Source organism: Arachis ipaensis, chromosome B4 (genome assembly GCF_059453495.1).
Source record: "Arachis ipaensis isolate K30076 ecotype BB chromosome B4, ASM5945349v1, whole genome shotgun sequence".
NCBI lineage: Eukaryota > Viridiplantae > Streptophyta > Magnoliopsida > Fabales > Fabaceae > Arachis > Arachis ipaensis.
The window spans coordinates 97239201-97311289 of record NC_142439.1 but is presented as its reverse complement, the minus strand read 5'-3'; the positions used below and the strand labels follow the sequence as shown (position 1 = coordinate 97311289).

Here is a 72089-nt window from a genome sequence, read left to right as displayed (position 1 = left end):
GCTTGGAGGACTACAGCATTGGCCGTTTCCTACATTGAACATCGATTTTCTGATGTCGAAGGACGGCAGAGGCGGTGATCAGTGGTTTCTCACATCCTTACAGGGCTGGCACATTCATTGTGATAGGAGGGCAGAACATGTCTTGCGATTTGATATTGTTCCTAATCCAGGACCCTCTCATGCGTACTTAGAGTGGTGGCATCAATATGGTAGGTGATTCTTGTCACCTGAACTATTCCTCGGAGACCTCAGAGTAGACCCGATCTCGACAAAGGAATTGCAGAGAGGTCCAGGACAGGATCCATAGATAGATCGTGTGCATGATGTTCTGGATAACCGTCATGCCGAGCGGAGAGCTCGTGTGGGGACACGATCTAATCAGCGTGAGTAGAGGTGGCTCGATGATGCCATCGATGTACTGGAGGGTAGGCTAGAGGTCGTAGAGGAGACAGGGGTGGTCGTGGAGGCAGAGCCCAATGTGGACGGCAAACCAGAGAGATAACGGTAGCGGTGGTGATGGTGTGGATAATGGTGATGATGACAACGGTCATGGAGGAGGTGGTAGTGGACACGACACATCTGATGGTGACGGAGGTGGTGGTGGCGGTAACGGTGGTATGCGTGGAGGTGCTGGAGGTGGAGGAGTCGGTGCTGGTGGTTGTGGTCATAGTGGTTTTGTGGGTGGCGTGAGTGGAGTTGCAAGTGGTGGTGGAGGTGGAGGAGGGTTTGGTGGTCATAGTCGTGATGGTGATAGATGTGGTGGTTATGGTGGCGTTGGATATGATAGCAATGGTGGTGGATCATTTTGTAATGGTAGAGGGGGCGGAGATACTGGGTGAGGGTTTAGTGATTACTATGTTGGGTGTCCTAGCAGTGACATAAGATGTACATGATAGTTAGACGTGGATTACCCCAGGTGAGATGCTATCTGACTTGTTGGGCAGTGAGGGTCTCGATGCGGAGTATAGGGGGTCACGCTTTCTTGAGGAGATTAGGGTCATCATACAGGAGGATGATGTGGCATGACATAGATCTCAGGTAGGTGGAGCCCAAAAACCTCTAGATGTGGACCTGAATGAGGGATGAATCCATATTTTACGATATATTTGGGTTTGATTTGAGTGGATTCCATCACATAAACCCACATTTATTCACCTAAATAGCATGCTTTTGAGATTTCTTCCTAAATTGTGCTTGAAAGTGAAAACATGCTCTTTTGTGCTTAATTTAGTCAATTTTATTCACTTTAATCCCATTTGGTACCTTGATGTATTTGTTAAGTGATTTTCAGGTTTCCAAGGCAAGTATAGGTTAAAGAAGTGAGGAAAAGAGCATGCAAAAAGGGAAGAATTCAAAAAATGAAGGATTTGGAAAGCTGCCAGCCCTGACCTCTCTATAATAAATTGGTCATAACTTGAGCTACAGAGGTCCAAATGAGACAGTTTCAGCGGCATTAGAAAGCTAACGTCCGGGGCTTCAAAATGATATGCAATTTCCTATGATGGACATAATTCCACATGTGCGTATGCACAGGTACTTGTGCATACGCACAAGTCGGGATTCAGCATGTGTGCGGACGCACACGTCTGTGCGTCCGCACAGGTTCCTGCACGTGACTTCATTAATTGCAACTCACTGGCAGCGATTTCTGGACCCCCAAAACCCAATCCAACTCATTTTTTGAAGCTATTTAAGGCCAAATTGAAGAAGGATGAAGGGGGCAATTAGGTTTAGCTTTTATGATGTTTTCTCTTAGTTTCTAGAGAGAGAAGTTCCCCCCTCTCTCTAGAATTAGGGTTTTTAGCTTAGTTTCCTTTTAATTTCAGCACTTTAATTCTTGTTTTAGTGTAGTTTCATTTATGTTTCCATTCTTTCTTGTCTTTATCTTCTTCATCTCTTTTGTTATTTTCTCTTTTATGTCATTTTCATGTTATGAACACTTTTGTCATTTTAATTCTAATTAATGCAATTTTATGTTTTTATGTCATTTATTGCTTTCTCTAGTTGCTATTGTTACTTTCTTGCTTTGGTAGTTTTAGAATTTATTTTATTACAATTTAATATTATTTTATTCTCATGCACACCAAGTGTTTGATAAAATGCTTGGCTTATTTTTTACATAGTTTTTCTCCACTCTTGGCTTGAAATTGATGACTTTGGTGATCCTTGAGTCATTGATGTCCATTCTTGTTTGATACATTAGAGTAGTTAGTTAATTTGGTTTCTCTTGACTCTATGTGACCCCTTAGTGTTGTTGACATAGGACTTCGGGATTGAAATCAACTATGCCTATTTGACTTATCTTCGTTGTAAGGTTGACTAAGTAGGATTAACTCTTCATAATCATCATGTCTTTGTGGTCAATGGCTAGGATAGGTAACCTTAGCTCTCAATTACTTGCCAAGAGGTTTTCTTACATTTTAAGTTTCCTTTCCTTGCATTTTATTGCTTTGACCTTTACTTGCTTTCATTTAATTTCTTGCATGTTTAGTTTTCACACTCTTTGTTGAGAAATTGGATGTTTGGGTGAAATTGAGTTGTGGATGTCCATTCCGCATTATGTGAGAATAGTTAATTGGTTTGGTTTCCATTGACGCTAGTTTTTCACTAAGTAATTAGTGAGTTGACTAAGACTTACGGATTGAGATCAATTACACTCTTTTGACTATTTCTCAAGAAGGATTAACTAGTTTGGATTGCTTCCACACAATTGCCATGTTTGTGGTCCAAAACTAGGAGAAGAATCCTAAATTCCCCAATTCTTGCCAAGAGTTTCCATTTATACTTTCTTTCATGCTAAGTTACCTTTTTGCACTTTAATTCCTTGCTATTCACATCTCTTGCTCTTTTGCATTCCCAACCCCCAATGTCTCATAGCCAATAATTGTACATTTCATTGCAACTCCTAGGGAAGACGACCCGGGAGCTAAATACTCTTGGTTTATATTTTGTTTTGTATTGTGATAACATTTGATTGATGGCCAATTTGTTGGGTTAGGACTATACTCACAACGCCAATTCCATTTTTGATAATCGAATTCCTAACCTATTTAAATTGGCCATTGTCAAATTTGGCGCCGTTGCCGGGGAGTTGCAATGGTGTTGTTGTTGGCTATTGTATATATGTTAATATGTAAAATAGCTTGCTTTTTGGTTGTTTTTTTGTTGATGGTTAGGATTGGGACCCTGGAGGACATTGCAAATTCTAGCATTGGTGGGAAAATTAAGTACAAGTCAACATAGCAAAGGCTCTCCCAATTGTCTAACTTAAAGACATTAAATAAAAGTGCTTGGTAACATTGTTCTAACTCCTCTCTTTTGTACATATTTTGACTTATTTGCTTTTTGTTATGCTTGGTTAGCTTAGAATTAGTTTAATTTTGAGTTAGTCATGTTAATTTTGGCTTGGATCATGAATTTATTGGTTGTTGCATGTTTTGGTGTTGAGTTTTGGTTGAACTAAGGCTTGGTGCCTTAGAATTTTGAAGAAATTTTTTTTTGGGAAAAACAGGGCATGTGCGTACGCACACCCTTGTGCGCACACACACAACAACGAAAATTCACCTTCTGTGCAGACGCACCCAGCTGTGCGTACGCATAGATGCCTTTATGCCCTCTGTTCGCAGCGCCAGCACGCCTTGTCCATGCGCATTCCCCTGTTTTCTGCGTCCTGTGCGTGCGCACGTACTTATGCGTACGCACACATGCCTTTTTTCGCACCCTCTGTGTGGCTGCACAGACGTGTGCGTCTGCACGCCAACTTGTAACCACTCTGGTGGGAGCGTTGGCACAGGGTGTGCGCGTGAACCCCTGCCCCTGACGCTCTTGTGCGCGTGCACGGACTTGTGTGCGCACGCACACATGATCCTTCCCAAAAAAAAAAAAACTTCTTCTATGAGTGCGCACACCCTTGTGCGCACGCACACTTCTTACTCCCTCTTCTTCCAGGAGCGCTCGCATAGCGGGTGCGGTCGCACACCTTCTCCTTTGCTCATAGTGTGCGCACACACACACCCCTGTGCGTGCGCACACCCCTGTTTTCTCACACTTTACTTCTTTTCTTCTCTTCTCTCTACTTCTCCTCTTTTTTTTCCCTCCATCTCCCTCATCTCTTGCTTTTGCCCTCTTCTCTACTTGATCTACTTTGTTTTGTTTGTACTTCATTTTTATTTTGGTAATTATATTAGTTTTTGTTTAGTTGTTTGTTAATTGAATAAATTGCAAGTGTTGATTGATGATTATTGGGTTGCTTCTTCCTTGAATTTGGTTTCAAGTTTGATGAATATGTGCACTGGACACTAACTCTTTGTTTAATTGCCTAATTAAATTGTGAGTTTGATTCATATGTTGTAGCTAGACTTTATCCTTGTTCGGTATTATGAATTGTGCACTTTTACTTTAGTGAATTGAGTTGAGCTACTTAGTGATCATGGCTCTTGAGTGAATATAATCACATAACAAAGTATTTGTTCCTTGTTAATGCCTTGCATTTTTTTTAGCTGACTAGTCTTGATTCTTATCAAGACTTGTCACTTTTTGTAACAAGAACCTTATACATGTGATTATTTCATTATTCCTAAGGGTGAATAAGTAGTCTCTTTTCATCAACGAATTGGTTGTTGTTGATTGTTCCATTTTTTATTCACTTTGCGCTTTCACTTGCACAACCTCACTATCCAATATATTTTATACTCAATTCACTTTAGTTGTGGTTATCTAGGTTGTTTGTGCCATTAGTCTTGCTTATTTATTACTTGCAACCTAGAACTACATGATTGAGGAACATGCTATTTATTTTTCTTTTGTGGTTATTGTTTTACTCGATCAATGTGTTGTGTTTTAAATTGTGCGCGCCTTTAGAATATACATATTACCTTTTATCATACCACACACATCTCACTTCTCCTCAATTATTGTTTCTTTGTTTATAAAGCAACCCGAAGCCCACCAGCTGAAGGTGGAGCCTCACAGTCCTTCACCCCCGGATCATGTGTATGCACGGAGGACCGTGCATTATTTAAGTGTGGGGGAAGATCGCCAACTTCAAGGGGGTAAAATTCTTTTTCTTAGACACTTTGCAACATTCTTCTTTTTTGTCCCTTTTTCTTCAATTTTTGCAATTTTTGTTCTTATTTGCACTTGGTTTGGTTTGTTTGTATATGTATATATCTCTTTAATGCTTATAGTATATGATAGTAAATACTTGCTTGATTGCATGGTAGAGTAAATAAGTTTGGTAAAACAACAAAGAATTTTTAAGAAATCTCTTTTTAGGCATTCCATTGATTAGATTTGAAAATTATTTTTGAACTTGCTTGAAGTATCTTTTTATGGAACATAGAAAATAGCTTGAACAAATACCAAGTGAGATTTGAGCTTTAATTGTGTGGTTGCATATTTTCAATCACATATTTTGTTCTTGTGTGTTATAAACTCCTTTTATGATTGTGATCTTAGATTTGTTTTAGTCTATATGTCCTATATTTGTTGTTTTAAATTGAATTTAGTATGATTGAGGCTATCTTTGTATAGCTTACTAACCCATATGGCCAACCCTTGCATCTATCTTTGTAAACCACTTTTTGAGCCTTTAATTCCCCTTTGTTCTCATTTTAAGCACATCATTTGCCCTAAGTGAAAAACCATTATGTCCACTGATTGCATCTTTGATTAGCTTGGATTTGAGAGTGTGTGTGTGTGTGTGTTAATCAAGTGTGGGAGAATTTGTGGAAAACATTGGTAGTTAGTGCTTTGGGTGTTCATTGAGAATATTTCAGAAAATGGGTAAACACTCATGCATCTATTAAGTAAGACATATGCATCTCTTTTTATTGATAAAAGGAAAATTTTGGTGTATATACCTTTTGAAAAAAAAAGAAGAAAGAAAGAAAAAGAAAAGAAAAGATAATAAGAATGAAAATAAGAGATGCATATGTGGTTGAATTGAAAAGAAGCATGCATGAGTGAATGTGAGAAAGGGATAAATGGGTAGCTAGGATTGTTTTGTTATGTATATAGGAAGATATATAGGATTAGGTGGGATGCTTGATCTAATCAAAGATCCAATCTAATAGCCCACTTAACCATATTAATCCTACCCTTACCTAAGCCCCATTACAACCCACAAAAGTCCTCATGATATTTGCATTCATTCATCAAATATTAGTTGATTGTTAGACGACTTGCAAATCTTTGAGAAACATGATTAAAGGAGGAATTGAGTGATTGACCCTAAACACTTTTGAGCGATTAGAGTGTAAATACATCCGGTGAGGGTTTCAATTACTCAATTCTATGTTTCCATTGCTTATTTTGCATCTTCTTGTAAGTTGTTGAACTTAATTTTGAAAATTTCAAATCAATCTTTGGACATTGATCATATTGCTATATTTTTCTTGTCTTGGCCCTAAGCTCCTACTTTGGATTGATTGAGATTCTTTTTTTTGTATTTGCCAAACTCAATAGGAATTATAGTATAGATATAGATAGATAGCACTTAGTATAGTTGCATGCATATAAGTAGTTGCATTGAATAAATTGTGTACCCTTTCATTCATCTCCTTTGGTTGTGTTTAGCATGAGGACATGCTATTGTTTAAGTGTGGAAGAATTGATGAATGCATATTTTACAATATATTTGGGTTTGATTTGAGTGGATTCCATCATATAAACCCACATTTATTCACCTAAATAGCATGCTTTTGAGATTTCTTCCTAAATTGTGCTTGAAAGTGAAAACATGCTCTTTTGTGCTTAATTTAGTCAATTTTATTCACTTTAATCCCATTTGGTACCTTGATGTATTTATTAAGTGATTTTCAGTTTTTCAAGGCAAGTATGGGTTGAAGAAGTGAGGAAAAGAGCATGCAAAAAGGGAAGAATTCAAGAAATAAAGGATTTGGAAAGCTGCCAGCCCTGACCTCTCTATAATAAATTGGTCATAACTTGAGCTACAGAGGTCCAAATGAGGCGGTTTCAGTGGCATTGGAAAGCTAACGTTCAGGGGTTCAAAATGATATGCAATTTTATATAGTGGACATAAGTCCACGTGTGCGTATGCATAAGTCGGGATTCAGCATGTGTGCGGACGCACATGTCTGTGCGTCCGTACAGGTCCCTGCACGTGACCTCATTAATTGCAACTCGCTGGCAGTGATTTCTGGATCCCCAAAACCCAATCCAACTCATTTTTTGAAGCTATTTAAGGCCAAATTGAAGAAGGATGAAGGGGGGGCAATTAGGTTTAGCTTTTATGATGTTTTCTCTTTTGAAGCTTCTCTCTCTAGAATTAGGGTTTTTAGCTTAGTTTCCTTTTAATTTCAGCACTTTAATTCTTGTTTTAGTGTAGTTTTATTTATGTTTCCATGCTTTCTTGTCTTTATCTTCTTCATCTCTTTTGTTATTTTCTCTTTTATTTCATTTTCATGTTATGAACACTTTTGTCATTTTAATTCTAATTAAAGCAATTTTATGTTTTCATGTCATTTATTGTTTTCTCTAGTTGCTATTGTTACTTTCTTGCTTTGGTAGTTTTAGAATTTATTTTATTTCAATTTAATATTATTTTATTCTCATGCACACCAAGTGTTTGATAAAATGCTTGGCTTAGTTTTTACATAGTTTTTCTCCACTCTTGGTTTGAAATTGATGACTTTGGTGATCCTTGAGTCATTGATGTCCATTCTTGTTTGATACATTAGAGTAGTTAGTTAATTTAGTTTCCCTTGACTCTATGTGACCCTTTAGTGTTGACATAGGTCTTAGGGATTAAAATCAACTATGCCTATTTGACTTATCTTCGATGTAAGGTTGACTAAGTAGGATTAACTCTTCATAATCATCATGTGTTTGTGGTCAATAGCTAGGATAGGTAACCTTAGCTCTCAATTGCTTGCCAAGAGGTTTTCTTATATTTTAAGTTTCCTTTCCTTGCATTTTATTACTTTGACCTTTACTTGCTTTCATTTAATTTCTTGCATGTTTAGTTTTCACACTCTTGGTTGAGAAATTGGATGTTTGGATGGAATTGAGTTGTGGATGTCCATTCCGCATTATGTGAGAATAGTTAATTGGTTTGGTTTCCATTGACGCTAGTCTTTCACTAAGTAATTAGTGATTTGACTAGGACTTATGGATTGAGATCAATTACACTCTTTTGACTAATTCTCAAGGAGGATTGACTAGTTTGGATTGCTTTCACACAATTGCCATGTTTGTGGTCCACAACTAGGAGAGGAATCCTAAATTCTCCAATTCTTACCAAGAGTTGCCATTTACACTTTCTTGCATGCTAAGTTACCTTTTGCACTTTAATTCCTTGCTATTCACATCTCTTGCTCTTTTGCATTCCCAACCCCCAATGTCGCTCATAGCCAATAACTGTACATTTCATTGCAACTCCTAGGGAAGACGACCCGGGAGCTAAATACTCTCGGTTTATATTTTATTTTGTATTATGATAACATTTGATTGATGGCCAATTTGTTGGGTTAGAACTATACTCACAACGCCAATTGCATTTTTGATAATTGAATTCCTAACCTATGTGAATTAGCCATTGTCAATGAGCTACCATCTGGACTCATCGATGAGACATTTTCGTTGGGTGGGACACCTCCCTCGGCATTTGCTATAACTACAGCTGCACAACCTAGGCCATTAACATCACAGGAGTACAGATCAGACGACATGGAGCATGACGGGGATAAGGACGACGATGACGTCCCTGTAGCACAGAGAGCATGGAGGATTAGGCCCCCCAACTGCTGCAGCACAGGATCGCATCTCTTTTGACTTTCGCAATTTATTGTATTATTCTTGAGTTATTTTAAGTTTGTTGTATGTTATTTAATTTTGATACTCGTGTTGTATGTTACTTAGACTTGGTAGTCGTGTTGTATGTTATTTAAGTTTGGTACTTGTGTTGTATGTTATTTAAGTTTGGTACTCCTATTGTATGTTTATTAGACTTGGTACTCGTGTTGTATGTTATTTAAGTTTGGTTCTCTTGTTATATGTTATTTAAGTGTGGTACGAGCACAAATAGTTACATTTAGAAGCACGTGTATGTTATGCAAAATTTCATTACCAGTCAACATTTCAATACACTGATTAAGGCAAAACAGGACACAATAACTAACATAAAGCAATAGCACGCTAAACATTACAGAAAGATATAAATGTAAACAACAAAGAACCCTAAAGACTACAGGATTAACCGACAACAACGCTGCAACTAAAATTAAGACATCACACTAAATAAAAACAACACTGAACATTACTGGCTGAAGTAGAACGAACGCTGACTCTTCCCTACTGACATGTCCTCCATGTGTGGCCAGGCTGTCTGCAAAGGCCACATCTCTTGGGTCTGTTTGGGTCAGCCTCATTCATCGTCGTCCGGATCCTGGTAGTCCTGAGACACCCTTCAGATGCACGTCTCTTGGTGGGATCGAGGATGACTGTGGGACCATCATATGGTGGCTAAAACCCCTCGAGGATTGGGGGCGTGAATCCCATCCGATAGGTATCGAATACCAAGATGAGGCAATACACCTCATGGAAATAAATGGACCAATCTAGATGTGAGTATACACAGCATGCTAAGGCATGGCGACATGAATAATAAAGAGACTGGAAATACTCACATTCACAGGTGTGGTCCCTAAGAGACACTCTGTAAGACCCAAGTGAGAAGCTGCCTGTTGGAATGGTCTGATGAGCGGATATTTTATACGCTTTTTGGGGTTAATTTCATATAATTTTTAGTATGTTTTAGTTAGTTTTTGGTTTATTTTCATTAGTTTCTAAGCAAAATTCATATTTCTGGACGTTACTATGAGTTTGTGCATTTTTCTGTAATTTCAGGTATTTTCTGGCTGAAATTGAGAGAGCTGAGCAAAAATCTGATTCAGGCTGAAAAAAGGACTGCTGATGTTGTTGGATTCTGACCTCCCTGCATTCAAAGTAGATTTTCTGGAGCTACAGAACTCCAAATGGCGCGCTCTCAATTGTGTTGGAAAGTAGACATCCAGGGATTTCCAGCAATATATAACAGTCCATACTTTGCTCAAGGATAGACGACGTAAACTGGCGTTCAACGCCAGTTCCATGTTGCAGTCTGGCGTCCAGCGCCAGAAACATGTTACAAGTTGGAGTTCAACGCCAGAAACAGGTTACAACCTGGCGTTGAATGCCTAAAACAGCCCAGGCACGTGAGAAGCTTTAGTCTCAGCCCCAGCACACACCAAGTGGGCCCCAGAAGTGGATTTCCGCACTATCTATCATAGTTTACTCATTTTCTGTAAACCTAGGTTACTAGTTTAGTATTTAAACAACTTTTAGAGATTTATTTTGTATCTCTCATGACATTTTAGATCTGAACTTTGTAATCTCTGACGGCATGAGTTTCTAAACTCCATTGTTGGGGGTGAGGAGCTCTGCTGTGTCCTGATGAATTAATGCAAGTATTTCTGTTTTCTATTCAAACATGTGTGTTCCTATCTAAGATATCCATTCGCACTTCAACATGAATGTGATGAACGTGACAATCATCATCATTCTCCCACGAACGCGTGCCTGACAACCACTTCCGTTCACCGTAGAATGAATAAATATCTCTTGGATCTCTTAATCAGAATCTTCGTGGTATAAGCTAGATTGATGGCAGCATTCAAGAGAACCCGGAAAGTCTAAACCTTGTCTGTGGTATTCCGAGTAGGATTCAGGGATTGAATAACTGTGACAAGCTTCAAACTCGCGAGTGCTGGGCGTAGTGACAGACGCAAAAGGATAGTAAATCCTATTCCGGTACGATCGAGAACCTGCAGATGATTAGCCGTGCGGTGACAGCACACCTGGACCCTTTTCACTGGAAGGATGGATGGTAGCCATTGACAACAGTGATCCACCAACACACAGCTTGCCATAGGAGGACGTGCGTGCGTGAATCAGAAACAGAGGAAAGCAGAATTTCAGAAGACAAAGCATCTCCAAAACTCCAACATATTCTCCATCATTGCATACAAGTATAATTTGTGTTCTGCCCTTCTTACTTTTCACAACTCAAATTAAGAATTATTATTGATATTATATCCTGACTAAGAGTTACGAGATAACCATAGCTTGCTTCAGGCCAACAATCTCCGTGGGATCGACCCTTACTCATGTAAGGTATTACTTGGACGACCCAGTGCACTTGCTAGTTAGTTGTGCGAAATTGTAAGAGAGTAATGTGAACATTGACATCACAATTTCGTGCACCAAGTTTTTGGCACCGTTGCCGGGGATTGTTTGAGTTTGGACAACTGACGGTTTATTTTGTTGCTTAGATTAGGAAAAATTTTTCTTTTTGGTTTAGAGTCTTTTATTATTTATACCTTGTTAAAACACTTTAAATTTATAGCTCAATTAGCTAGAGCGTGGTGCTTATGTTCTTAGTAATTGGCTATCCTATTTTTAAAATCTTTTTCAAAAATAATTTTTCTTTGAACAAATCTTGTGCCAAACTTTAAGTTTGGTGTTTTCTTGTTGATTTTTCTTTGTTTTTCGAAAATTTTAATTTGGTTTTCTAAAAATTTTAAGTTTGGTGTTCTTTCTTCATGTTCTTGTGTTCTTGTGAGTCTTCAAAGTGTTATTGAGTTTCCTTGTGTCTTGATCTTAAAATTTTTAAGTTTGGTGTTCCTTGGTGTTTTCTCTCCAAAATTTTCGAAAACAAGGAGCATTAGATCTAAAAATTTTAAATCTTGTACTATCTTATTATTTTTCTCTCTCCTCTTTAAATCCAAAAATATCTTTTCTCTCTATTTTAAAGCAAATTTTCGAAATTTACCTTTAAAATTCAGATTTTTATTTCAAAATTTAAAACCTTTTTCAAAAATCATCATATCCTTTTCAAAACTTCCTAACCACTTTCTCTCTCCTCATTTTTTTCGAAAATCTTCACCTATTTTTATTTATTTTATTTTAATTTATTTTGTTTTCGAAATAAATAAATAATTAAATAAATAAAAATATTTTCTTCTATTTTACATCATCTCCCTTTCTCCATCATGGATCTAAGTGGAAATGAACAGTCCAGGAGGACTCTGGGGTCATATGCTAACCCCTCTACTGCTTCATATGGGAGTAGTATTTGCATACCCTCCATTGGAGCCAGTAGCTTTGAGTTGAATCCTCAGCTCATTATCATGGTGCAGCAAAGTTGCCAGTATTCCGGTCTTCCACAGGAAGAACCTATAGAGTTTCTGGCACAGTTTTTACAGATTGCTGACACAGTACATGATAAGAAAGTAGATCAGGATGTCTACAGATTATTACTGTTCCCATTTGCTGTAAAAGACCAAGCTAAGAGGTGGTTAAATAACCAAACTAAGGCCAGCATAAGGACATGGAAACAGCTGACAGAAAAATTTCTGAATCAATACTTTCCCCCAAAACGGATGACACAGCTAAGGCTGGACATCCAAGGCTTTAAACAAGGAGATAATGAATCTCTTTATGATTCCTGGGAGAGATACAGAGAGATGCTACGAAAATGCCCCTCTGAAATGTTTTCAGAGTGGGTTCAGTTAGACATCTTTTATTATGGGCTTACAGAAAGAGCTCAGATGTCTCTAGATTACTCAGCTGGTGGATCTATCCACATGAGAAAGACAATTGAAGAAGCTTAAGAGCTCATTGATACAGTTGCCAGAAATCAGCATCTGTACCTAAGCAGTGACCCTTCCATGAAAGAAGAGGTTAAAACAGTAACTGCGGAACTCAGTCCTGTAAAACAAGCTGCTGAATTCAATCAGCAATTGGACTTTCTAACAAAGCAGTTAGCCGAATTCAAGGATAGACTACAAGAGACAAGGATGGCTAATATAAATATGGAAGAACAATTGAAGCAAACAAAGCAGCAGTTGTCAAAACAAATAACAGAAGAATGCCAAGCAGTTCAATTAAGAAGTGGGAAGACGTTAAATACCCCACCTCAAGGCAGCAAGAAGCCAAGAAATGAGCAAACCACCCAAAATCCACTCGAGGACAGTAAGAGCCCAGGGAAAAATAATTCTGGCGCTAAAACGCCAGAAATTGGGTGGAAGGCTGGCGCTGAACGCCCAGACCATGCTCAGGACTGGCGTTCAACGCCAGAAACAAGCAAGGATCTGGCGTTGAACGCACAAAAGAAGCACAGTTCTGGCGTTCAGACGCCAGGAACATATGAGGAGCTGGCGTCTAACGTCACTCCAGCTTCTAACTCTGGCACTCAATTGCCAGTGAGGGATCAGACACACACAAGTGCTGATGACAACCCATCTAAAAAGGCTTCTTCAACCACTTTTGTAGGAAATAAACCTACAGCAACTAAGGTTGAGGAATATAAAGCCAAGATACCTTATCCTCAAAAACTCCGCCAAGAGGAGCAGGATAAGCAATTTGCTCGCTTTGCAGATTATCTCAGGACTCTTGAAATAAAGATTCCATTTGCAGAGGCACTTGATCAAATACCTTCTTATGCCAAGTTCATGAAAGAGATCTTGAGTCATAAGAAGGATTGGAGAGAAACTGAAAGAGTTCTCCTCACTGAAGAATGCAGTACGGTCATTCTGAAAAGCTTTCCTGAAAAGCTTAAAGACCCTGGGAGTTTTCTGATACCATGCACATTAGAAGGTAATTGCACCAAGACAGCTTTATGTGATCTTGGGGCAAGCATCAACCTAATACCTGCATCCACTATCAGAAAGCTTGGTTTAACTGAAGAAGTTAAACCAACCCGGATATGTCTCCAACTTGCTGATGGCTCCATTAAATACCCATCAGGCGTGATTGAAGACATGATTGTCAGAGTTGGGCCATTCGCCTTTCCCACTGACTTTGTAGTGCTGGAAATGGAGGAGCACAAGAGTGCCACTCTCATTCTAGGAAGACCCTTCCTAGCAACTGGACGAACTCTCATTGATGTCCAACAGGGGGAAATAACCCTGATAGTCAATGATGATGAGTTTAAGTTGAATGCTGTCAAAGCCAATGCAGCATCCAGACACATCAAAAGACTACATGAAAGTTGATCTTATTGACTCTTTGGTAAAAGAGATCAACATGGCTGTGAGTCTCGAATCAGAGTTGGAAGACATCTTTAAAGATGTTCAGCCTGATTTGGAGGATTTAGAGGAAATGAAAGAGCCTCTGAAATTTCCTCTGGAAGAGGAAAAACATCCTAAACCCGAGCTCAAACCATTACCACCATCCCTAAAATATACATTTCTGGGAGAAGGTGACACTTTTCCAGTGATTATGAGCTCTGCTTTAAATCTACAGGAAGAGGAAGCACTTATTCAAGTGCTAAGGACACATAAGACAGCTCTTGGGTGGTCCATAGATGACCTTAAGGGCATAAGCCCAGCTAGATGCATGCACAAAATCTTATTGGAGGATAATGCTAAACCAGTGGTTCAACCACAGAAGCGGCTAAATCCAGCCATGAAGGAAGTGGTGCAGAAAGAGGTCACCAAATTACTGGAGGCTGGAATTATTTATCCTATTTCTGACAGCCCCTGGGTGAGCCCTGTCCAAGTTGTCCCCAAAAAGGGAGGCATGACAGTGGTTCATAATGAAAAGAATGAACTGGTTCCTACAAGAACAGTTACAGGGTGGCGCATGTGTATTGACTACAGAAGGCTCAATACAGCCACCAGAAAGGATCATTTTCCTTTACCATTCATAGACCAGATGCTAGAAAGACTGGCAGGTCATGATTATTACTACTTTTTGGATGGCTACTCAAGCTATAACCAGATTGCAGTAGATCCCCAGGATCAAGAGAAAACAGCATTCACATGTCCATCTGGAGTGTTTGCTTATAGAAGGATGCCATTTGGGCTGTGTAATGCGCCTGCAACCTTCCAGAGATGCATGCTCTCTATTTTCTCTGATATGATGGAAAAATTTCTGGAAGTCTTCATGGATGACTTCTCAGTATATGGAGACTCATTCAGCTCCTGTCTTGATCACCTGAAACTAGTTCTGAAAAGATGCCAAGAGACCAACCTGGTTTTAAACTGGGAAAAATGTCACTTTATGGTGACTGAAGGGATTATCCTTGGGCATAAAATTTCAAACAAGGGAATAGAGGTGGATCAAGCAAAAATAGAGGTAATTGAAAAATTACCACCACCTGCCAATGTTAAGGCAATTAGAAGCTTTCTGGGGCATGCAAGATTCTATAGGAGGTTTATAAAGGATTTTTCAAAAATCGCAAAACCTCTGAGCAATCTGCTAGCTGCTGACACGCCATTTGTGTTTGACACAGAGTGTCTGCAGGCGTTTGAAACGCTGAAAGCCAAGCTGGTCACAGCACCAGTTATTTCTGCACCAGACTGGACATTACCATTTGAGCTAATGTGTGATGCCAGTGATCACGCCATTGATGCAGTACTGGGGCAGAGGCATGACAAGCTTCTGCATGTCATTTATTATGCTAGCCGTGTTTTGAATGATGCCCAGAAAAATTACACAACCACAGAAAAAGAATTGCTTGCAGTGGTTTATGCCATTGATAAGTTTAGATCATACTTAGTAGGATCAAAAGTGATTGTGTACACAGATCATGCTGCTCTTAAATATCTACTCACAAAGCAGGATTCAAAACCCAGACTCATAAGATGGGTGTTGCTTCTGCAAGAGTTTGATATAGAAATAAGAGACAGAAAAGTGACAGAGAACCAAGTGGCTGACCATCTGTCCCGGATAGAGCCAATAGAAGGGACGTCATTCCCCTCTCTTGAAATCTCTGAGACCTTTCCGGATGAGCATTTGTTTGCCATTCAGGAAACACCATGGTTTGTAGACATTGCAAACTACAAAGCTGCAAGGTTCATTCCCAAGGAGTATAGCAGGCAACAAAAGAAAAAATTAATTACTGATGCAAAGTACTACTTGTGGGATGAACCCTATCTCTTTAAGAGATGTGCAGATGGCATAATTCGTAGGTGTGTGCCTAAAGAATAAGCACAAAGGATCTTATGGCATTGCCATAGGTCACAATATGGAGGTCATTTTGGAGGTGAGCGAACAGCCACCAAGGTCCTCCAATGTGGCTTCTACTGGCCTACACTCTACAGAGATTCTCGAGAGTTTGTACGTAACTGTGACAGTTGCCAGAGAGCTGGTAATTTGCCTCACAGTTACGCCATGCCTCAATAAGGAATCTTGGAGATTGAGTGGTTTGATGTATGGGGTATTGATTTCATGGGGCCTTTCCCACCATCATACTCAAACACTTATATTCTGGTGGCAGTTGACTATGTATCAAAATGGGTTGAGGCCATTGCCGCACCCACCAATGATACTAAAATAGTACTGAAATTCCTCCAGAAACATATATTCAGCAGGTTTGGTGTCCCCAGGGTACTAATCAGTGATGGGGGCACTCACTTCTGCAACAAACAGCTTCACTCTGCCATGGTCCGGTATGGGATTCGCCACAAGGTGGCAACTCCATATCATCCACAGACAAATGGGCAAGCTGAAGTCTCTAACAGAGAACTAAAAAGAATTCTGGAACGGACTGTAAGTACCCGTAGAAAGGATTGGGCACGAAGCTTGGATGATGCTCTGTGGGCTTACAGAACAGCATTCAAGACTCCTATAGGGACCTCTCCATACCAACTTGTGTATGGTAAGGCATGCCACCTGCCCGTGGAACTGGAATATAAAGCCTACTGGGCAACCAGATTCCTAAACTTTGATGCCAAATTAGCTGGAGAAAAAAGATTGCTCCAGCTAAATGAGCTAGAGGAATTCAGATTCACTGCTTTCGAAAATGCCAAGATTTATAAAGAAAAATAAAAAAAGTGGCATGACAGAAGCTGTCATCTAGAATCTTTGAACCAGGACAAAAGGTTCTGTTGTTTAACTCTAGGCTCAGGTTATTCCCCGGGAAACTGAAGTCCCGGTGGAGGGGACCATATGTGATTACAAGTGTATCACCATATGGTTATGTGGAGCTTCAAGATATTGATTCTGATAAGAAGTTCATTGTTAATGGACAGAGAATCAAGCACTATCTTGAAGGCAATATTGAGCAAGAGTGCTCAAGGCTGAAGCTAGATTAAAAGCTCAGCAAGGTCCAGCTAAAGACAATAAAGAAGCGCTTGCTGGGAGGCAACCCAGCCATGGGACATCACTTCCTCTAAGCATTTTGCCCTATTCTTGATCTTATTTGTTTATATAAAGTTCACTGATACTAAGGTAAAGAGTCAATTGTATAAGTTCACAGGGTTACAGAAGGATTCTGCACACAAAACAGAGAAAAAGAGCTCTCTGGCAAGAAAATGCCAGTAAGAGTCTGTTTTGGGCGTTCAACGCCCAAAAGAAGCATCCACTGGACGTTGAACGCCAGTAAGGATAGCCATCTGGGCGTTAAACGCTAGAAAGAAGCATCTTCTGGGCGTTGAACGCCTGAAAGAAGCTCCTTCTGGGCGTTTAACGCCAGATTTACAGCGTCTTGGGCGTTCAGAAAAATGCCCAGTGACAAAGGAGTTCCTGGCGTTCAACGCCAGAAAGAAGCAACAGCTGGGCGTTCAAACGCCAGGATGGTGAGGAGGAAGTGAATTCGTTTTTACTTCATATTTTTCATTCTAAATTTAATTTTCATGTTTCAATTCATGATTTCTTGCATAAACATGTTAAGAACCCTGATTTCTAAAATCCCTAATTTCTAAAAACCCTATTTTAAAATATCAAATGTATCTTAATCCATAAGCACAAATCCTTTTTTATCCAATTCAACTCTTTTTCAAAATTTTCAAAACAAATCTATCTCTTTTCATTCAAAAATCTTTTCAACTAATCAATATCTTTTTCAAATCTCCATACTATCTTTTTCAAAAATCCAAATCTATCTTTTTCAAATATCTTTCATATCTTTTCAATTTTAAATCATATCTTCTATCTTATCTTTCTTTGTATTTTCGAAAAAAACACCCCCCCTCCCTTTAAATATGGGTTCGGCTGCCCATCCCTCCTATCCACAATTGCACCTAGCTCTCCTTCTCTCCCTCTCCTTTCTTTTCTTTTTGCTTGAGGACAAGCAAACCTCTAAGTTTGGTGTACCTATCCGTGATCACTAAGATCATGGCTCCTAAAGGAAAACAACCCACTCCAAGAGGCAAGAAAGAGAGTGTTCCAAAACCACTTTGGAATCAAGGAAGTTCTCAACTAAAGAACATTCAGACCATTATTACAAAATAATGGGTCTAAGATCAGTGATCCCGGAAGTTAGATTCGATCTGAAAGAAGACGAATATCCGGAGATCCAGGAGCAAATTCGAATCAGGAACTGGGAGATCCTAGCTAATCCTGAAACGAAAGTGGGAAGGAATATGGTCCAGGAGTTCTATGCTAATATGTGGCAAACAGACAAGCAAAGACTATCTGGATCTGCTCTCTATGACTATCGGACCTTGGTCAGAGGAAAGATTGTTCATACCCACCCTGACAAGATCAGGGAGATCTTAAAGCTACCTCAGCTGAAAGATGATCCAGACTCCTTCAATAGGAGAATGATGAGAACAGATAAGGGCCTGGATAAGATTCTAGAGGATATATGTATCCCTGGAGCCAGGTGGACCACCAGCACGAAGGGTGTCCCAAATCAACTCAAAAGAGAAGATCTCAAACTAGTTGCCAGAGGATGGCTGGACTTCATTGGGCATTCTCTGCTGCCCACTAGAAACCGTTCTGAAGTCACTATTAGAAGAGCAGTGATGATCCATTGCGTCATGATGGGAAAAGAAGTGGAAGTTCATCAACTGATTTCAACTGAATTTTACAAAATTGCAAACAAAAATTCTAAAGATGCCAGGTTGGCTTATCCAAGCTTGATTTCTATGCTCTGTAAGGACGCTGGAGTAAGGATGGGAATAACTGAGTATATCTCAGTTGAGCGGCCAATCACCAAAGCATCAATGGAAAAACAACAAGCACAGGATGACCCCATCAAGAAGAAAACACAGGAATTTCTCCCAGAAATCCCTCAATCTGAATACTGGGAGTATCTTAAAATATCTATTACCAAGATGCAAGAAGCTATGGAACAAATAAAGAAAGAACAGAAGGAACAAAGTAGCATTCTTTGCTATTTGCTTAAAGAACAGGAGGAGCAAGGGCGTGATTTAAGGGAATTGAAGCGCCAGAAATTATCTCTTGAAGGACCAAGCACCCCGCAGATTAGAGGAACATCCACTTCCTAGAACAAAGGTTGTTAAATTCTAATTTTTGCTTTAACTCTGTGATAGTTGTCATTATAGGAGTTTACCTTAGAAAGTAGATATAAGTAGTAGTAATTAGCATACCTATTTTGATCTTAATTTCAATTAAGTTATAATTTATTTTTCTCATCATCAGCAAACATGAATAAAATAGTAGATCTTTAGAATAAGAGGCAATAAATTTCGAGTTTTTAACAAGAAAAATTCTAATTATTTACATGTGGTGGCAATGCTTTCTGTCTTCTGAATGAATGCTTGAACAGTGCATATGTCTTTTGAATTTGATGTTTAAGACTGTTAAATATGTTGGCTCTTGAAAGAATGACGAACATGAGACATGTTATTGATAATCTGAAAAATCATAAAAATGATTCTTGAAGCAAGAAAAAACAGTGAATACAAAAGTTTGCAGAAAAAAAATAGAAATAGAGAAAGAAAAAGAAAAAGCAAGCAGAAAAAGCCAAAGCTCTTAAAACCAAGAGGCAAGAGCAAAAAGCCAATAGCCCTTAAAACCAAAAGGCAAGGGTAATAAAAAGGACCCCAAGGCTTTGAGCATCAGTGGATAGGAGGGCCTAAAGGAATAAAATCCTGACCTAAGCGGCTAAACCAAGCTGTCCCTAACCATGTGCTTGTGGCGTGAAGGTGTCAAGTGAAAACTTGAGACTGAGCGGTTAAAGTCAAGGCCCAAAGCAAAAAGAAGAGTGTTCTTAAGAACCCTGGACACCTCTAATTGGGGACTTTAGCAAAGCTGAGTCACAATCTGAAAAGGTTCACCCAATTATGTGTCTGTGGCATTTATGTATCCGGTGGTAATACTGGAAAACAAAGTGCTTAGGGCCACGGCCAAGACTCATAAAGTAGCTGTGTTCAAGAATCATCATACTGAAATAGGAGAATCAATAACACTATCTGCATTCTAAGTTCCTATAGATGCCAATCACTCTGAGCTTCAATGGATAAAGTGAGATGCCAAAACTATTCGGAAGCAAAAAGCTACTAGTCCCGCTCATCTAATTAGAATCTGAGCTTCACTCAAAAACTCTGAGATATTATTGCTTCTTGACTTAGTTGTATTCTATTTTATTTGTCTAGTTGCTTGAGGACAAGCAACAATTTAAGTTTGGTGTTGTGATGAGCGGATATTTTATACGCTTTTTGGGGTTAATTTCATATAGTTTTTAGTATGTTTTAGTTAGTTTTTGGTTTATTTTCATTAGTTTCTAAGCAAAATTCATATTTCTAGACTTTACTATGAGTTTGTGCGTTTTTCTGTAATTTCAGGTATTTTCTGGCTGAAATTGAGGGAGCTGAGCAAAAATCTTATTCAGGCTGAAAAAAGGACTGCTGATGCTATTGGATTCTGACCTCCGTGCACTCAAAGTAGATTTTCTGGAGCTACAGAAATCCAAATGGCGCGCTCTCAATTGTGTTGGAAATTAGACATCCACGGCTTTCCAGAAATATATAATAGTTCATACTTTTCTTAAGGATAGACGATGTAAACTGGCGTTCAATGATAGTTCCATGTTGCAGTCTGGCGTCCAGCGCCAGAAACAGGTTACAAGTTGGAGTTCGATGCCAGAAACAGGTTACAACCTGGCGTTGAACGCCCAAAACAGCCCAGGCACGTGAGAAGCTTTAGTCTCAGCCCCAGCACACACCAAGTGGGCCCCAGAAGTGGATTTCCGCACTATCTATCATAGTTTACTCATTTTCTGTAAACCTAGGTTACTAGTTTAGTATTTAAACAACTTTTAGAGATTTATTTTGTATCTCTCATGACATTTTAGATCTGAACTTTGTAATCTCTGACGGCATGAGTCTCTAAACTCCATTGTTGGGGGTGAGGAGCTCTGCTGTGTCCTGATGAATTAATACAAGTATTTCTGTTTTCTATTCAAACATGTGTGTTCCTATCTAAGATATCCATTCGCACTTCAACATGAATGTGATGAACGTGACAATCATCATCATTCTCCCACGAACGCGTGTCTGACAACCACTTTCGTTCACCGTAGAATGAATGAATATCTCTTGGATCTCTTAATCAGAATCTTCATGGTATAAGCTAGATTGATGGCAGCATTCAAGAGAATCCGGAAAGTCTAAACCTTGTCTGTGGTATTCCGAGTAGGATTCAGGGATTGAATGACTATGACAAGCTTCAAACTCACGAGTGCTGGGCGTAGTGACAGATGCAAAAGGATAGTAAATCCTATTCCGGTACGATCGAGAACCTGCAGATGATTAGCCGTGCGGTGACAGCGCACCTGGACCCTTTTCACTGGAAGGATGGATGGTAGCCATTGACAACGGTGATCTACCAACACACAGCTTGCCATAGGAGGACGTGCGTGCGTGAATCAGAAACAGAGGAAAGCAGAATTTCAGAAGATAAAGCATCTCCAAAACTCCAACATATTCTCCATCATTGCATACAAGTATAATTTGTGTTCTGCCCTTCTTACTTTTCACAACTCAAATTAAGAATTATTATTGATATTATATCCTGACTAAGAGTTACGAGATAACCATAGCTTGCTTCAGGCCAACAATCTCCGTGGGATCGACCCTTACTCACGTAAGGTATTACTTGGACGACCCAGTGCACTTGCTAGTTAGTTGTGCGAAATTGTAAGAGAGTAATGTGAACATTGACATCACAATTTCGTGCACCATGGTCTCAGCCACAGTGAACTCCGAATGGTCCCTGTCGTACAAAGTCACTATCAAACACCTTGAGGCTTTTAGATTAGCCTGAATTGCCTTCAGCAAATGCTGACTAAACCGATGCCCTGTTCTCAACTGTGCCTCTTCCTCTCTTTCTTTTCGAACAAAAAGCTCTGCTAATCTACCGTATGTGGACTAGACCGACAAACACACCGGAAGGTTTCTTACACCCTTTAGGATCGAGCTAAAACACTCAGAGATGTTCGTGGTCATATGACCGAACCTCCTACCTTCATCGCAATGTTGAGTCCACTACACAGAGTCAATCCGGTTGGCCCAGTCACACATGGCCGGGTCTTCAGAGCGGAGGATGTCAAACCAGTAGTCGAACTCGTCCTTAGTCTTCGCATAAGCAGCATTCACTAGAAACCTCCTAGCATCCTTGCCCTTAAAACTGAGGGCAAAGTTCGCTGCCACGTGTCGGATAAAAAATGCCCTGTATGCAGTAGGCAGAAGTCAACCGCTATCAAGAGTCTCTAGTGCAGCCTTGATCCCGTTGCACCTATCTGAAATGACTAAAATACTCGGTTGAGGTGTTATGTGCTGTCGATGGTGGGATAAGAAGAACGACCATGACTCTGCATTCTCACCCTCCACAGGTGCGAATGCGACAGGAATTATATTGGAATTGTTGTCCTGAGCAATCGCAACTACTAGTGTTCCACCGTATTTTTCGTACAAATGGGTCCCATTAACACTGACCAGAGACTTGCAATGTCAAAAGGCCTAGAGACACGGTGGGAATGTCCAAAAAAGCCAGTGAAAATAAGCTTGCTCCTCATCGACTTGACCACCCAATCGCATAGGGCTAGTTCTCAATACTGCAACACTACCCGACATCGTCATCTGTACACCTAGCACCTATCGCGGCAATTCATTATATGACTCTTCCCAGTCTCCGTAAATCTGAGCCACGGCCTTCGGCTTAGCCATCCAAACCCTCCTATAAGTCAGTCTAAAACCAAAATGGGCCTCTGTCGCATTCTACAGTACCTTGTTCCACACGACAGCATCGACTCTAATCATAGGCAGTATGAAAGCCGATATCACATGGTAATCAAGCCTCCTGTGATCACTGGATATGCAAGTGGCCAGACAAGTATGCGGTCCATTGTACCGTTTTACCTCCCAAATATCTCTGCGCTAGCATAGACATACGAATCAACCATGTGCACCCATTGCCGAATTCCTTACACTTCCTATGGTACTTGCGGTAATCAGATTCCAACACTTTATACTCAACCCCACGTCGGATGCTGTATGTATTCATGCTCAGCACGACCTCCTCTTTATCCAGAAACTGCTGACCAACTTGGAACTCAACTAGTCCTCCTGTATCCTGTGTGTCTCTGGCCCCAAATCTGACAGGTACAATAGGTTCCCCCTGCTGTCTCATGGCATCCAAGTCCAAAGTTAAAAAGTACGGGGGGTACTGTGGAGTTTCTGAACTAGCCGCTTCACTACCCCCAGCTGGAGTACTCCTCGCTAGCTCATTATCACTATCATCGGTAATCGTGACGGGCACCACATCATCATCATCCTCATCCTGAAATACATCTTCCACACCATCCAGTGCTCCACTCTGTCGGGATTCCAAAACCACATTAGGAATGCCATGCAACGCAATCGCAACATTACCGACAGGTCCAGTGTCACCCACTTCTCCGTCACGAGTACGGTTTAGATCAGCAGTAAAGAACGGGGAGGCAACGAAAACTGCCTCAGGCTCCATCACAGGCAGAGATGAAAAGGCACCAACAAGCCTCAAACTAGAGCAGGTTGCCATGACTGAAGGCTAAGGACTGCGGTTAGAACCTCCTGAACTAGAGACCACATCCACAGGCTTGGCCAATAGCTCAGAGGTCCTCACCTCTGAGAATTGCCAATGACAATGGAAATGAACTTCCAAATCTTCGTCGTTGTCTATTACGAACGAATCATACTACCAAAGATGCTAAATCGACAATGCCTCATTCGATTTATATAGAAAGTTCCTTTAAGAATATGCACGTAACGTAATTTCCTTTGGGTGATCTACGTAATTTTTTAGTGCTATTGATTTATTAGGATTATTTATTCTTAAAATTGATTATCAATATAAAATATATATTAAAATATAAAATAAATATTTAAAATTAATTAAATTATATATATTTATACACAAATATATAATAATAAATTTTAATAGATATTTTAGTGTAGAAATAATATTTAAAAAAAATAAGATAATGAAACAAGTGTGGAAACATCTCATTGTGATATTCTGCCTTGGGATAAGTATTTTTTTCGTCCCTAAGGTCTGGGGTCAAAATCAAAATCGTCCCCGACCTTTTTTCGTTATTAAAATCATCCTCAACGTTCAAATACGCTTTAAAATCAACCTTTTTACCAATTTTATTTTTTTATTACCAAACTACCCATCTCATTAAAAAAATTATAAAATAAAATAAATATAATTATAAAATAAAATAAATATAAAATAAATAAAAAAAGGAAAGAAAGGGATATAGAGAGAGAAACGGGGGGAGAGAAAGAGGGGGGTGGCTCTGCTCGACGGTGACGGTGGTGGATCTCAATGGCGGCGGCGGCGTTTCTCGGCGGCAGAGGCGCGGCGGTGGCTGAGCACGGGTTTCCCCTCTCTCTCCTCTGCTCCCGAGCTCTCTCTCTCTCCTCAGATCTCACTTGCTCTTTTTCTCCTCTGGCTCTCTCTTCCTCCAGCGACCACCACGGCCACGACGCACTCAACGGCGGAAGCAGTTCGGCGATGGCCCAACAACGACGACGACGAATTCCTTGCAGCAATAGACGCAATAGTGAACAGCTCCTCCTCTCATTCGCGCTCTCTCCTCTCCATTTCAGGCTCAATAACGATGGCAGTTTTACGGCGGATCTTGGGGGAGAGAAGGGAAGCCGCACCGATTTTGATAAAGGTGCTAGATTTTTCTTAGCTAATGAAAATGAAAGCTATAACTAAAGTTTGATTGGGTAAAATGTTCTGAAAATGTGTTTGTACTCTAAAAAAGAATAAGCATTTTACTTAAGCCAAGCTTTCGGTTTGATCTTGTGATGCTTTTTGTTTAGAGTTCCTTTGTGTGTGTCTCGGCAATGGAGGACTCAACCAAGGTGCGGTTGGGGATGTGCCCCCACTGTTTCACTATCCTTCGTATGCATGCTGATTATTCTCTCTTTGAATGTGGTGAATGCCATATTGTTCTTGGAGGTACCTTTTTTATTTTTCAGATTCTTGTCCTTAACATTTTGTTCAAGTTGTAGCTTATTTTAAGAACTTCAATTATCAAGGAAAGATCGTTATTTTCAAAGCCATCTTAATAAGAATTTTAATCGTAATTTTATGTTTTATTTTAAGTTAACTTTAGGCTATGTGCCTTTATATTTTGATGTGTGTTTAAGACATGATGATGATGAACCTATTTTCCCTTTTTCCTCATCTTGGTGAATAGGAAGAAACCTTATACCTTTAAATTTGGCCATTTGGGTCTTTTATATTATGGTTCCCACTTCCACTTTTGTTTGCAGCAAAGCATAAAGGACTTGTTACCTCGTTGGAGATGGAAGATAGTGCTAGATCAAGAGGTTCCTCATCATGGGGGAGAAAATCAAAGAAAATAAAGAGGAAGGTGCAGAAACAGGAACAGAGGTCTCAAATGGGATATCAAGAAGAGCACAAATTCTGTGAGAGAATGTCTGATTTGGAAAAGCAAGAGAAAGATGAGATGGAGTTTTTAAGAAAGCTCTTGGATGATATAATAGATATGAGATTACCCAATTACGATTATTCTAATGAGGGAAAGTCTAAAAGCAGTTCTAGTTTTGTTAGAACCCATTCAGATCCATCCTTTCTCAAATATTCACAAGGATCACGTGAAACAACCTCAATATCCTACTCTGACTTTTCAAGTTTTAAGGACACTGTCACTCTTGACTCTTCAAGTGAGATTGAGGAAACTAAGTCCAAAGGAAGCAGATTGCCGCTTGATTCATTATTATCTTCACATACAACAGAAGCTTTCTCTAGCATGCATAGTCATCAAGTTGAAGCTGATATTATTCCCAAAACTAAACAGAAAAAGGACACACAATCTTCATTTGGTAAAGCTGATATTCCAATCACCCCACAAGTTGATATTCCAATCTTCATTTGGTACCACAATTGAAGGCCTTATCATCCAACCTTCACAGCCTGAAAATTGAGGGGTGTGAATCCTTAGAGGCTCTTCCAGATGACTTACTAGCAGGGACAACAATTCTTTTTCTCTTCTTCATCAGCAACAACAACAAATCCAGCAAATTGAACAATAACAAATTCAGCAAAATAAATCACTAACAAATTTAAATTTGACAACAGTTCAACAATCATCAATTGCACTTCAAATCCAAAATCAACAACCACAGAAATTAAAAAGAATTAAAAAAAAGGATGTTCATGTTCTTAAATCTCAGCATATCGAACACCGAAGCCGAGCACCGCGAAGAGGAGGAGGCTCCTGCCACCGTTATCGAGCCCGAAATGGAGAGGAGAGAGCGCGAATGAGAGGAGGAGCTGTTCACTATTGCGTCTGTTGCTGCAAGGGATTCGTCGTCATCGTTGTTAGGCCATCGCCGAACTGCTGCCGTCGTTGAGTGCGCCGTGGCCGTGGTGGTCGCTGGAGGAAGAGAGAGCCAGAGGAGAAAGAGAGCAAGCGAGATCTGATGAGAGAGAGAGAGCTCGGGAGCAGAGGAGAGAGAGGGGAAACCCGTGCTTAGCCACCGCCGCGCCTCTGCCGCCGAGAAACGCCGCCGCCGCCACTGAGATCCACCACCGTCACCGTCAAGCAGAGCCACCCCCTTTGTCAAATCTCTCTTTAATGGCTTCTACGATCTCCTTCAAGTCCTTATGCCACACCACCATCTTCATCTCCATCATCTCCCCATACTTGCTGCTTGCATCATCCTCCTCCGCCACCGGCGCCGCCTTCTTCCCTGCCATCGGAGGCGGCGGCGTCACCGGATCTCCTACCACCAATGATCCCCTCATGGAAGACCCCCTCACTGACGATCCGAAAGAATGAGGAAGAAGGAAGTTAAAACTTGGAAAGGAGGGTCAGGGGCCAGAGAGTTTGGTTAGATCTGAAAGTAGGAGGAAGGTAAAATTTTGTTGGGGGGGGGAAGGGGGAAGAGAGACCGAAGAGGCTGGGAGTGGGGTGGGGTGGGGTTTTTCTTATTTTTTTAATATTATTTGTTTTAAAGGTAAAATTATCAAAGTATTATTATTTTTTGTAAAAATGACGATTTTATAACGTTTTGTAACGTTAAGGATAATTTTAATAAGAAAAAAAGATTGGGGACGATTTTAATTTTGACCCCATATCTACTGGACGAAAAAAGTATTTACCCCTTCCACCTTCCAAGTCTAAAGTCTAAACAAGGAATGATACAAGAGAAAACACCAAACCAAAATAAAAAAGCTACAGTTCATCTCCATTACAACCCGTTGCTGATGTAATCCCTTGCATCACTTCTGGTCCTTCCGCGTGGAAAGTTATTGAATAGAACAGAATAATCCTTTTGAGAATAATAATAATAATAATAATAATAATAATAATCTTTTTGACGGAGTTGGAGTATTCAATAAGAAAATTACTGTGCTCTAAAACTTTTGAGAAATATTTACACAATTACACGTTTTGCAACATAATTAAGATGTATGTCGAATATTAAATTAATAGTTGTAATTATTCCTAAGATATAGGAGTATTAAATATAGACAATTTTGTAAAAGAAGAGAAGATAACTTTTTGTTTTTTAATTATTTTGTTAGTTTAATTTCATTAAATTTATAATTTAGTTTTTACAATTTCAGAATTTATAATTAAATTTTTATATTAGACTATTTATATTTTTATACTAGATATTAATTTTTAGATACATTTTTTTCCAAAATATAAAATTGAAATGGTTTAAATCAAGTAATTCTGATCATTTCTAGTTTTCTTTGCTCAGCTCCAAATTCATGGTTCATTACATTTGAAATTTGATCACAAAAAGAATTTAAGATTATTATATTTATACGAACCAAATTAAGTATTCTTATGGAAACCCTAGCTGATAGCCAATAACTGAAATGGGAGGCAGAGGGGCTGTGAGAGGTGAGTACTCCAGGGGTAGTACGAGAGGAGTACAGTTAACACCAAAGGATCCTAGAATTTGGAATCGGGAGGCATATCATCGTTTGGAAAATGATTCATTCTCTGTGTTTGTGGATAATCTACCGGCTGATATCTCAAGGAGGGAGCTGTATCACTTATTTTGTTGGACGGGAAGAATTAACGACATATATCTTGGCCGGAAACGAAAGAGTGGTGTGATCTATTTATTTGCCTTTGTTCGGTACACGACAAAAGGGGGCGCTCTCAAGGCGATTGCAGAAATGAACCAGTGGAGATTACGGGGGAAGGTAATTACCGTCGGGGAAGCTAAGTATCGAAGACAGTTTCAGATGGGTGGCACAGTGCGGAAGGAAATAACAAGTCCCATTGGCGGTGAAGCAGTGGATTCTTATCAGGGGAATGGGGTGGCTGCGGCCAAAGCTATGAAGGAACAGCCAGTGCGAGACCATAAGAATGCCACAGAGGGGAGTGGACCTATGAAAAGAATTGATGTGCCGGTAGTCGAAGCAAATATGGAATGGTTGGCGAGGAGTTTAGTGGGGCACACGTTACACCCAGTGGACCTCAGATCAGTGAAGACGGTGGTGTCTAAAAATCTGCCCAACATTGTGGATGTTAGGGAGATCGGGCCGTGCAAAGTGCTGGTAATATTTGATACTGTGCAGCATGCGGAGGGAGTGTTTACATTCAAGATGGATAATTTGTTGCAAGTATTCCATAGGATCTCGCGTTGGGAGGAATCGGAATGGTGTATTACTCGACGAGCGTGGCTGGAGTGCTACGGAATTCCTTTACATGCATGGGCGCCGGAAACGTTCAAGAGAATAGGAGGGCAGTGGGGCAACGTGGTCCAGTGTGATGTAATGACGGGGGAAGGAGCATCGTTTGAAGCAGGGAGGATTCAAGTTGAGACGGGGGTATTCGATGTAATCCGAGAATGGATGCAAATTGTTGTTGGGAAGACGGTGTTTGAGATCTTTGTGAAGGAGGTAGAACCACAGGAGGGCGGTGCGGTCAGCATGGGGAGAAGCAGAAGTGTCTATGCGGAGAATGAAGTTTCTGGCACCGCTGGCACGGCCATGAAGAAGGGGGAGGGTAGTTGGGACCCGGCGGCAGAACTGGTTACTGGTAGGCCTACGGAGGCTGAGCACGGTGAGGACAGAATAGTAATCTCTGATGTGTTATTGAATGATGTGGACGTTGCCTTTTTGAAATTCAAAAAGGATACGGTTGTACCGGATTCAGCTAGTACCAAGGACGGTGAAGTAGCGGGTTTGAAGGGATGTGAGATAGTTCATGAGGGGGAGTCGGAGAATACAGTCACGCAAGTATGGGGAGGGGTAGGAGGAGTTCATGCAAAGTGGGCTGATCCATTTGGTATGACTAAAGAGGCCCATCCGGATTGGGACCAAGCTGGGACACGGTTGGAGTATTGTAACAGTATGGGCTCGCATTCAATTGGCCCAACACCAACTAAGAACGGAGGGGGGAGGCTGACCGTAAGGGACATGAGTATTGAGAGGGAGCCTGTTGTTGGGCTGGGCCAGGATGGCCTCCTAACTGAAACGGCGTATGGTTTTCTTTCCATTGGAGGCCACGACGGGTCGGGCGGCCTGAGGATCCGGAGGGATCCACGGGAGCTGTTTGAAGCGGCGCCGATGGAAGGTTTGCGAGGGCTGGGGTGCTCACCAGCGGAGAAGGATCCTGAGGCGAGAGGGTTTCCGCTTAAACTCGGGGATCCGTCGGTGGATAAGAACCCGGAACTAGAGGAGATGGTGGGGGGCGGAGGACTGATCGATGGGGTGGGAGTTGAGCTTGATGGGGGAAGGGTTGCGCAGAAGGGGACGGGAATCAGGGCGGCAGTCCACCGGCAGGAGCAAGGGGCGCAGGATGGGATAAGTGAGGTTGGCTTGCACGATGAGGGATCCCAAGCGGGATTGAGCTGCCTAATGGGGAAGGATGGTACCTCGGGAGCACAGGGAAACGCAGTGAGGGACGTCCCGGAGGTGGCTGCCTGTGGCAATGCCCGGGGGGCAGGAGCAGGGGCTAGGCTGGGCACAGTTAGCCATTTAGAAGGCGAGGGGACACAGGAAGAGCAGCGCCAGGAGAATCAAGCAACCTGGGCATTGGCTGTGGAATCAGGAGCGGTTTTATGCGATGAGGAAGAAGATATTATGGCGATTTTGCAAGCACAAAATGAAGAAATAGCAGCTAAGAGAAAACTGGCGAAGCAAAAGGAAAAGGCGAGAAGGAGTCGACCAAAAAATAAAAATAAGGTGAGCAAATCTTTATTTAAATGATTGTGAGCTGTTGGAATATTAGGGGGTGGAGGGGGGACGGTAAATTAAGCATGCTGAAATCTTTGAAAAATAAATATAATTTGAACATGTTGGGATTGCTTGAAACAAAAAAAGAAGTGATTACTAAATATGAGGTTGCAAGGCTTTGGGGATCTAGTACTGCTGGTTGGGAGTTTGTGGAATCTGCAGGAATGGCGGGGGGTCTGCTATTAATTTGGGATGAAGGAGTGTTTCAAGTAGATCAAAGGTATAAAGGTGAGAGGTGGCTGTGTGTTGAAGGCGTTTTAACAAAGACCAACTTCCGATGTGCTTTCTGTTTGGTGTACGGGGCGCATGGGAGGGAGGCAAAGAGGGGGGTGTGGGAGGAACTGAGCTATGTGGCGGGGTTGTGTCAGATTCCTTTCTGTTTTCTCGGAGACTTTAATGAAATTTTACATGTAGAGGATCGTAAAGGAGCTACTAGCTTGATGGCGTCATCGGAGGAATTTAAGGAATGGGTGCGAGACATGCAGTTGATAGATTTGCCTCTTACTGATAGGAAGTATACATGGTTTAGGGGGCGTTCCTGTAGTCGGATTGATAGGGTGATGGTTAATGTTGAATGGACTGAGGTGTTTCCGGATATTAGGATTAAGGGTGGCCCAAGGGGATTGTCTGATCACTGCCCAGTGATCATGGAACTAACAAGAGTAACGGGGCCCCCTAGACCATTCAGAAGTTTAGACGCCTGGTTTACGCATGAGGGATTTCTGAGAATGGTGAAGGATGAGTGGCGAAGCCTCGGAGAAACGCAGTTCCCGTGCAAGCTGAGGGCTCTAGCAATACAACTGCGGCAATGGCACAAGGATAACTTCCGGGACATGGATAAGAGACTCATGAGGTTTGAGGAGGAGCTCACCAAGCTGGACAATTCAGTCAGTGATGGAGTTTATGATGGTACAACGGAGGCTAGAAGGAAGGCGCTTGTGAGCTTTTGTTCAAAATGGTATATTAGAAAGGAAATGCACTGGAAACAGATGTCTCGGTCTAAGCATGCTGCAAACATGGATAGGAATACCAGATACTTTCATAACATTGCTTCGGCCAGAAGACGGAATAACAGGATTGATGCTCTGATGTTACATGGAAGACTTGTGCGGAATCAGGCGAGAATAAAAGGTGCGATTAGAGGGTTCTACAAGGATTTATATCGACAGGAATATGTTCCGAGGATTGGAATCAGAGATGGGTTAGTAAAGTGTATCCATAGGGATGAGGCTGAAGCTTTAGAAGTGATGCCGACGGATGAGGAAATTAAGGAGGCTGTGTGGGACTGCGAATCTTCCAAGGCCCCAGGGAGTGATGGGTTTAACATGAACTTCATAAAGAAATGCTGGGATGACATTGGGCCGGAATTCACTGCTGCGGTAATGGGGTTCTTTCAAAGTGCGAAATTGCCAAAGGATGTCAATGTAACGTGGGTGACACTAGCTCCAAAGTTTGAAGGTGCAAAGGAGGTGAAGGATTTTAGGCCGATTAGTATGGTGGGGTGTGTGTACAAAGTGATTTCGAAAGTGTTGGTGCACAGGATGCGATCTGTGATGTCGGGACTGGTTGGAGAGACTCAGACTGCGTTTGTAAAGGGAAGGAAAATTCATGATGGTGCACTCATAGCCTGCGAGACGGTTCATTGGCTGAAGACTCGGAAAAAGTCAGCAGTCATTATCAAACTGGATTTTCAGAAGGCCTATGACAGAGTGAGATGGGATTTTGTTGACATTGTGCTACAGAAAATGGGCTTCGGCCAAAAATGGAGGAGCTGGGTGAAGGAGTGTGTTACTACGGCCACCATGGCAGTCTTGGTAAACGGGGCACCTTCCAAGCCATTCAAGATGGAGAGGGGACTAAGACAAGGGGACCCACTTTCTCCATTGCTATTCGTATTAGTTGTAGATGTGTTGCATAGGATGTTGGGGGAGGCTGTGAGGAATGGCCGCATTGCTCCACTGCTGGTAGGAGGAGATCTTATTGAACTGTCACACCTACAATTTGCAGATGACACTATTTTATTCTGCCCGCCGGAGACTGAAACAATTGTAAACTATAAGAGACTGTTACGGTGCTTTGAGTTGATGTCTGGGCTGAGCATTAACTTTGATAAATCGAATATGATATCGGTGAACTGTGAGCAAGGATGGATTGATCAGGCATGTGGACTGCTGGGATGCCAACAAGCTTCTCTACCGGTTAGATACTTGGGAGTTTCTCTAGGTGCGAATCCGCGCTTGGTGAAGACTTGGAAACCAATCATTGATAAGGTGGAACAGAAGCTGAGTTTGTGGAAAGCCAAGGTTTTGAATAAATCAGGTAAGCTGGTCCTTATCAAATCGGTGCTGAATAGTCTCCCCATCTACTACCTTAGTCTATACAAGATGCCGAAGGCGGTAGCGGACAAGCTGATTGCTTTACAACGGAACTTTATGTGGTGCAGGGAGAACGGGAACTATGGTATACCTATGGTAAAGTGGGAGATAGTTCAGGCTCCAAAAAAGGTTGGGGGATTGGGGGTTGGTGATGCAGTGCTGAGAAACACAGCGCTTCTGTTTAAGTGGTGGTGGAGGTTTTCAAAGGAGGATTGCCCGCTGTGGAAGAAGATTGTGTGTTCGTGTAATAAGTTGAACCCGGATGTCATGTTAGCAACTCAGCCTTTACCAGTAAAGGGTGGCCCTTGGAAGGACATATGTCAGCTGAATATAAAAGAACCGCGGATTCGTGATAAAGTGGTAAGTGGACTGGCAATGGAAGTAGGCAATGGTATGCAGACTCGATTTTGGGAAGATAACTGGGTTCAAGGTGGTACTCTGAAAGGAAGTCATCCGAGACTCTACTCTATTTCCAGTCAGCAAGGACTTGTCATCGGGGAGTGTGGTTTTTGGGATGGGCTTGATTGGATTTGGAATTTTCAATGGAGGAGGGCACTGTTCCAATGGGAGCTGGAGCTTGTCAATCAATTGCATGAGAGGTTAAGGCCAGTGAGGTTGTCATCAGGTAGGGAGGACAATGTGGTGTGGAAGTTTGAAAATAAAGGTATTTTCTCTACTAGTTCTGTGATCCAGGCTATACAAGCGGAGACATTATCAGCTGAGATAACGAGTTATAGCTTCACAAGTTCCATTTGGAAAGGTTTCGTCCCTCCGAGAATTGAGCTCTTTGGGTGGTTTGTGCTAGTGGGTAGAGTTAACACCAAGGAGCGGCTGACTAAACTAGGAGTCAACATTCTGGGGGATAGTATGTGTGTACTGTGTACCAAGGAATTAGAATCTGTTGAGCATTTATTCCTTAGGTGTGAGGTAACATGGCAGGTGTGGTGCAAGTGGCTGAGGTTACTAGGAAGGGAGTGGGTGATTCCCGGAACTGTTAAAGAAATGTTTGAAAGTTTGAAAGTTGGCATGGAATGCATAATAGACAACAGGGGAAGAAGATGTGGATGTCAGTGTTCTTTGCAGTGATTTGGAACATCTGGTTGGAACGGAATGCACGAATCTTCAAGAATGCAAGAGCAAGCCTGGAGGTCATACACACAAGGACGTTGATGAGCTACACGGAATGGAGTGGTGGTGATCCTGGGGGAGGATGAGAGTACTGGGGATAGTAGGGGTTGGTTTATTTGTTGGTAGCTGGTTATGTGTCTTCTTCTTTCTTTTATTTGCTCCACTTTAATGTGTTGAGCTTCCTTTGTTTCAAAAAAAAAGATTATTATATTTATTTTATAAAAAATAGTAAATATTTAACTAAAAAACTTTATCTAATATAAAGATTTAATTTAAACATTAAAATATAAAAAGTAATTAAATTATTTTCTTTTTGTTCTGGATTCTTCTCGTGCATTCGTCATGTCTCACGCCACTCCGTCCCATTCATTCGCATTTATTTTTAATTAATACAAAATGCCGTACTATAACTGTAGTCTTTGATTTTCGTCTTATTTAGAGTTTATTTCTTTATATTTACATTTTGAGTAATACGCTAAATTAATTTTTTAAAAAATTAATTGAATATTTTAATTTTTAATAAATTTTAATTACACATTAAATTATGTTAAAAATTTAGATAAGTTATTCTTTATTATTATTAAATAAAGTCATAGAAATCTTTAAAAAAATTTAAAATTCTTACATCAATATATTAATAAAAAAATAATCTGATATAAAAATTAATTTATTTATAAAATAAAATTTAATAATTAAAATTTGTTAAAACAAAAATATTAATTAAAATCTCTTATAGTTATAGTTTTTTATTCTTTCCTAGTCAACCATTGTCGACCATAAAAGTCAGTGTTAATGAGCAACGTGGTAGGTTGAAAATCAGGCTTCTTGGTTCTATAAATGCCCACACAAGTCTATCATAGGAATCACCAATCATATACCAAAATCTAAGTACATCTCTTATTTCTCTCTAAGTGCAACCAGATTTGAATTGCATTTTGCTTCTAACCAATATGGCTCAGGATGATGTGAAGCTCTTGGGGGTTGTGGGAAGCCCGTTTGTTTGCAGGGTTCAGATTGCTCTAAAATTGAAGGGAGTTGAATACAAATTTGTAACACAAGATTTGCAGAACAAGAGTGAAGAACTCCTAAAATACAACCCAATTCACAAGAAGGTGCCAGTGCTTGTTCACAATGAGAGGCCCATAAATGAGTCCCTTGTGATTGTTGAGTACATCGATGAAGCTTGGAAGGGCAAATCCATTTTGCCCACTGATCCTTACCAGAGAGCCCTGGCACGTTTCTGGGCCAAGTTCATAGATGACAAGGTAAATAATTTTAATTCTCATCATAAATAGTACTTTAATTTTCTTTACATTTAAAAATGACGTAAAAATGTTTTACATTATCCATGAATTAAACTCATAAAGTATAAATAAACTCCGTTCATCCGTAATTATGTTATTTTTTAACCATTAATTTAATTTGTGCAAATCCAGGTGTTCGGTGCTGCATGGAAATCTGTTTTCACCGTTAACGAGGAAGAGCGTGAGAAGAACGTTAAAGAAACACACGAGGCTCTTCAGTTTCTTGAAGATGAGCTTAAAGGCAAGTTCTTTGGAGGAGAGGAATTTGGCCTTGTGGACATTGCCGCTGTATACATTGCGTTTTGGGTGCCTCTGATTCAAGAAATTGCAGGTCTTCAACTGTTCACTAATGAGAAGTTTCCCAAACTCTACAAATGGAGTCAAGAATTTCTCAGTCAACCAACTATCAAAGAGTGTTTGCCTCCTAGAGACCCAATTTTGGCATTCTTCAAAGGTCGCTATGAAAGCCTTCTTGCCTCAGCAAAATAGAGTTGATACTAGAGAGCGGGTTGAAATGAATGTTGGAGTTTGTTGAGGAATGTATTGAGTTTCTTCCGTGGTGGTGTTGACGTGTTGTTGTTCAATTGTTTTTATTAGAATTTCGTATTATTGTAAACGATGCTGTTGCAACCTCGGATTCCTCCCTCTTAGAGAAATCCTAGGATCTTATCGGTTAATAAAAGAGTTTGGTAATAATAATTTTCTTTCCTGTTGGACTATTAGACTACATTTGTTTCTGAGAACAAGATAAAACTGAGAATAAGATAAGTTAAGACACTGATACAAAATTTTATATTTTTGTATTTTGTTTAATAATAAATTAGAACAAATTATAAAAATATAATTTATTTTTATTTTTTTCATTCAAAAAATTTGAAATGAAAAATATAATAATAAAAAATATAATTATAAAAAAATAACAAGAATAATAAAAAAAAATAAAAAATAAGTTGTATCTCTTGTTAGTGTCACCGTATCCTTCTTGTCACGATGGACACAAAATACACTAATTCAGTGTCTCTGAAACATTGTCTTTGTCCATATCTCTCCTGTCAAATACGATTTTGTGTCTCTGTTCCTGTCTCAGTGTCCTGTCTTTGTAAACAAACGCAATCTTATTGTTAAAAGCATGGGAGAACGGCAACACATTGGCCGGTTCAACACGATTAATTGAATTTGACCATCAGACGAGTTTGGTTTAAAATAAAAATCACTTGGCAGTGAATCGAATAAACTAAAAAGAAAACAATTAAAAGATCAATTAATCAATTAAATTTATGTCATTTTTAATAATTAATCGATTTAAAATAATAAATTATAAAATAAATTAATTTTTGAAATTATATTTTTTATATATAAATATAGTATTGATATGGGTATCACACACCTAAGCGGACGTTATAGATCGACCTAAACAATATAACTCGACAATCTACGTTACAAAATTGGTAACTGATAAAACGATCGTCCGAATAAAAACGTCTCCATCTGACATTACTCTTTATAAAGGAGGAGAACTTTCAAAATTTAATCATCGGATACTTCACCCTATAAAAAGGGAAGGTAAGATGCTTTTCAGGAATTAAGCACACATTGAATATACAATACTGATTTAAGCATCGGAGTGCCTTTGGCAGGTACACTCCCCTTTTTTGTTCTCTCCACGATGTGGTATACCTCTTTGACGAGAAGCTCGGACCTCCAAGTTCTTAGCTCGGCGTCGGGAATAATAGCTCGGTGCTAGCTACCAAGAGTCGAGTTATAGCCAGGTTATTCACTCAAGAACAATTGGTGCCCACCGTGGGGCCCGAGATATAACTCTCCTTTCCTTTTTTGGCCTCAAAATTTCCAAAGTCCATCCATGGCTGATCTACCTCCCCCAACACCTTCCGAACTCCTTCGGATGGTAACTGAGCTGCAACAAGCAAATCAACGTATGGCGGAGGGAAATCAAAGAATGGCGAACCAGATCGCCGAGTTAATTAATGCTCGGATTGAAAATAATGGTGATCGTAATGAGCAAACAAAGGAGGTAGAACACGAATCCGACCCATCACACGTCTCCGAAACTGCTCGGAACAAAAAAGCTCGGCCTCCCCGGAATGAAAAATTTCGACCAGAGAATAAGGACACTGCTTCCGATAACTCTCTAGGACCATTCACGGCTGACATTATAAATTTTCAAATGCCTAGGAGATTCACTTTTCCAATAACTTTAACCTCTTATGATGGGTTAGGGGACCCGAAGAAGCACATCAAAAAGTTTTCGATCTATAATGATAGTAAATGATGCCTCTGACCCTGTTTTATGCCATTGTTTTCCCACTTTTTTAGACGGTCCTGCACTTGATTGGTTTAGTTCTTTGCCTGCAGATTCTATTTCTCATTTTCAGGAATTAGCCAAGCTTTTTGAGGATCATTTTGTTGCCTCTTCTATCTACCTACATGATTCTAAATATCTGAATACAATCAAACAAGATCAGAATGAAAGTCTGAAGGACTACATTACTCATTTCACAAAAATGGCCATGAGCATACCAGACCTTCACCTCGAGGTGCATTTGCATGCCATCAAAAGTGGACTTCGACCAGACAAATTTCAAGAGGCAATCGCAGTTGCCAAACTAAAGACTTTTGTCGAGTTCTGCGAAAAGGCTAAAGGACAGATAGATATTGAGGAGCTCCGACAAGCTCGGAAAGTGGTGCGGAATTTACAACCACAAACTAACCGGCAAGTGCACCGGGTCGTACCAAGTAATACCTCAGGTGAGTGAGGGTTGATCCCACGAGGATTGAGGGACTAAGCAACAATGGTTGATTAATTTACTTAGTTAGACAAGCAGAGAATAGTGTTTGAGAGTTTAAAAGTATTAAACAGTAAATTCAGAATATCAGAAGACAGGCAAGTAAATAAGTTGGAAAAAGAATATGGAGAAGGCAGTTAAGGCTTCAGATTTATCTATTTTTCAGATTGACTTTTCTTATTAATTTATTTTAATCATGCAAGATTTAATTCATGGAAAACTATATGTGACTAGACCCTAATTCCTTAGACCTTTCTAGTCTCCTCTAACTTTCATCAACCGCCAATTCCTTGGTCAATTAATTCCAATTAGGGGGTGAAGTTTAATTCTAGTTATTATGCCACAAAAATCCTAATTATCCAAATATAAGAGGATTATATGTCATGTATCCCATTAAGTCCAGATAATTAGAATTTAGGAGGAATTATTTTCAAGCTGTTGTTCAAGTAAAGAGCTTTTCAAAGTTATACAAGAACTCAATTAGAAAGAGGGTCATACTTCTGTTCCACCCAAATTCATAAGATAAAGAACGAAAATAATCCTTGAATTATAAATCAGTACATGAATTAAAATAGAAAAATAATAGTATCAATCCATACAATAGACAGAGCTCCTAACCTTAACAGTGGAGGTTTAGTTGCTCATGGTTCAGAGAGAAAATAAGGATTCTCAAAAACTGTAAATTGGGCTGAGGTGGAATGAAAAGTGGAATAATGTTGGAATCCCCGAAGAGAAGTCTCTTTTCTCTTTTATATCTAATCCTAATTAATTTAAAAATCTATTTTCTAAAACTAAAATAATATCTTTTCCTATTTTAAAATAAAAATAAAGTTTAAATGAGAATTAATTAAATAATCAGCGTTTTCTACACGTGGCGCATGTCACGCGTACGCGTTAGGTACGCGCACGCGTCGCTGTGCAAATCTCCAAATCACGCGCACGCGTCAGGTACACGCACGCGCCGCTCCTCACTGGTCATCTCCTTTAATTCTTGTGCTCCTTCCATTTGTGCAAGTTTCCTCTCCATCCTCTAAGCCATTCCTGCCCTATATAGCCTTCTTCTCTTTTTCTGCGAAAACTCCATCAAATCCAACCAAATGCTACCTAAAATAAACAGAATTGCACACGACTCAAAGTAGCATCCATAGTGGTAAAGATAATTAATTCTTGATTAAACTCAACAAATTAAATGCAAATTCACTAGGAAAAGATAGGAAAGATGCTCACGCTTCACAATACCAAACTTGAATTGTTGCTTGTCCTCAAGCAACCAAAAATAAGTGTAAGATTAAGTTGTGAATTTGCATGAGAAGTGAGAGTTTAGTCATGTTCAAGTCTATTCTTAAGATGGGGTTTATTCATTGTAACTCTAAATAGTTTTGGCATCTCACTCTCCTTTGAATCACAGGGATGTCAGTGTTATTCGGAATTAGAATTCGGATCATATTATGAATTCTCTGATCTTTATACGCCAGTTTAATCCTTGAACACAGCAAAATTTACTTTAATTCTCTTTTCTTTGGTGCTTTGCACCTTGAGCCTTGCCGTGACTTTAAATGTTTTGTCTCAAGCTTTACTTGACACAGAAACACCACAAGCACTTGACTGGGGAACTCTTTCTAAATTCTAATTTTTCTTCTTTTTTTTTTCAGTTACTCCCAAATAGTGGTGCTCAAAGCCTTTGGCATACTCTGCTGAATGCATTTGGTCATGACTCTAAATATTCTGTCTCAAAGGTTACTTGAAACAAGAATACCACAAGCATATAACTAGGAAAACAACTCTTTGAGCTTTTGATTATTTCAGACTCCCTAGTCATTGATGCTCAAAGCCTTGGACCTTGCTTTTATGCTTATTTTGCTTTGTCTTTTGCTTCATAATAATTCTCTAAATCTCTGTTCCTTGTACATCAACATTCTTTTATTCAAATTTAAATATGCACTGTTCATGTCATGCATTCAGAGTCACAGAAAATACCACCACATTTGAATAAATGAGACTATTCTAAAAATTAAACATAATTTCTCATGCACTACATCTTTTCTTCTTTCTTTTTGATTTCAAGCTCAGTGGGCAATTGGTATGCGAAATTGTTACTCTGAGGTTGTAAAATTTGTTGTTCGTTCTCTCCCTGATAATGGCGCCAACAAACTGATGCACAATACCATGGTCCAAGCATAACTTCACAACTTCGCACAACTAACCAGCAAGTGCACTGGGTCGTCCAAGTAATAAAACCTTACGTGAGTAAGGGTCGATCCCACGGAGATTGTTGGTATGAAGCAAGCTATGGTCACCTTGTAAATCTCAGTCAGGCGGATATCAAATGGTTATGGAGTTTTCGAATAATAATAAATAAATAGAAAAGATAGAAATACTTATGTAATTCATTGGTTAGAATTTCAGATAAGCATATAGAGATGCGTTTGTTCTTCTGAACTTCTGCTTTCCTGCTGTCTTCATCCAATCAATCATACTCCTTTCCATGGCTGGCTTTATGTAAGGGCATCACCGTTGTCAATGGCTACATCTCATCCTCTCTGTGAAAATAGTCCGATGCGCTGTCACTACATGGCTAATCATCTGAAGGCATCACCGTTGTCAATGGCTACATCCCATCCTCTCTGTGAAAATGGTCCGATGCGCTGTCACTGCATGGCTAATCATCTGGAGGTTCTTGATCATACTGGAATAGGATTTACTATCCTTTTGCGTCTGTCACTACGCCCAGCACTCGCGAGTTTGAAGTTCGTCACAGTCATTCAATCCCTGAATCCTACTCGGAATACCACAGACAAGGTTTAGACTTTCCGGATTCTCATGAATGCCGCCATCAATCCAGCTTATACCACGAAGATTCTGATTAAGAGATCTAAGAGATACTCATTCAATCTAAGGTAGAACGGAAGTGGTTGTCAGGCACGCGTTTATAGGGAATGATGATGATTGTCACGTTCATCACATTCATATTGAAGTGCGAATGAATATCTTAGAAGCGGAATAAGTTGAATTGAATAGAAAAACAGTAGTACTTTGCATTAATTCATGAGGAACAGCAGAGCTCCACACCTTAATCTATGGAGTGCAGAAACTCTACCGTTGAAAATACATAAGTAATGAAGGTTCAGGCATGGCCGAATGGCCAGCCCCCATGTCTAAGGAAAAACGTTCCAAAGATCGATCAAAAGATTATAAGATGTCTAATACAATAGTAAAAAGTCCTATTTATACTAAACTAGTTACTAGGGTTTACAGAAGTAAGTAATTGATGCATAAATCCACTTCTGGGGCCCACTTGGTGTGTGCTTGGGCTGAGCTTGAAGTTTACACGTGGAGAGGTCATTTTTGGAGTTGAACGCCAGTTTGTAACATGTTTCTGGCATTCAACTCTGGCTTGTGACGTGTTTCTGGCGTTTAACTCCAGACTGCAGCGTAGAACTGGCGTTCAACGCCCTTTTGCGTCATCTAAACTCGGCCAAAGTATGGACTATTATATATTGCTGAAAATCCTTGGATGTATACTTTCCAACGCAATTAAAAGCGTGCCATTTTGAGGTTTGTAGCTCCAGAAAATCCACTTTGAGTGCAGGGAGGTCAGAATCCAACAGCATCAGCAGTCCTTCTTCTACCTCTGAATCTGATTTTTGCTCAAGTCCCTCAATTTCAGCCAGAAAATACCTGAAATCACATAAAAACACACAAACTCATAGTAAAGTCCAGAAATGTGAATTTAACATAAAAACTAATAAAAATATCCCTAAAAGTAACTAGATCCTACTAAAAACATACTAAAAACAATGCCAAAAAGCGTATAAATTATCCGCTCATCACAACACCAAACTTAAATTGTTGCTTGTCCCCAAGAAACTAAAAATCAAATAGGATAAAAAGAAGAGAATATACTATAAATTCCAAACTATCAATGAAACATTGCTCCAATCAGATGAGCGGGACTTGTAGCTTTTTGCCTCTTGAATAGTTTTGGCATCTCACTTTATCCATTGAGGTTCAGAATGATTGGCATCTATAGGAACTCAGAGTTCAGATAGTGTTATTGATTCTCCTAGTTCAGTATGTTGATTCTTGAACACAGCTACTTTATGAGTCTTGGCCGTGGCCCTAAGCACTTTGTTTTCCAATATTACCACCGGATACATAAATGCCACAGACACATAATTGGGTGAACCTTTTCAGATTGTGACTCAGCTTTGCTAAAGTCCCCAATTAGAGGTGTCCAGGGTTCTTAAGCACACTCTTCTTTTTCTTTGGACCTTGACTTTAACCGCTCAGTCTCAAGTTTTCACTTGACACCTTCACGCCACAAGCACATGGTTAGGGACAACTTGGTTTAGCCGCTTAGGCCAGGATTTTATTCCTTTAGGCCCTCCTATCCACTGATGCTCAAAGCCTTGGGATCCTTTTTATTTACCCTTGTCTTTTGGTTTTAAGGGTTATTGGCTTTTTGCTCTTGCCTTTTGGTTTTAAGAGCTTTTGGCTTTTTTCTTTTTCTTTCTATTTTTTTTTCGCCATTTTTTTTTCTGCAAGCTTTTGTATTCACTGCTTTTTCTTGCTTCAAGAATCATTTTTATGATTTTTCAGATTATCAAATAACATGTCTCCTTGTCATCATTCTTTCAAGAGCCAACATATTTAACATTCTTAAACAATAACTACAAAAGACATATGCACTGTTCAAGCATTCATTCAGAAAACAAGAAGCATTGTCACCACATCAATATAATTAAACTAAGTTCAAGGATAAATTTGAAACTCATGTACTTCTTGTTCTTTTGAATTAAAACATTTTTCATTTAAGAGAGGTGATGGATTCATAGGACATTCATAACTTCAAGACAAAGTTACTAAATACTAATGATCATGTAATAAGACACAAACATGGATAAGCACTTAACATAAAGAAAACGAAAAACAGATTATTTAAGAACAAGGAATGAATCCACCTTAGTGATGGTGGCGTTTTCTCCTTGAGGAACCAATGATGTCCTTGAGCTCTTCTATGTCTCTTCCTTGTCTTTGTTGCTCTTCCCTCATTGTTCTTTGATCTTCTCTAATTTCATGAAGGATGATGGAGTGCTCTTGATGTTCCACCCTTAATTGTCCCATGTTGGAACTTAATTCTCCTAGGGAGGTGTTGATTTGCTCCCAAAAATTATGTGGAGGAAAGTGTATCCCTTGAGGTATCTCAGGGATTTCTTGATGGTGAGCTTCCTCATGCGTTTCTTGAGCTCCATGAGTGAGCTCTCTTGTTTGCTCTATCCTTTTCTTAGTGATGGGCTTCTCTTCCTCAATGGGAATGTCTCCTTCTATGAAAGCTCCAGCTGAGTAACATAGATGGCAAATAAGATGAGGGAAAGCTAGCCTTGCCAAGGGGGAGGACTTTTCGGCTATTTTGTAGAGTTCAAGGGAGATGACTTCATGAACTTCTACTTCCTCACCAATCATGATGCTATGAATCATGATGGCCCGATCCACAGTAACTTCAGATCGGTTGCTAGTGGGGATGATGGAGCGTTGGATGAACTCCAACCATCCTCTAGCCACAGGCTTGAGGTCCAGTCTTCTAAGTTGAACCAGTTTGCTTTTTGAGTCAATCTTCCATTGAGCTCCTTCCACACATATGTCCATGAGGACTTGGTTCAACCTTTGATCAAAGTTGACCCTTCTAGTGTAGGGGCGTGCATCTCCTTGCATCATAGGCAAGTCAAACACCAACCTCACATTTTTTGGACTAAAATCTAAGTATTTCCCCCGAACCATGGTGAGATAATTTTTTGGGTTCGGGTTCTTACTTTGATCATGGTTCCTAGTGATCCATGCATTGGCATAGAACTCTTGAACCATTAGGATGCCGACTTGTTGGATGGGGTTTGTTAGAACTTCCCAACCTCTTCTTTGGATTTCATGTCGGATCTCCGGATACTCATTTCTCTTGAGCTTGAAAGGGACCTCGGGGATCACCTTCTTCTTGGCCACAACATCATAGAAGTGGTCTTGATGAGTTTTGGAGATGAATCTTTCCATCTCCCATGACTCGGAGGTGGAAGCTTTTGTTTTCCCTTTCCCTTTTCTAGAGGATTCTCCGGTCTTAGGTGCCATCAATGGTAATGGAAAAATAAAAAGCTTATGCTTTTACCACACCAAACTTAGAATATTGCTCGCCCTCGAGTAAGAGAAGAAAGAATAGATGAAGAAGAAGAAGAAAATATGGAGGAGAGGAGGGAGACGTGTAATCGGCCAAGAAGGGAAAGAGAGGGTTGTGTTGTGTGAAAATGAGGAAGAATGGAGGGCTTTATATAGGGAGGGGAGGGGGGTTTAGTTTCGTCCATATAGGGTGGGTTTGGGTGGGAAATTGATTTTGAATTTTGAAGGTAGGTGGAGTTTATGAGGTAGGTTTATGGGGAAGAGTGGATGGATGTGAGTGGTGAAGTGGTGATAGGGAAGAGAGATTGAGGTGATTGGTGAAGAGTTTTGGAGAAGAGTGTTTATTGGGAAGAGAGGATGAACATTGAGAAGAGGGAAGAGGTGAGTGGTGGTAGGTGGGGATCCTGTGGGGTCCACAGATGCTGAGTTGATCCTGTGGGGTCCACAGATCCTGAGGTGTCAAGGATTTGCATCCCTGCACCCATTAGGCATGTAAAATGCCTTTGCATGCAATTCTGGCGTTTAAACGCCGAATTGATGCTTGTTCTGGGCGTTCAGCGCCCAGATGCAACATATTTCTGGCGTTGAACGCCAGCTAGATGCTTGTTTCTGGCGTTCAGCGCCAGCTCTTCTTGACTGTGCATTTCTGGCATCTGAACGCCAGGATGCTGCTTGTTTCTGGCGTTCAACGCCAGATCCATACTCTGTTCTGGCGTTGAACGCCAGCCAGATGCTCTTTACTGGCGTTTAAACGCCAGTAAGATCCTCCTCCAGGGTGTGATTTTTCTTCTGATATTTTTGATTTTGTTTTCAATTTTTATATTTATTTTGTGACTCCACATGATCATGAACCTAATAAAACATGAAATAACAATAAAATAAAAATAAAATTAGATAAATAAAAATTGGGTTGCCTCCCAACAAGCGCTTTTTTAATGTCAATAGCTTGACAGTGGGCTCTCATAGAGCCTTACAGATGTTCAGAGCATTGTTGAGACTCCCCAACACCAAACTTAGAGTTTGGATATGGGAGTTCAACACCAAACTTAGAGTTTGATTGTGGCCTCCCAACACCAAACTTAGAGTTTGACTGTGGGGGCTTTGGTTGACTCTACAGTGGGAGAAGCTTACTGTGCCTCTTTTCCATGTTTACAGGAGGATGTCCTTGAGTTTTAAACTCAAGGGAGTCCTCATTCAATTGAAGGAAGTTCACCTCTGTTAACATCAATCACAACTCTTGCTGTGGCTAGGAAGGGTCTTCCAAGGATGATGGATTCATCCTCATCCTTCCCAGTATCTAGGATTATAAAATCAGTAGGGATGTAAAGGCCTTCAACCTTTACTAACATGTCCTCTACTTGTCCATAAGCCTATTTTCTGGAATTGTCTGCCATCTCTAATGAGATTTTAGCAGCTTGTACTTCAAAGATTCCCAGTTTCTCCATTACAGAGAGTGGCATGAGGTTTATTCCTGACCCAAGATCACATAGAGCCTTCTCAAAGGTCATGGTGCCTATGGTACAAGGTATTAGGAACTTTCCAGGATCCTGTTTCTTTTGAGGCAATCTTAGTTGATCCAATGCATTTAGTTCATTGGTGAACAGGGGAGGTTCATCTCCCCAAGTCTCTTTACCAAATAAATTAGCATTCAGCTTCATGATTGCACCAAGGAACTTGGTAACTTGCTCTTCAGTAATATCCTCATTCTCTTCAGAAGAGGAATATTCATCAGAGCTCATGAATGGCATAAGGAGGTTTAATGGAATCTCTATGGTCTCTAGATGAGCCTCAGAGTCCTTTGGTTCCTCAAAGGGATACTCCTTATTGATCATTGGACGTCCTAGGAGGTCTTCCTCCTTGGGATTCACGTCCTCCCCTTCCTCTCTAGGGTTGGCCATGTTGACTATGTCAATGGCCTTGCACTCTCTTTTTGGATTTTCTTCTGTATTGCTTGGGAGAGCACTAGGAGGGGTTTCAGTGATTTTCTTACTCAGCTGTCCCACTTGTGCCTCCAAATTTCTAATGGAGGACCTTGTTTCATTCATGAAACTCACAGTGGCCTTAGATAGATCAAAGACTAAGTTTGCTAAATTAGAGGTATTTTGTTCAGAGTTCTCTGTCTGTTGCTGAGTGGATGATGGAAAAGGCTTGCTATTGCTAAACTTGTTTCTTCCACCATTATTAAAGCCTTGTTGAGGCTTTTGTTGATCCTTCCATGAGAGATTTGGGTGATTTCTCCATGAGGGATTATAGGTGTTTCCATATGGTTCACCCATGTAATTCACCTCTGCTATTGCAGGGTTTTCAGGATCATAAGCTTCTTCTTCAGAAGATGCCTCTTGAGTACTGTTGGATGCAGCTTGCATTCCATTCAGACTCTGAGAAATCATATTGACTTGCTGAGTCAATATTTTATTCTGGGCTAATATGGCATTCAGAGTATCAATTTCAAGAACTCCCTTCTTCTGAGGTGTCCCATTACTCACAGGATTCCTCTTAGAAATGTACATGAACTGGTTATTAGCAACCATGTCAATGAGTTCTTGAGCTTCTGCAGGCGTTTTCTTTAGGTGAATGGATCCACCTGCAGAAGTATCTAATGACATCTTAGCTAATTCAGACAGACCATCATATAATATATCCAGGATGGTCCATTCTGAAAGCATGTCAGAAGGACACTTTTTGGTTAGTTCCTTGTATCTCTCCCAAGCTTCATAGAGGGATTCACCTTCTTTCTGTCTGAAGATTTGAACATCCACTCTAAGCTTACTCAGCTTTTGAGGAGGAAAGAACTTGGCTAAGAAAGTCGTGACCAGCTTATCCCAAGAGTTCAGGCTATCTTTGGGTTGAGAGTCCAACCACACTCTAGCTCTGTCTCTTACAGCAAACGGGAAAAGCATGAGCCTGTAGACTTCAGAATCTACTCCATTAGTCTTAACAGTATCATAGATCTACAAGAATTCAGTTAAGAACTGAAAAGGATCTTCAGATGGAAGTCCATGAAACTTGTAGTTTTGTTGCATCAGAGAAACCAATTGAGGTTTCAGCTCAAAATTGTTTGCTCCAATGGTAGGGATGGAGATGCTTCTTCCATGTAAATTGGAATTAGGTGCAGTAAAGTCACCAAGCATCCTCCTTGCATTATTATTATTTTCGGCTGCCATCTCCTCTTCCTGTTCAAAAATTTCTGTACAGTTATCTCTGGATTATTGTATTTTAACTTCTCTTAGTTTCCTCTTCAGAGTCCTTTCAGGTTCAGGGTCTGCTTCAACAAGAATGTTCTTGTCCTTGCTCCTGCTCATATGAAAAAGAGGGAACAGAAAAATAATAATAATAGGGATCCTTTTTACCCAGGTATAGAGGTTCCCCTGTGTGAGTAGAAGAATAAAAGAATGTAATGTAAAGAAGGGAAGAAGAGAAAATTCGAACATAGATGGAAGAGGGGGTTCGAATTTGGGTGAGATGAAGTGTTAGTAGATGAATAAATAAATAGAAGGAGATGAGAGAGAGGGAGGATTTTCGAAAATAATATTTTGAAAAGGGGTTAGTGATTTTTGAAAATTAGGAATGAAATTAAATTAAAATTAAAAATTGAAACAATTAGTTAATTAAAAAGAATTTTTGAAAAAGAGGGAAGATATTTTCGAAAATTAGAGAGAGAGAGTTAGTTAGGTAGTTTTTGAAAAAGATAAGAAACAAACAAAAAGTCAATTAGTTAGTTGAAACAAATTTTGAAAATCAATTTTTAAAAGATAAGAATATAAGAAGTTAGAAAAGATATTTTAAAATCAAATTTTTGAAAAAGATAAAATTTTGAAAAAGATATGATAGAAAGATATGATTAAAATTAGTTTTAAAAAATATTTGAATTTTAAAAATCAAAATTAATGACTTGACTCACAAGTAATCACAAGATATGATTCTAGAACTTAAAGTTTGAATCTTTCTTAACAAGCAAGTAACAAACTTGAAATTTTGAATCAAAACATTAATTTTTGATGATATTTTCGAAAATTATGAGATAAGATTAAGAAAAAGATTTTTGAAAAATATTTTTAAAATTTTTGAAAATAAATAAGAAAAATGAAAATGATTTGATTTTTGAAAAAGATTTTGAAAAAGATAAGATTTTTAAATTGAAAATTTGATTTGACTCATAAAAATAACTAGATTTTAAAAATTTTTGAAAAAGTCAATCCAAATTTTTGAATTTATGAGAAGAAAAAGGGGAAGATAATTTTTTTGATTTTTTTGAATTTTTAATGATGAAAGAGAAAAACATGAAAAAGACTCAATGCATGAAAATTTTGGATCAAAACATGTGATGAATGCAAGAACACTATGAACGTCAAGATGAACACCAAGAACACTTTGAATGTCAAGATGAACACCAAGAACTTATTTTTGAAAAATTTTCAAGAAAAGAAAACATGCAAGACACCAAACTTAGAAATTTTTCATGTATAGACACTATGAATGCAAGAATGCATATGAAAAACAAGAAAAGATACAAAACAAGAAAATATGAAGATCAAACAAGAAGACTGGCCAAGAACAACTTGAAGATCATGAAGAATACTATGAATGCATGGATTTTCGAAAAATGCATAAAAAATTTTTAGAAAAAATGCAATTGACACCAAACTTGAAATTGACTCAAGACTCAAACAAGAAACACAAAATATTTTTTTGATTTTTATGATTTTATGATTTTTTTTGGATTTTTCAAAAATTAATGTGAAAAAGAAAAATATGAGTTCCAAAATTTTTAAGAATTCCAGGAATCTTTCAATATTAGCCCAAAGCTCCAATCAAAGGGTTGGACATGGCTTAATAGCCAGTCAGCTTTAGGATATAAATCAGGCATGCAACAAGCTGATATTCAAATTAACTTGCCTCTATGCTGATGGTTGGAATCCCCTATCCAAAAGAATTAGACCTGGCTTTATAGCCAGCCAGGCTTCAACATGCTTCATGAAACACTAGAATTTATTCTTAAAAATTTAGAATAATTTTCGAAAACAGGTGAGAAATTTTTGAAAGATTTTTGAAAAATTTTTTTGAAAAATTTTTTTGAAAACAAAATAAGAAGAAAATTACCTAATCTGAGCAACATGATGAACCGTTAGTTGTCCAAACTCGAACAATCCCCGGCAATGGCGCCAAAAACTTGGTGTTGTTGCCGGACCAACTTGGCGCTGATGTTACCAGACCAAAACTTGCCAAAAACTCGAACAATCCCCGGCAACGGAGCCAAAAACTTGGTATGCGAAATTGTTACTCTGAGGTTGTAAAATTTGTTGTTCGTTCTCTCCCTGTTAATGGCACCAACAAACTGATGCACAATACCATGGTCCAAGCATAACTTCACAACTTCACACAACTAACCAGCAAGTGCACTGGGTCGTCCAAGTAATAAAACCTTACGTGAGTAAGGGTCGATCCCACGGAGATTGTTGGTATGAAGTAAGCTATGGTCACCTTGTAAATCTCAGTCAGGCGGATATCAAATGGTTATGGAGTTTTCGAATAATAATAAATAAATAGAAAAGATAGAAATACTTATGTAATTCATTGGTTAGAATTTCAGATAAGCATATAGAGATGCGTTTGTTCTTCTGAACTTCTGCTTTCCTGCTGTCTTCATCCAATCAATCCTACTCCTTTCCATGGCTGGCTTTATGTAAGGGCATCACCGTTGTTAATGGCTACATCTCATCCTCTCTGTGAAAATGGTCCAATGCGCTGTTACTGCATGGCTAATCATCTGAAGGCATCACCGTTGTCAATGGCTACATCCCATCCTCTCTGTGAAAATAGTCCGATGCACTGTCACTGCATGGCTAATCATCTGGAGGTTCTCGATCATACTGGAATAGGATTTACTATCCTTTTGTGTTTGTCACTACGCCCAGCACTCGCGAGTTTGAAGTTCGTCACAGTCATTCAATCCCTGAATCCTACTCGGAATACCACAGACAAGGTTTAGACTTTCCGGATTCTCATGAATGCCGCCATCAATCTAGCTTATACCACGAAGATTCTGATTAAGAGATCTAAGAGATACTCATTTAATCTAAGGTAGAACGGAAGTGGTTGTCAGGCACGCGTTCATAGGGAATGATGATGATTGTCACATTCATCACATTCATATTGAAGTGCGAATGAATATCTTAGAAGCGGAATAAGTTGAATTGAATAGAAAAACAGTAGTACTTTGCATTAATTCATGAGGAACAGCAGAGCTCCACACCTTAATCTATGGAGTGCAGAAACTCTACCGTTGAAAATACATAAGTGATGAAGGTTCAGGCATGGCCAAATGGCCAGCCCCCATGTCTAAGGAAAAACATTCCAAAGATCGATCCGAAGATTATAAGATGTCTAATACAATAGTAAAAAGTCCTATTTATACTAAACTAGTTACTTGGGCTTACAGAAGTAAGTAATTGATGCATAAATCCACTTCCAGGGCCCACTTGATGTGTGCTTGGGCTGAGCTTGAAGTTTACACGTGGAGAGGTCATTCTTGGAGTTGAACGCCAGTTTGTAACGTGTTTCTAGCGTTCAACTCTGGCTTGTGACGTGTTTCTGGCGTTTAACTCCAGACTGCAGCGTAGAACTGGCGTTCAACGCCCTTTTGCGTCGTTTAAACTCGGCCAAAGCAATTAGAAGCGTGCCATTTTGAGTTCTGTAGCTCCAGAAAATCCATTTTGAGTGCAGGGAGGTCAGAATCCAACAGCATCAGCAGTCCTTCTTCTACCTCTGAATCTGATTTTTGCTCAAGTCCCTCAATTTCAGCCAGAAAATACCTGAAATCATAGAAAAACACACAAACTCATAGTAAAGTCCAGAAATGTGAATTTAACATAAAACTAATAAAAACATCCCTAAAAGTAACTAGATCCTACTAAAAACATACTAAAAACAATGCCAAAAAGCATATAAATTATCCGCTCATCAGCAATACATGAGGCACCTTTCAACATTAAAGCAAATAACAGAAAATTTCAAAATAGTAAAACTAAACTAGAACTTAGGAATTTATCTAATAAAGGATCATGCAATAAACAAGACAAAATAGCAGAAAACTGGAACATAACATAGTAAGAGCGAGAAGGAATATAGAATGAAAGAAATTCAACCACCTCAGTTATCCTAGTGGCCGTTTTATTCTTTAGGTTGTGATCCTCCGTGAAGATGATTCGCCTCCCTTTGTTACCATAAAAATAAACAGAAAAACCATCAGTGAAGCGATAACACCAAACTTAAAAGTTTGCTTGTCCTTAAGCAAAGAAGAAATGAAAACAGAGAGGGACATAAAAAGACACACGGAAAAAAAACAAATAGTATGATAAAAGAAGAAGAAAAGGAGAAAAGAACAAGAGAGAATTAGGATTTGGGAGGGAGAGAGAATGAAAACAGGGCGGCATGCTGGGTAAGTAATACGGCGCGAGCAATGTGTATGCGTACAGCACGCGTACGCGTGGGTCGCATAAAGGTCAAGCAACGCGTCCACGTTCTCTCAATTTGTGCGAATCGCGCGAAGGCAGCCCCGTACATGCACAACTCTCGGGTTGATGCGCATGAGGGCTTGATAGACAGATGACGCATGTGCGTTAGGTACGAGCACACGTGGATGGGGGCAAAGTGAAAATGATGCGCACGCGTCATGGACACGTATGCGTGATGAAGATTGTGCGTTTAGCACAAGTCCAACCCTAAAACCATGTGCGCTTCTGCGTGGATTGCCGAAAACCAGAGTGACGCGTACGCGTCTGGTATGCGTACGCGTGGGTGAGCTGGTGCGCAAGGCATAGTTCCTGCACAACTCCAGCGCAACTTTCGGCCTTTCTTCTTGGTGGTGCAAACTCACACATGACGCACACGCGTTAGGGACGCTTGCGCGTCAAACACCCCCTTTTTTTGGGCAAAATTTTTTCGAAGTATTCGGTTCCTGTTCTAAAATAGCTGCATGATTAGAACACACGTAAAACGAAAGAAAAATAGTAAAAACTCAATAAAAATCAAATAAATAAGAAAATCACTACTACAAAAAATAACTAAGGATACAAAATTATCGGGTTGCCTCCCGACAAGCGCTTCTTTACCGTCACTAGCTTGACGGTCAACTCCTCTAAGGAGGAGGATCATAGGGACTCAGTTCTTCACCCCTTACTTTGAACTTCTTTCCTATGTCTCCATAAAGTAGCTCAATATGCTCCAGAGAGAAGATTCTATTTACTGTATAAATCCACACTGGATTGCTAGTCAACACCACAAACCTTCAGTGGGGATCTTTTTGTTTCTCCATCCTCTGGGTACTTTCTTCTTTTTGGGAACCTCCTCCTTGGTGGATGATGCATTCCCAACACCAAACTTATGTTTGATGTCAGGAGGAATTTTATTGATTGTCACCAAAGGGGGTTGAGTTGCAGATTCTGCTGTGCATCATCAGGGGGATCTTGAAGGTTTGGATCAATAAGCTCAGTCTGCATGCACCTCTCTTCTTTACCTGCTGAATGTATATCTTTGAAGACATGAAAGACCAGTTTCTCATTATGCACTCTAAGCACTAATTCACCTTCTTCCACATCAATCAGAGCTCTTCCAGTGGCTAGGAATGGTCTTCCTAGAATTATAGAGGCATTCTCATCCTCCCCTGTGTCAAGAATCACAAAATCTGCTGGGAGGAAGAACTTACCCACTTTGACCAAGATATTCTCCACTAATCCGTATGCAGGCTTCATAGATTTGTCTGCCATTTGTAATGCTATCCTTGTGGGTTATGCCTCTTGGATTTGCAGCTTCTTCATCACAGACAAGGGCATTAAATTGATGCTTGCTCCCAGATCACATAACGCTTTCTCAAAGGTTGTGCTCCCAATGGTGCATGGAATTTGAAAGCTCCCTGGATCTGGCATCTTCCTTGGTAAGTTATTCTGAATTATGGAATTACATTCCTTAGTTAGGACCACTGTCTCATCTCCCTTTAAAGGCTTCTTCTTTGACAACAATTCCTTAATGAATTTGACATAGAGAGGCATTTGCTCCAAAACCTCAGCAAAAGGAATATTGATTTGCAACTTTCTGAAGACTTCCAAGAACTTTGAAAACTGCTTATCCTTGGTCTCCTTTTGAAGTCTCTGAGGATATGGCATTTTAGGCTTGTACTCAGGAGCTTTTGGCAATGTAGGATAAGTGTCAAGAGAGTCTGGGAATGGGTTGTCTGCACGCTTTGGAGAGACGTGATCTACTTCTTCCTTTTTCTCCTCTGGAGCTTCTTTTTCAACTGGATCCTCATTAACTTGTGCTTCCATACTTGCCACTTGTCCATTTATCAAGGTGATAGCCTTGCATTCCTCTCTTGGATTTGGAATTGTGTTACCAGGAAGGCTATTAATGGTCCTCTTATCAATTTCATTAACTTTTGTGGGTAATTGACCAATCTGAATCTCTAAGTTTTGAGTTATATTTGCAGACCTCTCAGGTATTTACTTGCTCAGATGGTCCATTTGCACCTCCAAGTTTCTAATGGAGGCTCTGGTTTCCTGCATAAAACTCCTCATCATCTCCCAATTAGAATCTTGTTGGGATTGAGAGTTTGTCTGCTGAGGTGGTTATTGTTGATGAGATTGAAATTGGCAGTTATTATGATTGTTCTGTTGGAAACCGCCCTGAGAATTATTATTGAAATTCTGAGATCTCTGAGGTTGGTCCATCCACCCAAGATTGTATGTCTTAGAGTATGGATCATTATTGGGGTTTCTAGGACTACTCCCCATGTAATTTACCTGTTCAGAAAAAGATTGAGCATAATCATAATTCTTATTTTGTACAAAATTACCTGTCATATCATAAGAGACTTCTTGAGGTGGATTTTGGGTGTTGATAGCTAAGACTTGCATGCCACTCATCTGCTGAGTAAGTAAATTTATTTACTGAGACATAAGTTTGATCTGAGCAAGAATAGCATTAACAGCTTCCATTTCCAACACACCTCTCTTCTGAGAAGTCTATGAGTTCACAGGATTCCTGATAGATGAGTATAAATATTGGTTGCTAGTAACTAACTCAATAAGCTCAATAGTCTCCTCCGGTGTCTTCTTCTTGTGCAGTGAACCACCTGCAGAATTATCCAAGCACATCTTGGACATTTCACCTAAACCTTCATAAAAGATATCCAGTTGGGTCTATTTGGAGAACATGTCCGGAGGGCATTGCCTAGTTAGTAGCTTGTACCTCTCCCAAGCTTCATAAAGAGTTTCACCATCCTTCTGCCTGAAGGTCTGAACCTCCACCCTAAGCTTAGTCTGCTTCTTTGGTGGGAAAAAATTAGTAAGAAACTCAGTAACAATCTTGTCCCAAGTGTCCAAACTCTCCTTGGGTTGGGAATCTAGCCATAGCTTTGCTCCATCCCTCAGAGAAAATGGGAAGAGCATGAGTTTGTACACCTCTAGGTTCACTCCATTTGTCTTCAGAGTATCACAAATCTACAGAAAGTTAGAAATAAATTGATTTGGGTCTTCTTGGGAAGACCATGATACTGGCAGTTTTGTTGCACCAGGGTGACCAATTGTGGCTTCAACTCAAAGTTGTTCGCAACTATAGGAGGCACCATAATGCTTTTTCCGTAAAGGTCTGCAGTAGGAGCAGAGTAAGAGCCAAGCACTCTCCTTTGTTGCTTATTCCCATTCGGATTTGCCACATTGGCATTAACAGCATTATTAGGATCCATATTGGACTCTGTAGCTTTGTAGAGTTTCGCTTGTTGTAAACGTCACCTGAAAGTCCTTTCAGGTTCAGGATCAAAGTCTAAGAGAGGTTTCTTGTCTCTGTTCCTGCGCATACACAGACAGAAGACAAGAAAGGATGGAACTCTCTACGTCAGAGTGTAGAGAATTCTCAGTGAGGTACCTTGTGTAAAGAGATAAAAGTACTGAATAAAACAAACACTAAAATTCGAAAATTGCTATTAAAATTGAGACTAAAAAAATTTGAAACTATTAGGCAAATTAAATAAGAAAAATTAAAATAAGACTAACAAGGAAACACCAAACTTAATTTTAGAATTAAGAAAATTATTAGTGCTATTAATTTATTTATTATTTTTTTTCGAAAATACTAAAGCAAAATTTAAATAAAGTTACAATTAAAACACCTAATCTAAGCAATCAAACAACTAATAGTTGTTAATCACAATCAATCCCTGGCAACGGCGCCAAAAACTTGGTGCGAAATTTACAACCACAAACTAACCAGCAAGTGCACCGGGTCGTACCAAGTAATACCTCAGGCGAGTGAGGGTCGATCCCACGAGGATTGAGGGACTAAGCAACAATGGTTGATTAATTTACTTAGTTAGACAAGCAGAAAATAGTGTTTGAGAGTTTAAAAGCATTAAATAGTAAATTCAGAATATCAGAAGACAGGCAAGTAAATAAGTTGGAAAAACAATATGGAGAAGGCAGTTAAGGCTTCAGAGTTATCTATTTTCCGGATTGACTTTTCTTATTAATTTATTTTAATCATGCAAGATTTAATTCATGGCAAACTATATGTGACTAGATCCTAATTCCTTAGACCTTTCTAGTCTCCTCTAACTTTCATCAACCGCCAATTCCTTGGTCAATTAATTCCAATTAGGGGGTGAAGTTTAATTCTAGTTATTATGCCACAAAAATCCTAATTATCCAAATATAAGAGGATTATATGTCACGTATCCCGTTAAGTCCAGATAACTAGAATTTAGGAAGAATTTCTTTCAAGCTTTTGTTCAAGTAAAGAGCTTTTTCAAGTTATACAAGAACTCAATTAGAAAGAGGGTCATACTTCCGTTCCACCCAAATTCATAAGATAAAGAACGAAAACAATCCTTGAATTATAAATCAGTACATGAATTAAAATAGAAAGATAATGGTATCAATCCATACAATAGACAAAGCTCCTAACCTTAACAGTGGTGGTTTAGTTGCTCATGATTCAGAGAGAAAATAAGGATTCTCAAAAACTGTAAATTGGGCTGAGGTGGAATGAAAAGTGGAATAATGTTGGAATCCCCGAAGAGAAGTTTCTTTTCTCTTTTATATCTAATCCTAATTAATTTAAAAATCTATTTTCTAAAACTAAAATAATATCTTTTCCTATTTGAAAATAAAAATAAAGTTTAAATCATAATTAATTAAATAATCAGCTTTTTCTACGTTTTCTGCACGTGGCGCATGTCACGTGTACGCGTTAGTCACACGTACGCGTCGATGGTCTTCTTCGCGTGTCACGCGTACGCGTGAGGTACGCGCACGCGTCACTCCTTGCTGGTCATCTCCTTTAATTCTTGTGCTCCTTCCATTTGTGCAAGCTTCCTCTCCATCCTCTAAGCTATTCCTGCCCTATATAGCCTTATTCTCTTTTTCTGTGGAAACTCCATCAAATCCAACCAAATGCTACCTAAAATAAACAGAATTACACACGACTCAAAGTAGCATCCATAGTGGCTAAAAGATAATTAATTCTTGATTAAACTCAACAAATTAAATGCAAATTCACTAGGAAAAGATAGGAAAGATGCTCACGCATAAGAAAGCAGATAAGCCCCAGTATAACAAAGACGAGGATAGAGCTCGAGACAGCAAGAAGACTTTTAAACTAACTGCTAGATATGATTCATATACTCAGTTGAACACAAAGTGGAACGACATCATCAAGGAGATTCACAATTCCAAGATGATCAAACCTCCCGAAAGGCCAACAATTATCCAGACGCGAAGAATGTGGATAAATCAAAATACTGCACCTTCCACCAAAAGCACGGACATACTACTGATGAATGCATAATTGCTAAGGACTTACCAGAGCAATTTGCTCGGCAAGGTTATTTAGACAAGTATATCGGTGGTCACATACAAAGGCGTACCCCATCCTTTGCTAACTACACCTCGGCAGGGCAACTCTCCCGAGACAAAGAAAACGCTACTTCAACCTACCCTGACCAACCTCAGGGGGTGATTAACTATATTTCTGGAGGTTTTGCAAGTGGAGGCGCAACAAGCTCCGCATGTAAACGCTCATACCGAGCTATGTTATCGGTAGAAGGCACCTTCAATAACGTCCGAGCACCCTTCCATTTCCCACAAATGACATTCCAAGCATCTGATCTTATTACAAAATTTCCAATCAGGATGATCCAGTGGTAATCTCTATTCAGCTTGGGGACCTCTTGGTTCGTAAAGTATTACTAGGCCCTGGAAGAAGCATAGACGTTCTATTCTATTCCACTTTCCAGAAAATAAAACTGAGTGACAACATACTCCAGCCATCTACAGATGACTTGGTCGGCTTCTCAGGTGAATATGTCCCCGTATTGGGATCTGTGTGGTTACAAACCACACTAGGTGAGCGTCCCTTATCTAAAACTTCAGACGTTCAGTATTTAGTGGTTGATTGTTTCAGCCCTTATAATCTAATACTTGACCGACCATTTTTAAATAAGTTTAGTGCTATAGTATCTATAATTCATCTCTGTGTGAAGTTTCTAATGTAGGATGACCTTATCGCTACCATTCACAGCGACCATCGTGAAGCTCGTCAATGTTACAATATCAGCCTCAAGCTACCAAGCTGAACTATAGGAGCACAAGTGAATAACGTTAGTAGTTGTAACGAGCTCCTAGCACTTTCCGACCTGGACCCAAGAGCCGAGTTCTTTGAACGACCTACACTAACAGAAGACGTAGAAAAAATATATTTCAATAATAACTCAGACAAATTTACTTATGTAGGTACAACCCTCGGCTTGGAGGACAAAATTTCATTCCAGCAATTTTTGCAACAACATGCCAATCTATTTGCATAGACATCCGCTGAGATGCCTGGGATTGATCCTTCGGTCATTTCCCACAGGCTGGCACTAGATCTGTCTGTTCGACCTATAGCTCAGAAGAAATGCAATCTCGGTGCCAAAAAGAAACAGGCATCCTTGGAGGGGACTAAAAAATTAATAAGTGCCGGGTGCATCAAAGAAATTCGGTTCACAACATGGCTGGCAAATGTGGTCATGGTAAAAAAACACAACGGTAAATGGCACATGTGTGTTGATTTCACAGATCTCAACAAAGCTTGCCCAAAACATGCTTATCCCTTACCCTTTATTGATTGTTTAGTAGATAACGCTTTAGGTTATAAAACCCTAAGTTTCATGGATGCCTATTCTGGTTACAACCAGATTTTGATGCACCCCTCTGACCAAAACAAAACTGCATTCATTACTGAATATGAAAATTACTGTTATAAGGTTATGTCTTTTGGACTTAAGAATGCAGGTGCCACATATCAACGGCTCATGGATAAAGTATTTGCAAATCAGATCGGTAGAAACCTGGAAGTCTATGTTGATGACATGGTCGGAAAGACAAAGCTCGGCAATGATCATCTCAATGACCTTTTGGAAATGTTCAATCAAATACGACAGTATAACATGAGGCTAAACCCAGAAATGTGTATTTTTGGAGTATAGGGAGGCAAATTCCTCGGATTCTTGCTTACAAACTGAGGAATAGAAGCTAACCATAAGAAATACCGAGCTATATTAGACATGACAAGTCCATAGACAATCAAAGAGGTCCAACATCTAACTGGGAGACTTGCTTCCTTATCCATAGTTTTACCATGTTTAGCATCCAAATCTTTCTACTTTTTTCAAACATTAAAAAGGAAAAACAATTTTATTTGGACTGTAAAATGCGAAAAAGCTTTTCAAGTATAAAAACTATCCTTTCAAAACCTCCGATTTTACAAAATCCCCTTCAAGGGGAAGAGCTTTACTTATATTTATCTGTTACTGACTGGGCAATAAATTTTGTCCTTGTCCCAGAGAGACAAAAAGTGCAAAAACTAATTTACTTTATTAGTAAGTCTCTGCAGAATGCCGAGCTTTGCTACCCAAAAGTTGAAAAATTAGCTCTAGCCTTGATCTTCTCAGCACGACATCTTTGGCCATATTTTCAGAGTCATACCATCCATTTCAGAACTGATCAACCTTTGAGATAGGTGTTACACAAACCAGAGCTGGATGGCTTACTTATAAAATAGTCGGTTGAGCCCTCTAAATTTGATATCAGATTCCAGTAGAGGGCCAATCAAATCCCAACACCTTGCAAACTTTATAGCTGAGTTCACTGCTCCAAGTTCGGAGAATCATTCAATAGAATGGACCCTTTATGTAGACGGGGCCTCCAATCCCCAGGGGTGCAGTGCCGAAGTTCTACTTGAAGACGGTAATGGTTTTGTCTTAGAACAATCTTTGCACCTTTAATTCAAAGCAAGCAATAATCAAACTGAATACGAAGCACTGATTGCTGGTCTAAAACTAGCAACCGACTTAAACTCTCTAAACTCAAGGTATATTGTGATTCTTTGCTAGTTGTACAGCAGGTAAATAACTTATTTCAAGTTAAAGATCCCTGTTGGCAAAATATCTTGATATTGTCAAAAAATTGATTTCAAATTTTACAAAGTTCGAAATCCTTCACATACCTCGGGAACACAATCACCGAGCTGATATCCTGTCAAAACTCGCAAGCTCACAAACACCTACTTCTTTTCTTTACCAATCTACATTCCTCTTTCCAATTGTAACTCTAACCGAAGTTTTGAGTTTAGCACAGGATGAAGATTGGCGAACTCCTTATATACAGTACATTAAGTCCCGAATTATCCCACATGGCACTAACAATGTTTGAAAATTCCGGCGTTAAGCATCCTTCTTTACCATATACAACAACTCTTTATATAGGCGAGGTTTCTCTCGACCTATGTTAAAGTTCCTTTCCAGGACCGAGGCAGAGCTTGCACTCACTGAAGCTCACGAGGGCATCTATGGAACACACGTTGGAGCTCAGAGTTTATCTTCCAAAAAACTCCGAGCAGGTTTTTTCTTGCCAACACTATCGCGAGATTGCACTGAAAAAGTCAAAACGTATGCAAATTGCGAAAAGCACAGCCAATCACACACTTACCAACCAAAGTTCTCCACAGCTCGGAAGTACGTTGGCCGTTCAACCAATGGGGGCTCGATATACTCGGCCCCTTCCCTTTAGCACTTGGACAGAATTTGAAAATCAAATAACACTTTTCTTCGGTAGAACATCCAAAAACAAACGGATTAGCAGAAGTTGCCAACAAATCATCTTATATGCCTTATGAAAGAAGCTCGACAACGCTAAGGGGCTATGGGCTGAATTAGTCCTAGAAGTAATATGGGGATACAATACCACTGTGCATTCAACAATGAAAGAAATACTATTTCATTTAGTATATGGCTCGAAAGTAATGATACTGGTGGAGATATCCTAGTCGTCTCTCCGAGCCCAATATACTAATCACATTACAGAGGACATTTCCCGGCAAAACGAACTTGATATCATCGAAGAAATCCGATCTTTAGCAGAAATCAATCACCGAGCTATGCAACAATATATAGCTCAGCGATACAACAAAAGACTTCGACCGAGAACATTTCAAGTCAACGACTTGGTACTGAGGAAAACCGAACAGGCCAGAAGGCCCTTAGCCCATGGAAAATTAGCGACAAACTGGGAGAGCCCTTTTTGAATTATAGAGGTAGTTGGTGATGGGGCCTATCATTTACAAACACTCAATGGTAAGACTATACCAAGTACATGGAATATCTTATCCGAAAAGGGTTTTGCTTGAAGAGGTTTTAATGAGGTTTTAACGAGGCTTGCCTACCTGCACCTTTGTAATAAAGGTTTATCAAAGCACTATTTTTGTTTTATTATCTATATATCTCTATCAGTTCAAACATCATACAACAAACTATGTATTCTATTAATCAACTTTTTCAATAAAAACAACTTACAAAATGGCACAAAGTGCCTCTACAGAAATCGGCAAAAAAACTATCAAACATACCAAGTAATTAAACAAAAACGGTATCAACCAAACTACATGGAAATACAAAACATTTTCCATCAATCTACAACTATCTAATCGCCAAAATCAAACTTAAGATCAGAATAATCTCAGAAACCAAAAGGCATAATTTGAAGTATCTAGCCATCGTGATACAGAAATAAATTATCAGTAAACCCAACAAAACATGCACAGTACCAAGGTTCCAAAAATCTAACATTAGACGAAATACAGTCACAAACTACTCGGCAGCATTTTCATCCTCGTCCTCGACAATCACTTCATCATCAACTAAACCTCCGTCACGAACAATCTTGCCTGAATCCATTTGTGAGAAATCTTTATCAGGAGCAAAAAACTTGGCCTGAATATCTGCTATCTCAAAACCCTCTACAAATGCATCTAAGATTGCTACTTGATGATTTTTCTCAGCCTCTTTCATCTTCACTGTCACTTCAATAATTTGGTTTTGCAAATTAGAAACTTCAATTTCCTTTTTCTTTGCAGATTCAACCTTATTCTCATACTTACCTTGGATTAACCTCAACTCTTCCTCTTTCTCTGCCAAATTTTTTCTCACTTCTGTCAACAAACCCTCCTTCACAGATATGTCCTATTTCAAACTAGCTATTTCTTCAACTTTTTCGAGCACTTTCTTGTGCTTCAATTCCCTAGTATGGACTAGCCAACCGAAGTCTTAGAACTTGAAAAAGTTTATAGAAAACATTAAAAACAAAATATAAATGTTTACCACAGATCATAAAGACATGAAGTCAAACCTGTAAGAACTAATCCAGAGCAACATCACCGACCTCATCAACCAAATTAACATCGGCCGATGATTGAAGCATTTCATCGGCGACGACCATATAGGAAAACTTCTTATCCCATACAGACAAGATTTCCCCATTTTCAGAAAAGCCATGCAGTTTGTGTTGATTATCAACAAACGCATTAAGCTTCTCTAGGGGAATCCCCCTTTTTCAATCAAATCATCAGAAACATCAAGATCAACAACATTCGATTTTCTCTTTTTGAAGATAACTTTCCTCCTACCAGGTTTGGGTTGGTTAACCTCACCTTCACTGTCCCCTTTAACAGGGTTTGACGATGAACCCTCTTTCTCCAGATTTTTGGTCTTCAGCCGAGATCTCAGGGTCACTACTGATACTCCAGGATATTCGCCACCTACATAAAAAAACAACCATATTAGCAACACAAATTAAGATGAACACAAAAAATACTATAGTAAACTCACTGAGATAATCCAACACAGGACCTTTATCTTCTTCCCAAGAAAGCAACTCAAAGATAGACAACAAGTTTTTTCGATCAATTGTTTCAACTAAGAAATCAATAATACATTCATTCCTCAGATCTATCTCTTCCGGACCCAAAATATGCTACGGCTGGCAGCACCAGTACAAAGGGAACTTTTCACCAAGGTTCTCATCCAAGTAAAAGGGAAAATTCTTCTCAGCAGACTTCACTTTTAAAAATATTTCTTTAAAATCTTTGTAAGAGAATTTATACAGTTTAAATATTCCAAAACCAAGGGTACTGTTCAGGTTAACCCACACTCCTCTCTACACCCTTTGGCTTGGAACAAAGAAAAAAAACAGTTCCAATGAAGGTTTTATCTCGAGATATTCCATCAAAAATTTCAAAGCACCTCAAGAACGCCCAACCATTCGGGTGCAATTGAAAAGGTGCGCAATTTAACTGTTTTAAAACTTTGCATTCAAAATCAGTAAAAGGAAGCTTCACACGAAGTTCTTGCAACACACAACTGTACATGTAAAAGAATTCGAAATAAGCTCTTCTATGAAATACCCGCTCGGACCTAAGACAAGGAAGCAACTCCACCTGCACACCAGAACCCTCTCTCACCGCCTTCTTCACATCAACCTGAGCCACGCTATCACTATCCACAAACAAAGATCCTCGAATCTTTACGTCATCATCAACCCAGTTATACGACTCACCATCATCTATTTTTTTTCTTTCATTTTCTCCTTATCCATTATTTTTAGACAAACAAACAACTAAAACAGAAGAAACACAGAGCAAACAGAAGAAAAGAGTTCAAGAAACTAACCTCTCTTATTCATCTCTTCAAATACTGTGTTTTTGTGACAAGATCTCACCAAAATGACTTAACTTTACCTTAACTCTCAAGATTCCAAAGCAAACATAAAGTTCAATTAATTTAACTGCTTGAGTTCTGATAAACCCATATTTTATGATATATATTGCGTTCAATTTGAGTGATTTATTTAATCCTTCACCCACTTATTCATGTTAATTGCATGGTTTTACTTTCCCTTCCTTATTATGTGATGAATGTGAAAAAAAACATGTTTCCTATGCTTTAAAAATAATTATTTTAATTACCCTTTATTTCCATTCGATGCCGTGATTCGTGTGTTAAGTAGTTTCAGATCTTCTAAGGCAGGAATGACTTAAAGGATGGAAAGGAAACATACCAAAATGGAAGGAAAGCACAAAATGGAGTTTTTGAAGAAACTGGCAGTGACACGATCGCATGGACGACGCGACCGCATGTTAACGCGAAATAGCAGTGACGCGACCGCGTGATTAACGCGATCGCGCGCCATAAGCGAAACGCATATGATGCGGACGCATGACTGAAGCGACCGCGTGACAAGGAAAACTCCAAATGACGCGACCACGTGACCCACGCGGACGCGTGACAGAGGCTACGCACCAGAAAGTACAGAAAATGCTCCCAGCGATTTCTGAAGCTCTTTTTGGCCCAAATCCAAGTCCAGAAGGCACAGATCAGAGGTTATGAAGTGGGAGAATGCATCCATTCAGGGAGAGTCTCCAATTAGTTACTCTTCATGAATTAGATGTAGTTTTGAGGGAGAGGTTCTCTCCTCTCTCTTTTAGGATTTAGAATTAGGATTTCTTTTGCTTTCAGGATTATCTCTTTTTATCAGGTTCAACATTCCTTTTTATTTATCTTCTCAATTTAGTTTATGAATTCTTCGATGTTACAAGTTGTTCTTTGAATTAATGTTATTTGAGGTATTTCAGTTTATTATTGCTCTCTTTTATTTATGTTACTGTTGCTTCCAATCTGAAGACATTTTTATTCCAGTAGATTTACTTTTCCCCTTTGGTCTTGGTTAAGAAATCAGTAACTCAGGAGTTATCAAACACAACATGATTGATAGTTGTTATCTTTGCTAATTGAACTAAACTTCAATAATTCCAATCTTTCCCTAGGGATTAACTAGGATTTGAAGATCAAACTAATTAGTCACTTGACCTTTCTTCGCTTTAAGTAAAGACTAACTGGTGCACGAATTTGTGAATAACACTTTTCACAACTCGTACCGCTTACCAGCAAGTGCACTGGGTCGTCCAAGTAATACCTTACGTGAGTAAGGGTCGAATCCCACGGAGATTGTTGGTTTGAAGCAATCTATGGTTATCTTGTAAATCTTAGTCAGGAAGTCAGTTATGTGTAGCAGTTGAATTGCAAATAAACAAGAGAGCATGGAATAAAGGTTACTTGTTATGCAGTAATGGAGAATATGTTGGAGTTTTGGAGATGCTTTGTCTTCTGAATCTCTGCTTTCCTCTGTCTTCTTGTTCACGCACGCACGTCCTCCTATGGCAAGCTGTGTGTTGGTGGATCACCGTTGTCAATGGCTACCTTCCATCCTTCCAGTGAAAACTACGCTCACGCGCTTTGTCACAGCACGGCTAATCACCGGTTGGTTCTCGATCCGGTTGGAATAGGATTTACTATTCTTTTGCGTCTGTCACTAACGCCCAGCCTTCAGGAGTTTGAAGCTCGTCACAGTCATTCAATCCTTGAATCCTACTCGGAATACCACAGACAAGGTTTAGACTTTCCGGATTCTCATGAATGCCGCCATCAGTTCTAGCTTATACCACGGAGATTCTGATTAAGGAATCTAAGAGATACTCATTCAATCATATATAGAACAGAGGTGGTTGTCAGGCACACGTTCATGATTTGAGGAAGGTGATGAGTGTCACAGATCATCACCTCCATCACAGTTAAGCGCGAATGAACATCTTAGATAGGAACAAGCGTGTTTGAATGGAAAACAGAAATACTTGCATTAATTCATTGAGACACAGCAGAGCTCCTCACCCCCAACAATGGGGTTTAGAGACTCATGCCGTCAGAGAATACAAGGGTTTGATCTAAAATGTCATGAGATACAAAATAAGTCTCTAAAAGTTGTTTAAATACTAAACTAGTAGCCTAGGGTTACAAAATATGAGTAGACTATGATGGATGATGCAGAGATCCACTTCTGGGGCCCACTTGGTGTGTGCTGGGCTGAGACTTAAGCAATTCACGTGCAGAGGTCATTTGTGGAGTTGAACGCCAGTTTTTATGCCAGTTTGGGCGTTCAACTCCAGCTTTTGATCCTTTTCTGGCGCTGGACGCCAGAATTGGGCAGAAAACTGGCGTTGAACGCCAGTTTACGTCGTCTATCCTTGTGCAAAGTATGGACTATTATATATTGCTGGAAAGCCCTGGATGTCTACCTTCCAACGCAATTGGAAGCATGCCATTTCGAGTTCTGTAGCTCCCGAAAATCCATTTTGAGTGCAGGGAGGTCAGAATCCAACAGCATCAGCAGTCATTTTTCAGCCTGAATCAGATTTTTGCTCAGCTCCTTCAATTTCAGCCAGAAAAATACCTGAAATTACAGAAAAATACACAACTCATAGTAAAGTCCAGAAATATGAATTTTTCCTAAAAACTAATAAAAATAGACTAAAAACTAACTAAAACATACTCAAAACTATATGAAATTATCCCCAAAAAGCGTATAAAATATCCGCTCATCACAACACCAAACTTAAACTGTTGCTTGTCCTCAAGCAACTAGACAAATAAAATAGAAGACTAATAGGTTGAGAAGCAATAATATCTCAGAGTTTTTGATTGAAGCTCAGATTCTAATTAGATGAGCGGGATTAGTAGCTTTTTGCTTCTGAACAGTTTTGGCATCTCACTTTATCCATTGAAGCTCAGAGTGATTGGCATCTATAGGAATTTAGAATTCAGATAGTGCTATTGATTCTCCTATTTCAGTGTGATGATTCTTGAACACAGCTATTTTATGAGTCTTGGCCGTGGCCCTAAGCACTTTGTTTTCCAGTATTACCACCGGATACATAAATGCCACAGACACATAATTGGGTGAACCTTTTAGATTGTGACTCAGCTTTGCTAAAGTCCCCAATTAGAGGTGTTCAGAGTTCTTAAGCACACTCTTCTTTTTGCTTTGGACCTTGACTTTAACCGCTCAGTCTCAAGTTTTCACTTGACACCTTCACGCCACAAGCACATGGTTAGGGATAGCTTGGTTTAGCCGCTTAGACCAGGATTTTATTCCTTTAGGCCCTCTTATCCACTGATGCTCAAAGCCTTGGGATCCCTTTTATTTGCCCTTGCCTTTTGGTTTTAAGGGTTATTGGCTTTTTCTGCTTGCTTTTTTTTTCTCTCTCTTTTTTTTTTTTGAATGCAAGCTTTGTTCTTTGCTGCTTTTTCTTGCTTCAAGAATCATTTTTATGATTTTTCAGATTATCAATAGCATGTCTCATGTTCATCATTCTTTCAAGAGCCAACATATTTAACAGTCTTAAACAACAAATTCAAAAGACATATGCACTGTTCAAGCATTCATTCAGAAGACAGAAAGCATTGCCACCACATTTAACTAATTAGAATTTCTCTTATTAAACTCGAAATTTTATTGCCTCTTATTCAAAAGATCTACTACTTTATTCATGTTTGCTGATGATGAGAAAAATAAACTATAGCTTAATTGGAGATAAAATCAAAATAGATACTAATTACTACTATATGACTTCTAAGGTAAACTTTTATAAGGACACTGTCACAGAGTTAAGGCAGAAATTGAAAATTAACAACCTTTATTCTGGGGGCACGGGGGTTCCTCTGATCCTTGGGGTGCTTGGTCCTACAAGAGAAGACTTTTGGCGCTTCAGTTCCCTTAAGTCACGCCCCTACTCCTCTTGTTCTTTAAACATATAGGTCAGCATTTGACTGTGTTCCTTCTGTTCTTTTATTATTTGCTCCATAGCTTCCCGTATCTTGGTAACTGACATCTCAAGATACTCTCAGTATTCAGATTGAGGGATCTCTGGGAGGAATTCCTGTGCTCTCTTCTTGATGGGATCCTCCTGTGCTTGTTGTTTTTCCATTGATGCTTTGGTGATTGACTTTTCAATTAGGATATATTCAGTTATTCCCATCCTTACTCCAGCGTCCTTGCAGAGCAGAGAAATCACGCTTGGATAAGCCAACCTGGCCTCTTTAGAATTTTTGTTAGCAATTTTGTAGAGTTCAGTTGAAATCAGCTGATGAACCTCCACTTCCTTTCCCATCATGATGCAATGGATCATCACTGCTCTTTTAACTGTGACTTCAGAACGGTTGCTAGTGGGCAACAGAGAATGCCCAATGAAGTCCAGCCATCCTCTGGCGACTGGTTTGAGATCCTCTCTCTTGAGTTGATTTGGGACACCCTTTGTGTTGGTGGTCCACCTGGCTCCAGGGATACATATGTCCTCTAGAATCTTATCCAGGTCAATGTCTGCTCTCATCATCCTCCTGTTGAAGGAGTCTGGATCATCCTTTAGTTGAGGTAGCTTTAAGATCTCTTTGATCTTGTCAGGGGTGGTATGAACAATCTTCCCTCTGACCATGGTCCGAAATTCATAGAAGGCAGTTCCAGATAGTTTTTGCTTGTCAGTCTGCCACATATTAGCATAGAACTCCTGGACCATGTTCCTTCCCACTTTCGTTTCAGGATTAGCTAGGACTTCCCAGTTCCTGATTCGAATTTGCTCCTGGATCTTCGGATATTCATCTTCTTTCAGATCGAATATAACTTCCGGGATCACTGATCTCAGACCCATTACTTTAAGATAATGGTCTGAATGTTCTTTAGATAAGAACTTCCCTTGATTCCAAAGTGGTTTTGGAATGCTCTCTTTCTTGCCTCTTGGAGTGGGTTGTTTTCCTTTAGGAGCCATGATCTTAGTGATCTCGGATAAACACACCAAACTTAGAGGTTTGCTTGTCCTCAAGCAAAAGAAAAGAAAGGAGAGGGATAGAAGGAGAGCTAGGTGCAATTGTTGATGGAGGAGGGGGGAGGCCGAACCCAAATTTAAAGGGATGGGGGGGTGGGTTTTCGAAAAATTGGAAAAGATAAGATAAAGAGATTGAGTTGAAAAAGATAAGATAGAAGATATAGTTTAATTTTGAAAAGATATGATAGATTTTTGAAAAAGATAAATCTGAATTTTGAAAAAGATAATATGGAGATTTGAAAAAGATATGGATTAGTTGAAAAGATTTTTGAGTGAAAAAGATAGATTTGTTTTTAGAAAAGATTTGAAAAGAGTTGGATTGAATTTGGAAAGATGGATTTTTAGAAATTAAGGATTTTAGAAATCAGGGTTCTTGACATGTTCATGTAAAAATCATGCATTGAAGCATAAAATTTGAAATTAAAATGGAAATACGTGTGGGAAAAATTGAATCTGGCTCCTCCCTGCCTTCCTGGCGTTTGAACGCCCAAACACTGCCTGTTTTGGGCGTTCAACGCCCAATTGCTGCTCTCCTGGGCGTTCAACGCCCAGCTGCTGCCATTACTGGCATTCAACGCCCAGTGGGTGCCCCTTTCTGGCAGCGCCCAGTGGATGCCCATTTTGGGCGTTGAACGCCCAAAATGCTCTTTTACTGGCGTTTTCTTGCCAGTGAGATCTTTTTTCTCTATTTTGTGTGCCGAGGTCTTCTGTAAATGATTATTTACCTTGTTGTCAATGAACTCTATATAAACAAATAAAAATAAAAATAGAAATAGGGCAAAATGCTTAGAGGATTGTTGCCCCATGGCTGGGTTGCCTCCCAGCAAGCGCTTCTTTATTGTCTTTAGCTGGACCTTGCTGAGCTTTTAATCTAGCTTCAGCCTTGAGCATTCTTGCTCGATGTTGCCTTCAAGATAATGCTTGATTCTCTGTCCATTGACAATGAACTTCTTATCAGAATCAATATCTTGAAGCTCCACATAACCATATGGTGACACACTTGTAATCACGTATGGTCCCCTCCACCGGGATTTCAGTTTCCCGGGGAATAGCCTGAGTCTAGAGTTAAACAACAGGACCTTCTGTCCTGGTTCAAAGATTCTAGATGACAGCTTTCTGTCATGCCATTTTTTTTATTTTTCTTTATAAAGCTTGGTATTTTCGAAAGCTGTGAATCGGAATTCCTCTAGCTCATTTAGCTGGAGCAATCGTTTTTCTCCTGCTAATTTGGCATTAAAGTTTAGGAATCTGGTTGCCCAATAGGCCTTATGTTCCAGTTCCACGGGCAGGTGGCATGCCTTACCATACACGAGTTGGTATGGAGAGGTCCCTATAGGGGTCTTGAATGCTGTTCTGTAAGCCCACAGAGCATCATCCAAGCTCCGTGCCCAATCCTTTCTACGGGTATTTACTGTCCGTTCCAGGATTCTCTTTAATTCTCTATTAGAGACTTCAGCTTGCCCATTGGTTTGTGGATGATATGGAGTGGCCACCTTGTGGCGAATTCCATACCGAACCATGGTAGAGTAAAGCTGTTTATTGCAGAAGTGAGTGCCCCCATCACTGATTAACACTCTAGGGACACCAAACCTGCTAAAGATATGTTTCTGGAGGAACTTCAGCACTGTTTTAGTATCATTGGTGGGTGTGGCAATAGCCTCAACCCATTTTGATACATAGTCAACTGCCACCAGAATATAAGTGTTTGAATATGATGGTGGAAAAGGTCCCATGAAGTCAATTCCCCATACGTCAAACAACTCAATTTCCAAGATTCCTTGTTGAGGCATGGCGTAACCATGAGGCAGATTACCAGCTCTTTGGCAACTGTCACAATTACGTACAAACTCTCGGGAATCTTTATAGAGTGTGGGCCAATAGAAGCCACATTGGAGGACCTTGGTGGCTGTTCGCTCACCTCCGAAATGGCCTCCATACTGAGATCCGTGGCAATGCCACAGGATCCTCTGCGCTTCTTCTTTAGGCACACACCTACGGATAATTCCGTCTGCACATCTCTTAAAGAGATAAGGTTCATCCCACAAGTAGTACTTTGCATCAGTAATTAATTTCTTCTTTTGTATCCTGTTGTACTCCTTGGGTATGAACCTTGCAGCTTTATAGTTTGCAATATCGGCAAACCATGGTGCTTCCTGAATGGCGAATAGATGCTCATCAGGAAATGTCTCAGAGATCTCCAAAGAAGGGGGGGACGTCCCTTCCACTGGCTCTATCCGGGACAGATGATCAGCCACTTGGTTCTCTGTCCCTTTTCTGTCTCTTATTTCTATATCAAACTCTTGCAGAAGCAACACCCATCTGATGAGCCTGGGTTTTGAATCCTGCTTTGTGAGTAGATATTTAAGAGCAGCATGGTCAGTATACACAATCACTTTTGATCCTACTAAGTATGATCTGAACTTGTCAATGGCGTAAACCACTGCAAGTAATTCTTTTTCTGTGGTTGTGTAATTTTTCTGGGCATCATTTAGAACGCGACTGGCATAATAAATGACATGCAAAAGCTTGTCATGCCTCTGTCCCAATACTGCGCCAATAGCATGATCACTGACATCACACATTAGCTCAAATGGTAACGTCCAGTCTGGTGCAGAGATGATTGGTGCTGTGACCAGCTTAGCTTTCAGCGTTTCAAACGCCTGCAGGCACTCTGTGTCAAACACAAATGGCGTGTCAGCAGCTAGCAGATTGCTTAGAGGTTTTGCAATTTTTGAAAAATCCTTTATAAACCTCCTATAGAATCCTGCATGCCCCAGAAAGCTTCTGATTGCCTTAACATTGGCAGGTGGTGGTAATTTTTCAATTACCTCTATTTTTGCTTGATCCACCTCTATTCCCTTGTTTGAGATTTTATGCCCAAGAACAATTCCTTCAGTCACCATGAAGTGACACTTTTCCCAGTTTAAAACTAGGTTAGTCTCTTGGCATCTTTTCAGAACAAGTTTCAGGTGATCAAGACAGGAGCTGAATGAGTCTCCATATACTGAGAAGTCATCCATGAAGACTTCCAGAAATTTTTCCACCATGTCAGAGAAAATAGAGAGCATGCATCTCTGGAAGGTTGCAGGTGCATTACATAGCCCAAAGGGCATCCTTCTATAAGCAAACACTCCGGATGGACATGTGAATGCTGTTTTCTCTTGATCCTGGGGATCCACTACAATCTGGTTATAGCCTGAATAGCCACCCAAAAAGCAGTAATAATCATGACCTGCTAGTCTTTCTAGCATCTGGTCTATGAATGGTAAAGGAAAATGATCCTTTCTGGTGGCTGTATTGAGCCTTCTGTAGTCAATACACATGCGCCACCCTGTAACTGTTCTTGTAGGAACCAGTTCATTTTTTTCATGCCTCCCTTTTTTGGGACGACTTGAACAGGGCTCACCCAGGGGCTATCAGAAATAGGATAAATAATCCCAGCCTCTAGTAATTTGGTGACCTCTTTCTGCACCACATCCTTCATGGCTGGATTTAGCCGCCTCTGTGGTTGAACCACTGGTTTGGCATTATCCTCCAATAGGATTTTGTGCATGCATCTAGCTGGGCTTATGCCCTTAAGGTCACCTATGGACCACCCAAGAGCTATCTTGTGTGTCCTTAGCACTTGAATAAGTGCTTCCTCTTCTTGTGAATTCAAAGCAGAGCTTATGATCACTGGAAAAGTGTCACCTTCTCCCAGAAATGCATATTTCAAGGATGGTGGTAGTGGCTTGAGCTCGGGTTTAGGAGGTTTTTCCTCTTTCAGAAGA

General features: G+C 39.8%; 2 protein-coding genes, 1 non-coding gene and 1 pseudogene across 3 annotated transcripts; 3 read left to right on the top strand and 1 right to left on the bottom strand.

The window, feature by feature from the left end:
- Positions 1-22238: 22238 nt before the first annotated feature.
- Positions 22239-23772, bottom strand: LOC148568488 (uncharacterized). Its single transcript, XM_088484711.1, has 4 exons — positions 23112-23772; positions 22980-23004; positions 22558-22683; positions 22239-22422 (listed from the first exon to the last, which is right to left on the bottom strand). The coding sequence occupies exons 1-4, from the start codon at positions 23770-23772 to the stop codon at positions 22239-22241; spliced, it is 996 nt and encodes a 331-aa protein (XP_088340837.1).
- Positions 23773-34763: 10991 nt separating this feature from the next.
- LOC107639455 (putative glutathione S-transferase) lies at positions 34764-35986 on the top strand. The gene is made up of 2 exons (XM_016342954.3): positions 34764-35248; positions 35420-35986. Exons 1-2 carry the CDS (start codon positions 34934-34936, stop codon positions 35774-35776), a joined length of 672 nt encoding a protein of 223 aa, XP_016198440.1. The 5' UTR covers positions 34764-34933; the 3' UTR covers positions 35777-35986.
- Positions 35987-36659: 673 nt separating this feature from the next.
- LOC148568486 (uncharacterized) lies at positions 36660-58116 on the top strand (annotated as a pseudogene).
- On the top strand, positions 46914-47021 carry LOC148568487 (small nucleolar RNA R71). The gene has a single exon (XR_015881679.1). It is a non-coding gene; the product is annotated as a small nucleolar RNA R71 (small nucleolar RNA).
- Positions 58117-72089: the final 13973 nt, after the last annotated feature.

Excerpts from the sequence above, each read along its gene's own strand:
- LOC148568488 (XM_088484711.1), bottom strand. The coding sequence starts at position 23,772 with ATGGCAACCTGCTCTAGTTTGAGGCTTGTTGGTGCCTTTTCATCTCTG. Across the intron at positions 23,005-23,111 it reads AGCGCAGAGATATTTGGGAG|AGTCGATGCTGTCGTGTGGA; the intron begins GTAAAACGGTAC and ends GCCTATGATTAG. Across the intron at positions 22,423-22,557 it reads GGTGAGAATGCAGAGTCATG|GGCATTTTTTATCCGACACG; the intron begins GTCGTTCTTCTT and ends TACTGCATACAG.
- LOC107639455 (XM_016342954.3), top strand. The coding sequence starts at position 34,934 with ATGGCTCAGGATGATGTGAAGCTCTTGGGGGTTGTGGGAAGCCCGTTT. Across the intron at positions 35,249-35,419 it reads CCAAGTTCATAGATGACAAG|GTGTTCGGTGCTGCATGGAA; the intron begins GTAAATAATTTT and ends GTGCAAATCCAG.